Below are 72,089 nucleotides of genomic sequence, written 5' to 3' on the forward strand. Positions count from 1 at the left end.
AGAATCTAGGAGTAGGTAGTCGTGTGCCCATAAACAAAAGCTACTTCTTTCTGCAAAAAATCGAATGTTTCGACTGTACTGGTACCACCAACTCAAAAACTGAATTGCAAAAGTTCGTCGGGTAAAAGTATCATAAAGCCACGACTGAGTCGTATCCACCACTCAAATTGCTGGAAGTGGTATCATGATATGGGTATGTTTTTTTTTGTAGGGATTGTGCCTGCTCATACCGACAGAAGGTCGTGTTACCTCCAGTGAATACCTTTCTGTCATATCGGACCGATTTCATCATAAAATAGTTCATTTTTACTGGGATTACGATGGAATCTTTGAAAACGCAACAATCTACCGTGCAAAAATTGTATCTGAATGGTTCGAGGAACATTCCCACGGTTACTAATGTCTGCCTTGTTCACTCAATTTTCCATATCCTAATCCAGTTTATATTGTCTAGGATTGAGCTGTCTTTACCCACCACAATACAGCAGTTAACAAATATCCAGTTGGATGATGAATCGTCAAAGCTGTGGCTAGACTTCCTCATACACCTGATGGAATCGATGCCATGACGTATATGGCCTGTAATTCGGGCAAAAGGTGGCCCTACTAGAATAGAATAAAGGTTTATAATTTTTTGGCCAGCGAGTGTCAGTTGACAACATTGATTTCATCCACACCTCATGGCTAATACAGGAATAAAAAAATAAAATTTCTACACTCCAGCAAGACCACATGAGCTCAAACAAGTTCACAAGATAGATAGATAGATACAAGAACAGCACGGTATTTCAGGTAGATTTGAACTACGGTCATTCAAAGGACTTCTGTACTTTGTCGACTGACCACTCGTCTACGGCGACCTTGTCTATTTCTGTCCAAAAAATGAAGTTCCAACTTGGATCGCGTCTCTTGCAAAGCTGTGGATAGTTTTTTGTCTGAACTACTTTTTTTTTTGTTTTTTTGGCTTTCAATTGTCGTTCCAAAACATTCCAAAGAAGTTCAATTAGATTCACACCTTGTCCTGGACAGAAAATGGTAAATTTATTACACATTCTCTTCGATCACCACTCTTGTAATTGCAATACCGATACACGGGTCTCAATGGACAGGTGAATTCAACCCATCATCAATGAAAGACATTGATCAAAGCCCTGACCACTTTAAACAGGCCTTTACCACACTTCTCGTGAAGGGATCTAGATCGTTTTCTCAATCTGTGTCCTATGTCAAGGAATGCGCATGCCTGTATCCAACTCTTAGCTGGCACTGCCATCTACCTCATGTAACTTTAGAATTAACCATCACTTCCAGGGGTGAAGTGCCTAGTACAAGTTTGAAGATAGCATATGTGCTTTCTGGAGACACAATGACTGCAGAGAAATACAGCCTTATGTGAGGCCTATTGAAGGCAAAATAGGATCCAGAATGGCATTTCTATATAGAAGATGCGTTCTTTGGAAGATTTATTTCTACCCTCGGACCATCTCCACTTCAGAATCTTAGTTGTTACCGTAACTGTTTTGTTTCTATTCCAAAGCAATTAAGGCTATGAGGCATCACTGTATTGTGTCCATAAATAATGTGTTCTATGATCGATTTGTCTGTCTTGACCAGCATGATTTGTCTCTACGTGTTGAGTGCCATTTGATCATTAATTAAATTAATTTAATTAAATAAATCTATTTACTCGAGTCTTATGTATCATGTTCTGCACATTTTTCCTTCTAATTATTAGATAATTACTGTACTCATTAGATAACTTATTTTAATTAAGGGTTTATTTATCTATTTATATATTCCAGGAATCAGAAGACACTTGACAAAATATATCGCAAGCTGTTCTAAGGCCACTTCACCTCAGGGCGACTACTAAATTGTCATAACTGCAAGATGCCATGGAAACTATGCTGTGCATTAATTGCCAAACATGGATTGCTTCAGGATTGAATATTTACAGAAAGAACGAAGGATTTATGGAAGGCGGCTAGTCCGCATTTTGCATCCCACTGACTTATAGATGCTTTCAGCATCAATTGAAATGAAGATCCATTGAGAAGAACAGATCTTCGTCTGATGGAAAGTAGCTGCAGTTTCCATAATCCCTGTAACATCATGATTATTGATCAATAAAGTATTGATGGACTCTTTGTATTTTGTCTTTTGAAATTGTGTTGTCCCTCTAGACATTGCCCATTAGCATCAAGTTCAACCCTGTTGCCAAAAAAAAAAAAAAACTATCGATTTTATTTCGGGAAACGGTTGTACATACACAACGAAGTTCTATACAGTTGTTATCAATAGTTGAGAAACATTATATTCATTTCAGATATAGGTATTAAATCTGCACAGATTTCTAAACGAACATTTCTCTTAATTTTGCAATAACTGTGATGATCATTTTTTGCATCCTAAGTTGATGTTCTGGACAATTCTGCAAACCCTATATTGTGGCAAGGATTGCCATCTGGCTAATACGAGTAATATCGGAGCATTGCAGTGGACAGTATAGAGGGCCGATCTCAACTCAAATGAGCATCTTTTGGATGATCTGGAACGTAGAACTAGAAATTAGTAGAAAACATTGCGCATCGCATTGTAGCAGTCAGTACGCCAAAAGGTGGGCCAAAACAGAGATCAGAAACAGTAAAATAAAAAAAATAATAAATATACTTCTTATGAGAAAAATATACTCATGTGAAAAGGTGAAAGAGCAGGATCACCATCTGGCGGATACTTTTCCACAAGGCCACATACAGCACATATTCCCTTCCTGTAGGCCCCTCGCTATTCCAAAGAGTGTTGCCAGCCACACCACCAGCTAAAATCGCAGAACACAGACTTTGAGATTTGGTTGGACCCTGTCTTGCACTGTCTATATTTTGACTGATGACGAATATCTCCCACTTTCAAGCACGACTACCTTTCAAAGAGTCGTCTTTTGTTCCTCTTGAAAGGGACTAAAATCGTTCAAGAATAGGTACTCGTCATCCCACTTCCGCGAAGCCCACGTGTCACTGGTTTTTCATCCTCGTCCTTCCCCTTCAACTCATCCCCTGCTCCGTGGCATCTTCCAGAACAATATTTTTCGCTAAATCTGCATCCCAGACACTGTCTCTTCGGTGATCCGTCTTAAACTTCCTTCACAGTTGTGATCCTATCTTGATTAATGCCTCGCGCAGCTACGACTGCATACGTCATTCTATTGTGCGCCTAAAAGAACGGTGTCGACTCCTCCAAGTTGCCTCTGTTGCCAGTAGTGCGAGATAATACAGGTGTCAAGCCACACTCATCTATCAAGGCTGGGCAGATAGAGCAAGACTCTTGTGTCAAGTTAGGTGTGAGAAGCGACCAATCGCCGCCTGCACGAGCACCGCCGTCAATCTCCCGCAGTTACGGGAGTGCCACTACTTATCCATCGACTGCGTTAAGAACCCGGGGTCGACTTGGTTTTTTTCCTACATTTTTTTCTCTTCGCTTGTCTACCTGCGAGTCATCAGAGAAGCCTAATTGGTACCGCCGCCAATATCAGAGAATTTTGCATCACTGCGGATTAGCGGGACCACTTGATGGCGAACAATTGACAAGAACGTCATTACTAACAGCTGTTGCCATGGCGACTGCCTTCTGCGAGAGCGTTGTTGGTCTTAAGACCTCGCGTCTGTATTTGAACGGGACAAGAGTGTCTATTGTTATAGAGTGGGTGAAAGGACTGAGATGGCGCTGTGTGTCAGAATTTGGGGGGTAGCGGGAGGTGGGGGGACAATGATGAATACCCTACAAATGAGAGATTACCGATAAAATTTTGGAATTAATTAAAGTTAGGAAGGCAAACACCAACTAATGATTTTAGACACAGCAACGCAGCGAACTGTCACATGAAGTGAATTATAGTCCCTCTTGACCTTGGCCAAGGGCCTTACAAATGATTTAAAGAAATAATATCATTGCAAGAGACACAGCAAAAATGACAGATGCGTCACCTTCCAGTGAACGATTGAATTCGATAAATTACCAGTCCATTATAAATGTATGTATTTTTTTTTTCGTTTATACTAGGGGGTGGTTACGTTAGGGAACATAACCACCCCTATATTCCCTAACATAACCACTCCTACAGTTCACACTTATTGTGAGGATAAAGTTAAGAGTACCTGGAGAAAGCTCTATAGATCAATTGGACACATTCGTTAAATTCTTTTAATTAAATCACTACCGAATAACAAAGTCAGGACTAATTCAGTATTCTCATTACATTTTGCTGTATTGCTATCCATTTGTACCCCCCCCCCCTTCTAACCGCATGCTCGTGAGCGCGCGCACATACATATCACGTGATCTAAGCCAAATGTGTGGTCATCCATCCCCTGTTTAGACTCTGATGTCTTTGAACATGCACTACCACGGCATGTCCGGGATATGATTAATGGGTTCCATTTAACCCAAAAATCCGTCACAGTTCTCGATGCACTTAAGGTACCCCGTGGCATGCCCTTCACCTGTATGCCTTGCACAACAGTCTTTTACCATACTTACAATGATGGAAGATCGGGGAACAGACTGGGGGGAAACTGAGGGGACAAGAAACGAAGCGATCGTTTAAGGAATGTCATTGTCAGAGTTATCTCCTAAGAGGTGGAGGTGTCAGTTAAGTTTGAATAAGAACGTCTCAGTTGCCTTCTAAATCCTGATGGAGTTTTTCGAGCCCTCTCCTAGATAGAATTCTGAGTCATAAGCTGGATACAAAGGTCACATAAGTACACTAATTACCGTTTTCATTTTTTTGGGTATTGTTACAGCTTTTCCAAGAGAATAGAGCTTCTTTGCAAATATTTTAAAACCACGAAATGGTGAGGGCCAAAAAATTAAGGGAATTTGAGTCAAATGAAATTTTTGATACTAGTAAATATCACTGATTTAATGACTGAGGCTATTTTAAGTCTACGCATGCTCGCAGACACAAGTCAATTTCAAGTGCATTTTTAATTAAAGTATTTTAAAAAATGACTGTTTTAATTTCTGTAACTTTTAATAATTTTTATTTATAAAAAAATTAGGAAATCGAAGAAGATTCCGGTAGCAAAATCTGGAAAAATTTTTTTTTTTTTTTTTTTTTTTTTTTAATAAAGATTTAGTTACCGGGGAGCATGCCAATTTCATTGTTTCTTCACGCGCTGAATGTCAATTTCAATGTTTCTTCACGCGCTGAATGTCAATTTCATTGTTTCTTCACGCGCTGAATGTCGATTTCATTGTTTCTTCACGTGCTGAATGTCAATTTCATTGTTTCTTCACGTGCTGAATGTCAGTTTCATTGTTTCTTCATGCGCTGAATGTCAATTTCATTGTTTCTTCACGCGCTGAATGTCAATTTCATTGTTTCTTCACGCGCCGAATGAAGCATGCCAATTTCATTGTTTCTTCACGCGCCGAATGAAGCATGCCAATTTCATTGTTTCTTCACGCGCCGAATGAAGCATGCCAATTTCATTGTTTCTTCACGCGCCGAATGAAGCATGCCAATTTCATTGTTTCTTCACGTGCTGAATGTCAATTTCATTATTTCTTCACGCGCTGAATGAAAAGTGTCACTTTCATTGTTTCTTCATGCGCTCAATGAAGCATGTCTATTTCACTGTTTCTTCACGCGCTGAATGAAGCATGTCAATTTCATTGTTTCTTCACGTGGCGAATAAAGCATGTCGCTTGCAGTTTATTCACGTGGCGAATGAAGCGTGTCAATTTCAATTTCTGTCACGTGCAGAATAAAGCATGCCAATTTCAATTCTGTTCAGGTACTGCCAAATTTGATTTCAGTCCCACGCGCAGGATGAAGTGCGCGCATTTCATGCAGAAGACCGGAGATACCTCCTCGTGTTTGCCCGAAATGAGGTGTTGAGGTTAATGAATAACATTTTTATACTCGCTGCTGCTTTAATGGTTAACAAATGCAAGTGGGGCATGTCTGCGCATTTTCATTCAAGTCTGAACTGGGGAAGTTTGTTGAGGCAAAAATGAAGGGGGAAAAAAGGAAAACACTTGGGGTGGGGAGTGATTCATAAGGCAGAGATACCATGACACCCTGTGTTTTAGAGTAAAGTGCCCTCTTACCAAATGCGCGCTATTGATCAACAGCCCCCCTCCCCCCATACATTGGAGACTCTGCTAGTACGAGAGAGAGAGAGGGCGAGCGGACCAGCGGCAAACCACACGGAATGTACACACACATAGAGGTCGCGTGCGAAGTAAATCGGAGCACGTGCACTTCTGCTGACACGAGTGTAATTGACGAGAAACGGGGGCACTTCAGCAGCACGTGCACTTGTTCACATAAGCTTCTGCCATTCGCGGATAATATTATACTTTGTTCGTTAGTGGCAGTTTGCCACGCTTTGTTTTTGGACTTTTGGTGTGTCCGGCGATGTTCCGTTTCAGTCGTGCCGACGACAGGTCGTTAGGTAAGGTGAAGCGAAGGATCATTCCGAGGAGCAGCGAATTCAGAGCCCAGGGATGGCGAGTGGGTTTCAGTAAATGTCTCTCTTTTAGGTAAGAATAATTAGGGTGGATATGATATAAAAATGAAGAGAGAGAGAGAGAAAGTATGAAACGAGAGAGGGATGAAAAGAGAGAACCACGGAAACATGAAGAGGAGAGATATCGAAAGAGAGAAGGAAAGTAAGCGAAAAAGGCAGACGGATAGAGAGAGAAAAAGAGAGGTAGAAAGAGAGAAACAGTTGAAGCGGAAGAGAGCGAATGAAGCATGAATGGAGAGGAATAGAGCGAAAAAGCAGTTGAAAAGAGAGAGAGAGAGAGAGAGAGAGAGAGAGAGAGAGAGAGAGAGAGAGAGATGGAAAGAGTTGAAGCAAGAGAGAGAGAGAGAGAGAGAGATGGAAAGAGTTGAAGCAAGAGAGAGAGAGAGAGAGAGATGGAAAGAGTTGAAGCAAGAGAGAGTGAATGAAACATGAAGAGGAGATGCGGAAGGAGAGAATGACGAGTCAGATGAAAGAGAGAAAGAAACATGAAAGGTGAGATGTCGAAAGAGAGAATGAAGAAAGCGAAAAAGGGAGATGGAAAGAGAAAAAGAGTTGAAGTGGGCGAGAGTGAATGAAATATGAAGTGAGAGAGGAAATGGCGAAAGAGTGAAAGGGAGAGGAAGGGAGGTGAAAAAGTAGGTGACAAGAGAGAGTGAGAGAAAGAGTTGAAGCAGGGAGATGGAAAGAGAGAGAGAGAGAGTTGAAGCAGGGAGATAGAAAAAGAGAGTTGAAGCAAGAGAAAGTGAATGAAACATGAAGAGAGAAGGAGATGGAGAAAGAGCGAGAGAGAGAGGTGAAGAGGAGGAAATGGTGCGAGCGTGAAAGAGAAGGGATGAAGAAAGAGAGAGCGAGAGATTGCTAAAGAATGAGAAAGAGAGACGGGAAGGATTGAAGAGGAGGGGGAGAGCGAAAAAAACATCAAGAGAGAGTGAAATGGCGAGAAAGGTGAAGACAGTTGGATGGAGAGAGGGAGACTGAAAATCCAGATACAATGAAAGAAATAGAAAAATGGAGAGTGGGAAATAAAGTGACAGATAGTAAGAAGGGGTGAAAGAAAATTTGAACAGATAGAAAATGGAAAATAGACAAGGGAGCAGGGAGAGACAAAGTTGCAGAGAGAAAACAGAAAGATAAAATTTAGGAAGGGACAGAGAGAGAGAAAAAAACAGAGCTGAGCGAAAAGAAAGAGAGATGAATAGAGAAGGAAAAGAAGAGATAAAAAGAGATAGATAGAGAGAGAGAGAGAGAGAGAGAGGCTGACTTTACAGCCTCTCGTCCATATTGTATGTATTGTATGGTTCACATGACCAGCATACTTTCATTCGGGATGAAACTAGAAATTGCTATTTTGTAACATTGCAGAAAACATTTGTGAAAGAAATATATTTTTTTTCTTTCCGTGAACCTGAGATAAGACTCAGACTCTCCTGATGATCTCTTGGCCAGAATATCTAAAGGAAGATTTCCTTGATTTGATGAGGGAACCCAATTTCTTAGAATTCAAGATTCACAGATTCGATTTCAGCTGACTTTTTTCCTGTCAGGGTTCATTGAAGGTACAGCAATCTCGTTCCCGCTACCCTTACCTTGCAAGGACCGGACGCCCAGATCGCAGCATATGTACAACTCAGAATTTGAAGTTGAGAAAACACCAGACAAAAGAAAAAGGTCACCCCTCATTGTAATTTTTCAACTAATAATCCCTCCTTCACGAATCACTTCATAAATTCTCATTGGCAGGGATTCACCTAGACCCCTGAAATAGCTTATATCAATATCACTTCCATTCTGAAAACAATTGAGCGCGTAATTCCTCGACGTTTCGTGGATGCTGTATTTTCACAAGACAGTCCCTCCAGGATATAAATCGAATGGCATGGTTAGCCAATCAAAATTGGGACCCGACTTCACAATAGGTAAAACAACTCCAAAGTATCACTCACCCACCATCTTACGCGCAGTGGGATAAAATGCTCAAGTAATTTCAATGATATATATGTATCCTTTATGGTACACTTGCGACGGTAAAATGTATAAGCGACGTGACTGGAATTAAATGTGATGGAGGAATGGTTTTTTAATGTTTACTGGCACATTAGGCCATAATCTGTCATCTGAAATTGTCGACTGAAACCGCTCTAGGAGTCGCGCTCTACCCTCGGTGACTGCCTCATGCGACTTCTTGTTGTTTCTTAAGTTCAAAATTTTCCATTTCCACTCGAAATCATTTAAACACGTGACACAAAGAAAGAACTGGTGAGTGACCCAGTTTTTCTCCCGCTGATCTCTAGATTGTGACGCAATCCTCCAAACTGCTACTGTGATAAATGCATCCAAGCGACCTTTGCCCCCTCAACCCTTTGTGCAGTTTGTTAAATTGTAAGAGTTTTTCTTTTTGTAGACTGGGGCGAAGATCCGTCCACTCTACGAACTACAATAATTAACACACTTAGGAAATGGCTGTCTGAACTCTACAGATGAGTTCACAGTTGTACCTATCCGCTCTTGTAGTTAGCCCGAGGGGAGTCAATTAATCAAGTTTTTCCCATACGGAGAAAAATACCTGTTACTTTGTTGCTTAATGTGGATGCCGGCCCTTTAAGAAGCCCGACATTGTGATAAATTTCCAGGATATTCCAGTGACATCCAAGTTAACAATACAAACAGATGACGAGATTATGAATGAGAAATTTTCTCTTTCAATATGGGAAAGGCGAATAACTCGGATGGTTCTGTACATTGGTAGACAGCGCCATCTACATCTCTCTGATAATATCAAATATTGACGATTTTAGAACAAAAAATGATTGGAATCTCTTTGATCCCCAAATGCCTCTTTTCTTCGGAATCAGTTTCACTGAAAAACTCTACCTGGAGCGTTATTGCCCTCTGTTCTTCTGGGTCCCTTGAATTCTGTGGAAAAATCTCAAGAGAGTTTTTGAAGTCATTAAGAATTTTTAGGAGAACACAATAAAATAACAACTCCTTACTGAGTAATGATGTTCATTGGAAGTGTAAGACATTGGCAACTCCTGGGGATTTGCTTCCGAATATATGACATTTACATATATTCGGAAGCAAATCTTACACTTACCTACTTCCACAGACCTTTGCCTACTCACGTACCTTTCATGAAAACTCCTCTTTGGTGGATGAAATACCAACACTCATTTAATTTTCATAATGTGATATACAAAAAGTCTTGATTATGGATCCACAATTTATACCTCTTGGGCACTCTGTCTCTCCTCTCAAAGAATGGCACTTCATCCATTTAGGAGAGGACTTCAGTGCAACGAAATTTGGCACATCCTCTTCTTCCAAGAGTGATGAGTATATAATAGTTCACAGAAGTTAAGAAACACGCACAAATAGCCAACATTTTTAAATAGCAACATACCAACGTTTTACTACTTTTAGATTTCTTCACTCCTAAAGGGTTCAGAGGATAAACTCTTTACCCCTTTACCCTCTACTCCTCTGAGGATCACTATTTACCTCTAAACTGGTAAAAGGTTCATCCTCAGAGGAGTGACTAGATGGATCGAGCAATCATTTGACCAAGTCCTCACTTTACAGTACCTCTTGGGTACTCTGACGTTCACCTCAAAGAATGGCACATCATCTATTCTGGAGAGAGTATTCAATGGAACGAAATTTTACACATCCTCTTAATCCAGCAGTGGTGAGCATATCCTCAGAGGAGTGAGCTAGATGGTGATCGAGCAATTATTTTGACCAACTCCTCACCTTAGAGTACCTCTTGGGTAATATGACGCTTCTCGCAAAAAAGGGCACGTCCTCCATTCAGGAGAGAAGATTGAATGCAACGAAATTTTGCACATCTTCTTCATCCAGGAGTGGTGAGTGCATACTAATTCTCAAAAGTTAAGAAACACACACACAAAAGCCAACGTTTTTAAACAGAAACATACCAACGTGTTACCTACCATTTGTGGGTTTCTTCACCCCCTCGGAAGAGTAAAGGGTTCATCCTCAAAGGAGTGAGCTAGATGTGATCGAGCAGTTCTTTTGACCAAGTGTTCACGTCAAAGTACCTCTTGGGTACTCTGACTCTCCCCCATTCAGCAGAGGAGTTCATTGCAACGAAATTTTGCAAATCTTCTTCATCCTGGAGTTGTGAGCTAGTTCTCAAAAGTTAAGGAACACACAGAGTGAGCTATATGGTGGTCGAGCAATTCTTTTGTCCAAAGCCTCACGAAAAACAAAAAATATTTCCAAACCATAAAACCATTTCACCAAAAACTTTCTAACCAAAACTAATTTCAAAATTATTCAGAATTCAACAAATCCAGTGAATCCAATCCAGTTTTGATGCAAAAACTACTTTTATATCGATAAGCTGTAACGTGGTTATTTTTATTACATTATACATACTTAAACCTCGTTATAACAACCTCTTCTATAATCAAGAACTTTTGTTTTAGAGACTCCAGCCTGTATTTCGAAAACTATTCGGAGTAATTGGGTACACGAAATATAAAAGCCTCCGTAATTCCCTCCTTTTTTTGTTTTTACTCCTTCGCTTCCGCCCATCGGCCCCTTCCCGTATAGGGGTGTGTATAACGTTCAACCCAACTAACCCAAGTTCATCTCTAATGGATTCTCTAATGGATATGTTTGCCAGACGGGTCACACATGTGCATCTTTCTCAGATACACTGTTTTCCCTAGCTGGATGCTGGGATCTTTCTCAACATCACGCATATAATATGATTGGAACTGACGGTTGAATAAGGGGGAGTGTAGACGAAGCTAAGAGCTCTCCTTTCACACCTAAGAGTTTTACACACTCTGCCTCATCGATTCTAGATCAAATACTGGATACAAATAACAACCTTTGCACTTGTCTCCGCTCTCTTGCGTGCTATAACTGACAGCCACGAAGTATCTGATGGTGATCACGCACTCAATTTTGCCGCCTTTTCGCTGTTTCTCCAGCAAGATGATGCCTCTGAGGTAAATAAACGCCTCACTAATTCTTTTCCAAACCCTGAAATTTTGGTAGAAGCGATTTTCTCTACCAGTTAATGGCTCCCTGCTATCTAGCAGATGTTTCGTTTATCTACAAAGGGTTCTAATACTTTCTTTTTAATAGCTAATGGATTAGAAGTGCCCTAGCGGCAATTATGGAATTACTGGACTGGCAAACGATATTGCAAATCGTTGTTCTCTATTGGTGGCCCTCCTCAAAGTACGTTAAAGGAGATTTTTACAGTTCATGTTGGGAAATACAGCTTGATGTGAGCGAGCGCCAACTAGATGTCAAATGAGGGACTAACATCACGAAGTTTGAATACAACGTTTTCTTAAACCTCTCTTCTTTCTTTCTTTCAAATCTCAGTCCATAATTCAGTTATAATAGTAACATTTATCTCCGAAGACTCCATTTCTTTTAATATTCACAAATGAACCTTTTTTTTCTCTTCCATTTCTCCCCCCCTCGTGGATAGCACAGTTGTTAGGATCGCTGTTCTTCCCAAACAGGGTGGAAAAGACCTTGAGTTCGAGTCCCGTCCATAATGTCAGGAATTTTATGGGCCTTTTTCGCAACGTGGCTCATGCGAGGGTAGCATGGTTTTTTTCTCCTGGAAACTCTGGTTTTTCGTCCAGCAAATAGAAAAAGCTTTGAGTGCATAATACCATTTTGGTATTATGCACTCAGAGCTTACGATTGGATGGGTTAAAAGATTTCCCAAGTTTTTCGATAATGATATACCATTGTTAAATCTTACTAGAGAAATTTCCTAAAATTGGGTTCTCTGTACGCAAAGATGCAGCTGAACCATTGCTGTATAATATTCAGGACTGTCCGACTGGCAATTAGCTGACCGCATTCATAGAGCTAAATTATTGTAGGGTAGATGCACTATCATTCAAAAGTATCTGAACGCACGACGGGGTTACATTGGCGTCATTACTACCCATTTCAACTGCGAGTTTGTCCCCTTTGGACACCAGACACCTTGATGGGTAGAATTTCTCTCAAAAGAACAAAAAACTGCTGAGAATATAGTCGCCTTCCTGTTACAGAAAGATGACCCCAAAAGTTGGAATGGAAGTGGCAGAATTCCATTTGAAACCAAAGGAACACATAAGGGACGAACTGGAACATAAGACAGACCAACATCCATTCCAACTTTTATATATTCATGTCCAGAACATTCTTCAACAGCAATGGCAGTGTGCCATGGAGCATTATCTTCTTGGGTCTCTACAGGATAATGCTCCATGGGCCTCTACCAAAACATTGCCACATCGTAATAAACATTGAATTTCCCAGAAATGGGAGCTGGTACCTTCTTGGAGGTAGTACCAAAAAAACCCCAAAAAAATCGGAATATGAGATACCCAGTATATCAGGCATTTCAAGCTTGTAGGGTGCTGCGTAAATTCTTCAGTGTCATCTTCTACAGGTTAACATACGAAAATAACTATAATGGCGCTTACAATTTAAATTAATATCAGTATTATAACCATGCGTCTATCAAATATATAAAAGAAAAAGAAATTTCTCAAGCATTCAGTCTTTCTCCATCGCCAATTGTCTATCCAATTCCACTTTGACCTTTACCAAACTCTTCGCCTAAACCACGGTGACAGTCAATACATTGAAGTGATCTACAAGGCACTGTTCAAAGGAAAACTTCGATCCGGACTTTATATTTGCGACCCCTAACTCTTCTTTCTCCTACCAGTGAAAATATACTTCCATGGTTCATTTTACTTATCCCCTGCCGGAACCTATTTGCTTAATCAGATGTTCCTGAGATGTTAGCTACGAAGCTTTGCAGTCCGCATCTTCCAACCTCTTCTTCACATGGGCATCGATTAATTACTCCATGCCAATCTGGTCATCCTATGCCATTTTTCATACCACTTTTGCAACCGATCAAGTCATTTTGAACAAAATAGCTTGGTTCTGGTCATTAACCATTCTTTGATGATTTTCTTTGCACTTCCTCATTAATGAAATCAAGGAAGATAAGAACAGAGGCGCCTCCGTAGCCAGGTGAGCAGGAGCAGCAGTGCGTAGCACAAGCTTCTTGATTAGACCGGGGTTCGAGCCCGTGACCACCAAATACGGAGGATGCGGAAAGGTCAGAGAATGACCACCGCATATCCCCTGAGCAATATGGCCTTAGTTGCTAATGCTCCTAAAAAACCAAATAACAAACAACATAAGAACAGAAGAGAACCAAACACTGATCCCTAAGGGACACCACTTGCTACATTAGTCCACCCAGAGGAATGTCCATTCATGACTACTCTCCCGTCTCCTGTCTTGTTTCATTATCTGCCTTTTCCACTTTTTTAAAATCCCTGCTGGTATCAATAAGAAATCATCTTCGAGTCCAAAAACTAAGTACTGTCTAAAATGATTTATTCATTTGACGATTCTTATCTGATGGATCCTTGTTGATAATCAGGTCTAGAATATTTCTCTCTTTTGTGGCATCTCTTTCCACAAGCATGTTAGAAACGCCAAGAAGCAACCAGCAGTAATCCAACGTTCAGAAATATCTGACTTCTAGGTGAGTTACCAATCCACAAGTTCCTCTCAAAATGTGGAAAATTAAAGTCCCCTATTATAAGACATACTGATATTTCCAATTTTTAATTGACTATTTTATGAATAGCCAATTAAAGGCATTTAAGGCTTTGAACGCAAATATTCTACTGTTCCTTTTTCCCATTTGCTGGATGAAGAATCTAACCTACAGAACCGATTTTGATAGTGTTACAAATCACCAAAGTTCTAAAGGAATGGCGTCTATTGGCAGCCATCTTGAAATAAGATGAGTGAATCAAAGTATAAAAAAATACTGCCATAAATTTAATTGCCTCGTATTTAAACCATGAATATGAAATTCGAAACTGGACCTTCGAAAGGTGCAGGTTTGAATCCGTTCAAATATACAAAACAAGCAACCCCATCAATAACTTAAAATTGCCCGATTGCATCTTCCGGTTTCAATTTACACACTTGTTTTCATATAACCAACCCTATTTACGCATGCGCTCGTACATAACTAACCGTATGTCTCTTTAGACACCCCATTAGGTGAACAAGCCACGTGGCATGACGCATGGCTCCCACGTGCCCTGTAATCAAATCATGAACCTGGCAATTAAAGCTCCATTACCGGGGTAAAATTACGGTGTCTGTACTGCTAGTGTGTTTGGGCGCATGATGGATCTTGGAGGACGGTGCCTCTCTCTACCCTCCAGGTCCCGCATCACGCAAAGCACGGCTACCGCTCGCGTTTCATAAAGGGTGGGGGGAAAGAGGAGGAGGGCGCAAAAATCCCTTCCCCTGTTTGTTTCCAATTTTTTCCCACGTCTGAGAGTGCATTTAGGAATTCTCATACAGGCCAAGGGGTGGATACCACAAACTGGCCGTTTGTTATCTATCTCCGAGTGGTTTCTTTGCGTGACTGGCTACCTCCCCCTCTGTACCTTTATGAAGGGGTGCAGGGCTGTGGTTATCCGAGTCCCGACGCTCGGTATGATATGTAAAACTGTTTCGAATACGATGGAAACTACATGTTTCGCATATGATACCATCTGGGCTCAATTACACCCAGGCGTGTCATTGCAGGCAGTCTGTCTTGATCTCGTTGCTAGCGAGCGTGCATCGGCTGCATGAGTATGTGGTAGAAGGAGGAGAAGAAGGAAATAGGGGGGCTAGAAGCAGTAAACAGAAGCTTGCTTATTGATTGTGACGAAAACGTAGAAAATTAAATAGTTCCGAGCCGGAACGGTGTAACCTCTAAGGCACATCTGTGTCAAAGCAGACGATTTCTCTATAATCGTCTGCTTTGGCACAGTGTGATGTCATAGCTCGCGGAATCTGTCGATTCACGCCCCCTTTGATAGATCGCTTCGATATTAATCACTAAAATCATTCACTTGTAGATTGAACTTGTTTTACGATTACTGCGCATGGTCAGATCGACGTCACACATACGTCACATCCTATACTCTCGATTTCATGACTTACAACAAAACCTAGCAGACTAACCTAAATACGTATGCTGTAGAAGTGAGGAAATTTTCAATGTTTTAAAAACAGGTGAAGATTGGTCTTTTCATATCAGATGGTAATGCCTCTATAAGACATACAGGAGGGGGGCCATCTAATTTATCTTGATGTCCAAATTACGAGAAACACCCTGAGCAAGATTCGTTACAGATTATACCTATAAAGAAAAAAAACAATGAGATAAAGACAGGGAAAGAAAAGCAAAAAGTATCCCCTCCCTAGCAATCCACTCGAATTTTTGTCCAACAGAGCAATGATTGACAGAAGACAGAAAGGTCTGGAAGTCAAAAACAGCGGGGATTGGGCGGTGACTACCTACCTCATTCAAAAGCATTGGTTTTGCCCTCAAGGACGAATAACCACATGTACAAGGTTGTAAACAGGAAACTCAGGTGGTACGCATTTAAAAATTATGGTTTGTTTTTCATAAAATGTTGTTGGATGATTCCGAGAATGTCAACTTTATGTGGAGGTAGTTAATCACAAAGACATCTCTCATTTTGTTTTTTGTTTTTGAAATTTAGTTTAAAATAAAACTAATTTACCAAAATCTTTCACCATACTCTACCAAAATCCAAAATAAATTCGAAATCAAACCAAAATCGGACTAAACTTTACCAAAACAAATCTAAAAAACTCAAGTATCTTCTAGTGAGTACTGACCTCATCGTTTCGCATATATAGGAAAGAACCCCGAGGGGTAAGTTGGAGGAAAAGATCGTTAACGGTCAGAAATACGGCTACCGGGTTTAGGCAGCAGGTGGCAGTTTTGACTGCGTAAAAAGCCAAGAGATAATGCCAACAGATCTGAAGTTTACGCCCTTACATGTCCATTAAGGGATGAATAGAGTTCACGGCTCAGAAAGCCCCTCGGGCATCGAAGAAAAGTCGAGGTATTTCTTAGCGTCGAAAATAATTTCAACGCACGTTTCCGACACTAGAGGGCTCTGAAAATAGAGCGTGTGGTCAGATATTCATTATAACTCTATGTAAGTTATAATGGTGTGCATACACCAATGGGGATTTAGACCCTTTGGTTGTAAACAGGTTCAATACTCGCATTTGTAATCTATGCATGAAGGAGCAGGTTCCAAATAACCCATAATCCTCTGATTTATTGGACACCATAGCTATAGAATGTCTGTTCCTTTAGCAAATGTCTTATTAGGCCTAGCTGCTTAGGCTTAGCGCCACACTAGAGAAATATTAGATGAGTTTTCAGCATCCAGTCCAACCAGGCCACCCTGGCACAGAAATATTGTCTTCTTACCCCCCTTTGTCCCCTTCTACTCTCTCTCCCCCCCACTGAAAAACTTTCCTTACCCTCTTTATGACAGTTAAGTTTGATGTTTTAGCTTTTGTAATTGGGTGTAGTCTTTCTTGGCACGTGGACAAATGTCTTCGCTTATAACGCCGGTCCTTGACCTTTCTGAACTAAAGGTCAACCCCACCGCCAAGGTGCCGCACATCCTGAAATATTTTGTGTGATGAAGCCATAGGGGTTGCTGAGACTATACCTTGTATTTGAGTGGTTTCTGATTTCTTAGAGACAGACCAGCCATTCGTATACTTGACCTTGTAGGTCGCACGTACAATTCTACTTTGCGGCACCTTACCACGATGTAGATCGTCCATCCACCTTTTTGACAGTGGCCTATATATTATTAGGGAACAAAAAATCCCCCAAGCGGACTAATAGTCAGGGGATACCGAAATTAATATCTTCGACATGGTTTGAATATTAAGGAGTGCTCAAGACTATCATAATGTAGAGGGTGCTTTTGGCCAATAAAAACTAGGATTTGAGAACCACATCAACCAGGTATTTGAACCCTACATATGGTGGCACCTAAAATTCGTTGTTCGTCCAATGTATCTTCTTTTTCTGCTGCGCAGTTGACTGCATCTTTCTAACCATCGCCTAGCTTCTTGTACCAAGTTAACAAAATCGATCAATAGAACCAATAATATTATTGGTTTTATTCATATTATATCTAATAAAGGGCGCAGCTGGTTTCCATCTCCTGATTTCAATGTAGTGTGGAAAAATAAATGGAAATTGGGACAACAATTTCTTCTTTGCATCATCGATTCCAACAAAAAAAAAAGAAAAGAAAATTCCATCAGATACGTCCAAAGAGAAGTTTTATCTTTATTGAATGTAGGTTAAAAAATACATTAAAAATTATTTTTATTATTTTTTGGACATATATGATATTTGTATAGGGAGAAATAATAATTGGAATCACACACCATAAATGGAAAACTCTGTTCCTTTATTTCCAATATATAATATATGTATTTATTCATATATACAGAGAATAAACAGTTACAGCTACACCATACACATTTTTCCTCCCACAAGCGACAACTTTTTTTTTTTAATAACAATCAATTGCGTATTTTAAGATTGTACAATAGGCTATTATTAACAATAACGTAGTGGGAGATGTCATAAAAAATAAATATGAATAGTATTTTAAATAGAAAAAATTATTTAATAATTATTTAGCGACCATATTGCCCTATGAGCCAACAGAATTCTATATTCTATTGATTATAAGTATGCATTTTCTTGGTTAAATAAATCCAGATAATTATTGTTTAAATATTTATTCGCTTTTAAGTTTTAGAATTAAAAAAATTATTAATTCCAGAAATTATTACATTTGGAACTCCTAAAAGAAATAAAAATATTTAAATAAATCTTTATATCTTGACTAGGGTTCTTTTTTTAACGTATTGTATATAATGTCCGAATATTTTTCTTTTAAGGAGAATAAAATGATATATTTAAAAAGATTTTTCATATAAAATGCATAATTATTTATCACGTATTTAAATCGGAATTTGAACTGCACTGTTTAAAGTAAATTAGAATTTTAAATAATTTTTAAAAATTAATAAAATTATTATAAAAATCTTTCACATTAAAATCCAAATTCTGGGACTTCTGTTTTTTTTTAACTATAGCACCCTACCCAAAGATTGACATGGCCTTAAAGAGATCCTGTTTCTTTCTAATTGCAAAGATCACCAGAGCGATACAGTTATCCATAGCTATCGATGTATTTGACAGTACCTCAAGACCAATAAGTATCCCGCATTACGAACATTAACAACTAGGTCTAAAATAAGAACAAATTTTACAATTAAGGGGTTAAGGGACAGGTTGATCTACACAGAGACATAATATTCTACAACAAAGGCTCTAAATTTTGCGTAAGATCGAGTTACTTGTCATGCCTTGTTCGTGGTAGTGTGTAGTCCTTCACATAATTCTCAAGATGCTGAACAAATAGATATCCTATCTTTACAAAATATTAAGCACCCCAGGGTCTGCAATGCCAAAAATACAAATATCCGATTTGAAATCAAGTTGGTAGGGGCAATTGTCCATTTTGGTCAACAGATGCGGATGTGGCCAATGAATCCTAAATGCAGCTGAGACGTATTATTTTTGATACTGTTGATTTAGCGCCCCTTAAGAAATATAAAAATTTGGATATTGGGCAATCTACCAAAGGATATCGATTTGTTCAATATCCGACTCGTCCAAAAATACTTTACACATGTATTCTCCAAACAGCATTTTTCTCACAGTATACACAGTATATACTCTACACGGTATTTTCAAAAAATACTCTATACATAGAAAGGCATAAACATAAAGACAGTGTTCTACAACAAAGCCATGATAATCTGCAACAGTGGTATAGACTACATCTGCAGCTGGATCCCCAAAAACGGGCCCAGAGTTCCCTTTCTCTATTCCACTAACAATAAACAACTGTATCCCAGGTCTACCGACACTCTCCAGTCGGACTGTACAATGTACGCTTCAGAATAAATATATTCGAAGAATTTATCAAATCGGCTGCTGACAGAGGTAAGGAAAGATAAAAATCAGGATTCCAAATGATTGATTTACAGCCATTGGTGGACGGGATACAAATCTGTAAATTCGGATTTATTTTATTATTAATAAATAAATAAAAGTGGAAAACAGCGCAGTCGAACTGTGGGTACAAAGTCCCTAAAAACTTTTTCATACGAAGAAATAAACAAAAAAAAAAGGGGGGTTATCAATTTATTAACCTTTAGCGCGGATTTTAATACCGGCTACAAGAACCGTTTGTTTACAGATAGCAGCGTACACATAATAGAAATGGACAATCACGTGTTAATAATACTGAAGCGTCACGTGTTTAATTATTGTAAGACCAAGCGCGTGCCACTTTTCCCGCTGAATCCTACCACGCGTTTTATTGTTAAAAAAAAAACTTGCACATTTCTCACGAATTCCTAGCACGCGCTCCATTGTTAAAATGTGTACATTTCCCGCTGTCCTAAAACGTGCTCCATTGTTAAAAATGCATGTTTCTCGCTCGGAAACAAAAAACGTCGTCTGCACAGCTTGGATGTCGTCTGTAAACAGTCTCTTTTTTCGGAAAGTGGTACCAGACGTTGGTGGATGTCGATAAACTTCACTGACCACACGAATCCCAACTTTTCCTTACATACACATTCCAGTATCACCTGAAACGAGAACACCCTTCACATTTAAATGAAGTGTCAACGGATTCCCTACCTATTTCGTCCTTAGCCGCTTGAGTTTATCAACAGTCCGTCACACGTTCGGTGGGCTGGAGTGTGTGACAAAGGACGGGGGTTGTGGAGGAGGAGGCGGAGAGACAGGAGGAGGGCTGCAACTAAATTCCGATGTGGTGGAAATGGCTGCGGGGCTGCAAGGAGCGATGCTGTTGCCCCCAAAACTTTCGCAGCTGCTGCTGGTGTGTTCGCTCGCTTCCTTGGCCGACTGCCGATGCTGCGAAGGAGTCTGCCTGTGGGACACACCGCTGACTCCCACATCAGGACTGATGCCGCTGCTTCCAGCACTTACGAGGCTGGTCTTGTTCCCGCTGGACTCTTGGGCCATTCGGATTTGTTGTTGGAGCAACCTGTAAACAATAAACACTGCATTTAGATTAATGTCGCAACCACAAGATTAAGCTGAAATTCGTCCACTTTGAATAAATATTTTACAGCCCAATACATATTCTGTTGTTATGGAAACAAGACATTTCTCAGTCACGTTGTCCTAGCACGTATTATCTTTTTCAAAATGCGCATTTCAAGCTTGGACTTAGCGCGTGTTCTATTGTTTAAAAAATGTGTAAAATTTCTCACTCTCATGCTGAGCACGTGCTTCTTATTGTTGGAAAAAGTGTACATTTCTCACACTCATGCTCCTTATTGTTGGAAAAGTGTACATTTCTAACTCATGCTGAGCGCGTGCTCCTTATTGTTGGAAAAAGTTACATTTTTCACTCTCATGCTCCTTATTGTTGGAAAAAGTTACATTTCTCACTCTTATGCTCCTTATTGTTGGAAAAGTGTACATTTCTAACTCATGCTCAGCGCGTGCTCCTTATTGTTTGTAAAACGTGTACATTTCTTTCTCTTATGCTCAGCGCTTGCTTTGTTAAAAAGATGTGTGCATTTCAGACAAACTAAGCGTGTGCGCTATTTAAAATAATCTATGATTTGCAAGCAACAGTTTTTAAATGCTGTTTATGATCGAGAAATATACATCTTGGATTGAGTCTTTAACCAACTTTAGGGAATTACTTCGAATTTTCAGGTCACCTCCCCACATAGCCACCCCTATTCAAAATAACGCTTTATGAATATATTTGGATTTTTCACTTTCATTATTAATTACGAAACTGTTTTGTCCTCACATATACAGAAAACACCAAATCGAAATCAGCCCAGCCCAGTTGCTTACAGTTTTTTCTCAGCTAACACGCGACTGGTCTCAGGCCACCTTTGACGTTAGGAGGTCCTTCAGGTGCGCAAGATCCCAAATTGGTGATGTCTCTCCTTGGTTAGATTACTATTTTAAATCTTCCGATCCTAAGGCTTGCTCAGATCGTGTCAGTAAATTTATTATCGTAAGAACGAAATTCTTCATTCCGCTTTCCACCCTAAAATCTCTTTTATCCAAACTTTATGTTCTCAATAAATGAGGCTAAGGCCGTTCAAGACAAAAATGGTGCATATCCCAATTGGCTTGTGTCTAATCACTAGTCTCATTTCCTGCCTACACTAAGCTCACAACAGTTGTTGATGCAATTTGTTAATAAATCCGGACTCGATTTGAAAACTACAATAACAAGAAAGTTGTCTCTTCAACAAATGGTATATTATCTTGCTAGTTCCTTACCAAATAAATCGGCCGCAATTGCTTGTCCATCCATACTTCTATCTCTGTGGCTTTTCTTGCTTATTCCACTGGTGTTTTTCCTTCTTCATGGAAATTTGATAATATCCAGCCTGTTCCTGTAAAGGGTGACAAATACTTCATTGAAAGCGAATTCCAGTTGTCCCCTCATTGATCGCCAATATGGTATCCGTCAGCGTAGATCCACTAGACATATTGGATTATGTTCCTCATATTTGAACCAATTTGACTGAAGTGTTTGTTGAAACTCAAGCATTTCCTCTTGACATTTCCATGACTTTTGATCGTGTTTGGCATATATTTCTTCCAAATAAGCACCCATCTCGTGATTTTCCGATTTTTTCAACTGGGTAGCCAGTTTTCTTGCTGGTAGATGGTAATTACAAAAGTTACAAATTTTGTAATTGTATGAGGTTGCTCTGAGGCAGGTTTTGCGAAGTCTCTTGCAATTGTGTTTAGTATCAACGCGTGTATTTTATGAAATGCTATCAAACTTCGCAGGTTACGCTAACAGTAACCTTTCTATTTGTTAAGGAACTATTAAGTAATTGATATCTTTGCTCCATATAGCATATTTCAAGCGCTTATTTTTCAATAAAGTGATTTTTATTAAATCACAAGGTTTAATAAGATCCAAAAATAATATAAGTATTATATTATTATACAATAATAATAATAATAATAATAATAACAATAAGTAAGAAGAAACTCCAGAAGCCACTGCGGATAACCGAAGATTTCAGCAATGATATCAGGATGGAATTTGGTGTAGACAAATGCAAAACCAACGGATTGCATCGATAAAAATTAGTTGGCCAAAACTACCACCTGCAGATGGGTAAAGAAATCGAAGCCACGACAGAAGGAGAGACCTACAAATACATGGTGGTGATGCAGGCTCAGCAGTTCAGCAGCTCAGAGCAAAGCTGAACGCAGGAAATACAGTAAACGCCATAAGCACCTATGCATTCCCAGTGTTAACATACTCCCTCGGGATCACAGATTGGACTAACTCCCAACTGAGGATATCATGAGAAAGACAAGGAAAATGATGATCAAGGGCCGCCAACGCCAACCGAAGTGGAGAGACTGGCCACAGCGCGTACAGACAGAGGGAGTGGTTTGACAGACCTCATCGAGCAACAGAAGAAAGCGATAGCGAGCCTGAAGGATTTCTTGCAGAAAACCACAACGCCACTCTACCAGTCCATTAGATGGACAAGGTGTCTCTTTTAATTGCGGTCTCCAGGGTTTCTCCTATATGCCTCTCTAAGATGGACAAGCGACATACCCAACTCAACCTAAGCGAGGGTACACTTCCATCAAGAACACAGACAAAATGGCTTCCAATTCATGGTTCACTAGCGGGATGCTCTTCCCCATGAAGAGCATCCTGCTAGCGTCCAAGACCAGGTAAACAACACAAGGGACTATTGAAAATATATCTCCTTGGAACCCGGATTGACAAATGACACATGTCGACGATGCCACCTGGCCTCAGAAACTATTTAGACACCTTTTCAAATTTCGTATGAGTTAAAATTTTTAAAAATTGCGCAAAAGTCAGAAAGAAGCAAAAATATATTCATAAGTATACTATTTTTCATTTTTAAACAACTCTGCATTAATTATCCAGTTATGTGGAACGCAAATAATTCCAATACCCTTAAAGATCCTATTTTCTTTGCATTATCTCTATTTAATTTAAAAAATTAAGTTTTTTTTTTTTTCAAATTCTTTATTAACCTAATTAATACGGTAGAGGAAGAAGACCACGTTAAGCTTTTTAACAAATGATTTGCTATAGCTTTTAAATTACAATTGACTACATGAGTGTATTTCTTCCTCCACTCTGTTTGTATAGAGTTAAGTGTGTTTAGTTCTATACAAATATGTACAGTAAGAAACTTCCTTATACCTCGGACCAATCTTTGCTGGCAGCACAGTGCTCATAATCACCTTTCTTGCCACACCTTCGAAAGGAATGATTCTAACCTTGAAAGCTGAATCTAGTAAAATCTAAATGAATAAGGAGTGTTTATTGATTCATCAATAGCTATACGACCAATAAAAATATCAAATAACACATTTTTATTGGTCTACAAATCAGAAACGTCTTGGAGGACAGTTTTGGAACTTTAAACGAACTTGAAAACCAACATGAAGCGGTTAAAGCTGCAAGGGATAAAATTCTTAACCTACCAATCCTTTCATATGCGAGTTTACTTTTTTTATACGGAGAGAAGAATCTTTTCTTTTTAACTTCCTAATACTTTTTCAATTTCTTTAGAAATATAGCTCTCTTTCTTCCAACTCAAGATCTTCTTTTCCCACATATTCCCGAAAATAAAAGTCTACCAATCGTTAAAGTTTCATTTGACAACATAGGAATACATTGATATGATGTTATCCCTAAATCGATCTCTACGCAGATGTGGGTTATTTAGAATTTCCATCGAGGCAACTAAGGCCAAGAGTATCCAATATATTGTGCCTGTAAATTGTGTGTATTCTCTTGTGTCATAATTTCGTGTAGGCAAATTTCCTGGAGAAAGACCATGTAACTCCAAGAACGAGACTGACTAACTGGGCCACGTGAAAAAATCCATGGCGGGCACAGTTTGAGGATAGAATGCTTGTTTCTTTTAATTGGTAGTATGAAGCGGTTCGGGGAACAGCTTCCCATGATCTAAGCAAACACTGAAAAGCAACAGTGCAAAAAATCACTGATGTACAATGTTGTAATAGATTTATGCGTATCAACAGGTGGACCGAATTCTTAACCACTCTCTCACGTCTCTGCTGAACGCTTATTAGTATTTAAAATTATCTATTTATTAAAATAAAAACAAATTTAAATTAAGTACGTTGGAAAATGCTTAATGAAATTTTCCGGCCCTTCCAACACATGGATGATTTGTATATTCACCTTCCATAGCAAATTTGCATAACTCGTTATTCCTAATACTGCGAAGAGAACAGAATCATCCTTGATGCAATTATGCAGTCTAGCCAATGAAAAACGATTCTTCAAAAATAAAAGTCAATAATTTCATATTTCATCTTTTGTATAGCTTAATTTATGCGCGATCTTTATCCACCTTGTAACAAACGAAATGCATTAATGGCAGTGCTGTCGACATAAACATCCGTCAGATCCTGGATAGATATATTACAATACATTCAAGCCACCTGCTCTTCTATGCAGTGCATGAAGATAAACAAACAGGCATCCAGACAAGTCAAAGAGTTACACGCAGTATTTTACATTTGCAGAATATCTTTTAACCTGCCAGACTAATAAAGCACAAGCGATTTGGTAAGACCTGTCTGGTGCTTCCAGTAAAGACAGAGGCATCACAACGATGTTTTGAGAGATTTCCAAGAATAAAATCAGAAAACACGTTCTACGGAGACTCACCAGGTGACGCTGTTATGAAAATTATTACGGCTAACTCTTTACTAGACATGATTCCAAGAAACTACACCAGGAGGCAGTGTTATAAGAATCAGTAAGTATTTATATTCTCAGAATGTTTGCCAGTGGCAATTGTTATTAAAGCACAAATAAAACGGCAGAAAATCATCCTTTGTACATTTCTCACTCGATCCTATCGCATGCTCTTTCATTTTCCATGCTTTTTCATTCATCGCATGCTCTTTCATTTTTCATGCTTTTTCATTCATTTCATTTATCGCATACTCTTTCATTTTTCAACCTTTTTAATTTCATTTATCGCATGCTCTTTCATTTTTCATGCTTTTAATTTCATTTATCGTATGCTTTTACATTTAATTTATTGCATGCTTTTTTTTATTTGAGACATTTAAAAAGTGCACCCGCTTCAATAATAAAAAAAAGTATATTTTTTCATGCGTCCTAACGCGCTCTCTATTGTTAAAAAAACTGTTAATTTCTCACTTGAGCATGCGCCATTGTTAAAAAAAGGTTAATTTCTCATGGAGCCTCGCACGTGCTCTATTGTTAAAAACTGTTCATTTCTCACTTGAGCATGCGCCATTGTTAAAAAAAGGTTAATTTCTCATGGAGCCTCGCACGTGCTCTATTGTTAAAAACTGTTCATTTCTCACTTGAGCATGAGCCATTGTTAATAAAATACAAATTTCTCTCGCGCAGCCTAGCACGTGCTTTATTGTTAAAATTTTGTTCATTTCTCACTTGAGAATGCGCCATTGTTTAAAAAAAAATGTAAATCTCTCACGCAGCCTAGCGCATGCTCTATTGTTAAAATTTTGTTCATTTCTCATTACAGTTGAGCATGCTGCATCGTTAAAAATCTAGATTTTTCATTTCTACTGAGCACATGCTCTGTAGTTAAAAGGTTTTGTTTCTCAGCAGCCAAAAAAAAAAAAAAAAAAAACGATCCTTATAAATAGAATCATGAATAAGTATGCATAATATGCAAATATGGAGAAATATCTATTCATTAAGTAGGGAGGAAGGCCTGATTTCAACAACGCAAAATATCAAAAGCTTTAATCAAAACAGATTTTAATCTCCAATTTCCCGATGACAGGTATATCCTGGTTCTGGTACTCAGAAATGTTAGGTAAAACGGTTCAATGGACTTGACATTACCAGACGAGATGTAAGAGGCCAAGAACTGATCAACTATGCACCTAATGATGGGATGTTTGCTGCTCTGTAGGCAGCGAGGAGAGGAGTTGTAACTGAGACTAATTCTAGGTAAGGTCATGAATAAACCGATGGCAATGTACTCTCTGTAACTTTGGAGGGGAAGGGAATTTAATCCTTATTTTGCTGTAAGATGTAGAATGCTTGAGATGTTATCCAAGCAGATTTCACTCAACGAGATATTTATGATTGGACGCAGTTTTTTAAACCAGTAAAGATTCAGATGAATAAATGCATATAAATGATAATACTGACCCCCTTAACAGTGATCTATGAATAATGAATACTGTCCACTCAAAATTATTATAACGTCATTGCTTTTCAATAAACCTGTTGGGCATTATTAATGCCACAATTCATGTAAGTGATCATCTACAATCCGAATTAGGCTTAAAATGTAGATAAACAAATAGAATCAAGTACATTTTCATTTAAGGATACAGCCAGCTTACTAGCATCCTACTTTTTTCCTAATCTAAATCACCTTTTTGGTAAATGACCACAGTGCACTCCACTCACTGCCTCCTGTGATCTTCCGATCGAAACCTTTGTTTCCTCTAATTGAATTCCCTCCTTCATCGTTTAGCTTTTGAAATTTTCTTATTCCACTGACGTGTTTCCATCGACTTGGAAATTTTCTCCCATCCAGCCACTTCGTAAAAAGGGTGAAAAATCTCTTCCATCCGATAACCAAGCCATTGCTCCTCTGCTCTTTCCAGAGTAATGGAGAAATCCATCAAACGCTACTCTTAAACTGTTCTGTCTGATCAATGATCGTCGATATGGTTTCTGTCTGTGGTGATACCTTGGCTTATGTCACTCATCTTTGGACTAGTTCGACGGAAAAGTGTTAAAACTCATCCATGGGAACTGTTTTCCTGAATTGCCATCAGTAATTCCTCCACTCTTTTCTAAATTAGTCCGAAAACATGCTGCACCCATCCAACATCCATTCGCCGCCAGTTTCAGACTCACAAAACCAAACTTTCCTTCTTCATCATTTATCTCTTCTGCTGGTGTAAAGAAGAGTCCTTTAAGTGGGACTCTTCTTTACATTTAAGGTCAAAAAATTTGAAATTTTTCGACCTTCTGAAATATAGTCAAAGTTGAATTGCAGTAATTTCTGAAGTGGTTTTCTTACAGTTTTCGTGTATAAATGGGGCACGAGAACCTGTCAGGTGCCCCGCCACTTTTTGCAATTATTTGGATTTTGATAGAAGAATGGAGTGGTATTGGACAAACACCGATGCTGTTTGTTTAAAGTTTCGGGTTACTTGTTTTTCCTCTCACACTAGGCCAATAAACACCTACCATCTCACCGTAGTTGTTTTTAAAATATTTATTGTTGTCTTCACAGCTCAAAGAATATAACACAAAACCCAGAATTCTCTCAAAATGGCCGCTACTCTAAGGGAAAGAAAGTTTCGAATTTCATATAAATATCGAAATAAGTCTGAAAATGGAAGTAACAAATATTTTTTTATTTTTGAAAATAAAAGGTGGGAAGCGTATAGCTTGTTTTAAAAAAAATTAATATTGTTTTAATCAGGAACAGTCGCGATCTAAATACCAATCCCTGAGGGATTCGATCTTATCTAGACACGCCTGTATTTCATTTTTAATCAGTTTCGATGAGTTACCCTACTACTGAACTTAGACTAACCGGTCTATAGTTACCCACTTTATTCTTGGAACTACATTTATGGTTTGGCAATACATTGGCACTTCTTCAGTGCAAGGAAAGTCCCCTGAATCCAATGAAGTCCAATGGCCGATTTTTCGGGAAAATATTCATCTAATTTTAATAAATATTAAGAAATCCATGATTGGTAGAAAACGACAGTTGCAAAATTAAACCACGTGTACCGAAACTTCCTAGAGCGTCCTAGGTCTGCTCTTTATAGTTAATCCTAATATCAGAAGAATACGGTATTCGTTTATTAGCGTGACATCGATATAAATAAACTCGTGAGAGAAAACCGCTTTAAAAACAAATTACAGCTGTTGCTAAGCAACAACCTCCAAAGTACAACCTACCAACTGAGACATTACTTCGTTTTCGATGGAGGTGACGCAAAGCAGAGAGAGCGAACAGCTGTTGTAAACACAATAATGGATAAACTGATGATTGCGATATGAAATAAATATTGGTTACTTAATTTCGCTCTCAGTGGAAAGGAGGCTTCGAAATCTGCAGGCTGTACTTCTGAACATCGCCCCTGCTGGGATGTTCCACGAATTATCCTTGTCACCAGTAAACACCTGCTGTCCATGCCACCTCATGTCACCACCTCGCTAATTAGCAACTACAAGCTATTACGTTGTATAACAAGGTACGGGGGCTTATGAATTCCATAACTCATTTCCATTAACATCTCCTCTCGCAACCTGACCGAAACCGACTTCCGGTGAGAGATCCGCATCACCCTGCGCTAATGGCTTTAAGTGATGGAGCGACTTGTTACAAGTCATTACACACTGATTCATGTTGGCAACCGGCTGTCAAGGGTTATGTATGCCGAACTGCAAGAGGCTTGGGAAGTAGGTGGCGCCACAAGTCCATAAATCATATGTTGTAGCGAGGGGAAGGAACACGCGTCTCGACTGGTTTCTTCTGTTTCTTTTTACGTGTCATTCTCTTTATTGGACTCGTTGAGGTATTGGGAAACTTTTTCTTGGATGACACCAAGCGGCCGATCAAAAGGAATAATGCCATTAAATTTGTTCCTGTGCCCTTAGAAGCATGGGGACAACGAATCTACTTAAAAGGACAGATATGATTTGAATATACTAAGATTAACAACCCTGTCTGTGGTAGACATCCTTACCACTTTTGTTTACCTAAAGATTTAGAAAAATAGTACAAAATATATTTAAAGTCTACGTATCTTGCAAAATCTCCTCACCCTACTGGGCCTTCTCCAACTACAAACACACAAATTTAGTGGATATACACTACTTTAAAAAGTATTAGGACAGCTAGCGATTGAGTTGCGTTTGGAACTTGAAATCTTTGACAATTCAGTGTTGCTCAGCACTTGGATCTAATGGATCCACCATATTCCAGCACGTTAATCTATAGTTTCGAGAATCTGCGCACAATATTGTGGTAATTTGTGGAAGATATTCCCCTTTAAAATCGGCAGAGCCTTTTTAGACCTTTTTAAATACGATATACAACGTTGTTGGAATGGCCCTGTACAATGATCACCCCAGTCTTCACATCCTTAGATTATTTTGTGCGGAGGACACATGAAATCCATGGTTCATTCCATGCATATCACCAAGAACTGAAAATTCGGAAGTTACAGTTACAAAGTTTACCCTCGTGGATTTTGTTTGTTTGTTTTAGGATTTTAGGGTCATCAGTGATTTAGTCCATCTTGGGCCCTATATATATTGTGTCTGTAAAAGTGTTGTCGATTTGCTGTTTGCTGGACGAAAAACCGGACTTTCCAGGAGAAAAAAACCATGCTATCCTCTCTTGAGATTGACTACCTCAGCCACGTTTTGAAAAAGCCCCATTAAAATTCCTCACATCATTGACGAAATTCTAACTGAGGTCCTTTCCACACTGTGTGAGGAGGATGGCGACTCTACCAACTGTGCTACTACTGTGAAGTAGCAAACAAGTTACATTTACCAATCCTTTATATGCTCTCTTGGGTAGCACAGTTGGTATAATCGTCGTCCTCCCCACACCGGGTGGAAAAGACCTAAGTTCGAGTCCCATCGATGAAGTGAGGAATTTTTATGGACCTTTTTCACAACATGGCTGAGTTAGTCGGTCTTAGCCAACGGGAGCATGGTTTTTTCTCCAGGAAACTCCGGTTTTTCGTCCAACAAACAGAAAATCGACCAAAGAACACACGCGATTTACAAACAATATACACGGAGCAATATGGCCTTAGTCGCTGATGCTCCTGAAATCAAACAACAACCAACCATCCTTTTATGTTTACTAATTCAATTGAGATAAATTCTAGACTTCAAGTCCCTATGTTTCTTCCAGGGTCCGTTTCTTACACGTCTTATCTGTGCAAAGTTTCTCAGAAAGAAATGCAAACTGACTGTATATGTTCAAAATCGGGTATTTGGAGGAAGCGTATTTTAAATTGGTCAGATTACAGATTTATCAGCGACTTTTTGGAACATTAAAGGCATTTTTGGATTCCATATTAAATCTTGCCATCGGGTCATCTATCATCTGAGTGCTGTTTGAAGATAGTGCGGACTGACAAACATTTCTCTGAAGTCCGGTCCATCAACCTCGATCACTTGTGGGATCCACTGGCTATCTCACAATGGTTGGATTTTATTGGATATTGAGTTTGGTCCTGGAAATATTTTAGAATCAATTCTGATTCGACAGCCCCTCCAGCAACAAAAACTTATATTAGAGATAAATCGGAGAGGATTCTTCTGACCTGTGTGCCAAATATCATATCAAGTTAACCCATATCCCTTATGCGCTTGTTCCTCTTCTAAAGTAACTGCAATATAAATCTCGCTTCATGGCTCTCCAACACATGAACACTAGTTGAGGTTTTGGTACGCATTTCTTGAGTACAGTATGGAAATTTTTAACCTCCTGAGGTAGTTGGTTGGTAATCGAATGCCCCTAAAATTTGTGTACATTAAGTGAAGTGTTTTATTAGCATTTATAGCTTGGATCCATCCCAACCTTTTGGCGCTTGAGTCATATCTGAAGTTAAAATATGATGTATTCGCGTCGCACCCAACAGTGATTGGTATTGAACACGATGGAATGTTTCTTAAACTAGCGGGGCACCGAGAAGAAATTTCTGACTTGGAGAAGAAAGAGGGAAGGAGAAACAGAAATAAAGCAAGAGAGGTTCAGAAAACGGAAAACATAGAGAGAGAGAAAAGGGAAGAACGAAAGAAAAAGAGAAGATAATGAAAAGAGAGATAGAATAATGCAGAGAGCAGAATGATGAATAGATCGGCAAGGTTTTTAGTCACATTAGCAACTTAGGCAATATTGCGAGGTATATATGATGTCTGTAAGTTGCATGTGTTCTGTAGTCAGTTTGTTGTTTGCTAATCGTAAAGTTTCCGGGAGAAAAACCATGCTTTCATCTCCTGAAAATGACTAACTCAGCCACGTTGTGAAAAAGACTCATAAACATTCTTCGCGTTATTGATGGGACTCGAACTTGGGTCTTTTCCACCCGATGTTTGGAGGATGGTGATTATATCCAGGAGAGCATAGAAAGACAAAGAGAGAGAGAGAAGTAAAGGGTGAATGGAAAGTCACATTGGCTATCTCCAATGAGATGGAAGAGAGATGGAAGAAGCCAGTACAGAAAAAGAGAACAAGAATAGGGAAAGAGACAGTGCGAGAAGGAAGAAGAAGAAGAAATGGAGAGAGAGAGAGAAAGTTCAGAATACGGAAAACACTGAGAGAGAAGGAAAAGGACACAGAAAGAGAATGAAAGAAGGGGAGAGAGAGAGAGAGAGAGAGAGAGAGAGAGAGAGAGAGAGAGAGAGAGAGAGAGAGAGAGAGAGAGAGAGAGAGAGAGGCTGTTATGGATAAACACCTCAACGGACAAAATAACGCAAAAAGAGGGAAAAAGACAGATGGGCAGTGAGATGAAAGAGAAAATTATGGGAATGGAAAGACAAAGATAAATAGAGAGAGGGGGGAAAGAAGCAAGGCGAAGAGAAAGAGAGAAATTTAGAAAGCAGGAAAGATAGGAAGAGAAAGACAAGTGAGCCGAAGAAGAATAAGAAAAAAAGGAGTGAAAAATAAAAGATAGAAATTAAAAGGCATAGAAGGAAAGGTTGATAAATACACAGTTGAAGAGAGGAAAACACGAACGAAGAATGAGAGAGAGAATATTTGAAAGAAAACAAGAGAAGGGAGAGCGAGAGTTATAAATAGGCTGCAAGCAGAGTTAATGAGAGATGGCGCTTAGAATTTCTTTCTGCTCAATAAAGTGTGGTGTTGAAAACGTATTTGTCATCTTAGAGAGTTCTTAAACGCGACTTCTTCTCCTTGAATTATTGCCACCAGAGATCGCGGCAATTAAATGTTTCAAAACACGAGCGTTTTTCTAGCGAACCTACCTCGATAACTCTTCCATCAGGTGACCCCTCCGATCCGTCGGACGCCAGGTTACGCCAGCAGAAATGGTTGAAGTTGCGTCAGTCGCCGGATGGCTCCGACACGCAAAAGACGAAACGCGTCAGCAGACAGACCTGTTTGCCGGTTTAAAAATATCGGCCGCATATATCTCGGTGGTTGAAATATGTTTGTACGACCACCCCTACCCCCTCTGGGTTAAGCCCCGTATAACTTACGCCCGATGAAATATCACCCAACGGGTTTATTAAGCGAGGGGAGAATTAGTGGCGATGCACAAAAGGAAATCGGAGTTTATTACGACGACGAAATAATCCTGACGGCGCACCTTGCGTCATCCGACGCACAAATTTGAATCCGGGCGACAGAATTGCCCCCCTCCCCTAGATTGCCCGTTTTCGTCTGCACAACGGCGACGTGTGAAAATTATCAACAACCCATTTAAGGGTTAGGTTAACTAAGGAATGTAATTTTTAAAAGTGTTGCGAAGTTTTTCAGAATTTTTGAAAATATATTTTTTTAAATTATTTAAAAACTTTTTCGATTCTTTTATTGATTAAATTTTAAAATTTTAGATTTCTGAAACTTTCCGAAAACTGAATTTTTAAAAATTGAAATTTCGAAATTTGAAATTCTAGATATAAGTTGGGGTATGAATATTTCTCGAATTTTTTTCCAAAAATTCGGAGAATCAATGGGTTTTTACAGAAATTTCAAAAATGAATCGGTTGTTCTGATTATTTTTCTGAAAATTCTGAGAGGGAATGGTGTTTACAATATTTTTCTAAAAATTCTGAGAAGAAATGGGTTTCTCCCAAAATTTTTACAAAAATTTCGACAATGAATAGGGTTTTTCTGAGATTTTAATCTCACTGCCCGTCTGTCATTTTTTCCTCTTTTTGTATTATTCTGTTCATTGAGTTATTTATCCATAACACCTTTTCTCTCTCTCTCATCTCTCTCTGAAAATTCTGAGAAGGAATGGAGTTTCCAAAATTTTTCTAAAAACTCTGAGGAGTGGTGTTTCTGAAAAATATTGTGAGAAGTAATGAGTTTCTCCCGAAATTTTTAAGGAAATTTCGAGATCGAATCTGTTTTTTCCGAAATTATTCTGAAAACTCCGTGTAGGAATGATGTTTTGAAATTTTTCTAAAAATTGTGAGAATGGGTTCTCCCGAAATTTTTACAGAAATTTTATGAGAATTTTCTGAATATTCTGAGAAGGAATGGATTTTTCTCAAAACTTTTACAGAAATTTCGACAATGAATCGGGTTTTTCTGAGATTTTTCCAAATATTCTGAGGAGTGCTGTTTCTGAAACTTTTCTAATATTCTGCGGAGCGGTGTTTCTAAAAATTCTGAGGGTAGCGTTTCCGAAATTTTTTTAAAAATTCTGTGGAATGATGTTTCTGAAAAAACTGTGAGAAGGAATGTTTACAGAAATTTCAAAAAAGAATCGGTTTTTCCGAATTTTTTCTAAAAATTGTAAGAAGGAATGTTTTTCTCCCGAAATTTTTACAGAAATTTCCAGAACAAATCTTGTTTTTCTGAGATCGTTTAGAAAATTCTGAGGAGTGGTGTTTCTGGAATTGTTTTAAAAATTCTGAGAGGGAATGGATTTCTCCCGAAATTTTTCCATAAATTCGAAAAATTAGCTAATTTATCTTTAACATTTTTGTAAATATATATATATATCCAAAAAAATATATATCCATCGATATATTTTAATTACCTTTCAATTTATTTCCAAAAATTCGAATTCGAGATTCGTTTCCGATTTTAATTTTACTCCTGGGTTTTTTCACCTAATTTTTTTCTAGTTCTAAAAATGAATTAATTTTTTTAAAAATTTTCTAAGATAAATTATTCTTCGATGTATTTTAATTACCTTCTTTAATTTACCTTTCAGTTTATTTCCGAAATCGAGTTTCAGTTTTCTTTCCAATCTAAAGTTTTATTTCTCCAGCAACAGAACTTATCTAGCTTCCCAAGGTACTTTGCGAACGGCATTGTGGGACTGTTAAGGGCACACAACAAAAGCCAGATCAGCTTCTCTAACAAGTATCATCCTACTTTCCATTACAAAGACCTTTTCATCTATTAAGAACGACCCTCATACTTTTGCTGGAAACACACACCAATATGCTTCGTCCTTTTCTCCATGGAAACAATTAGCTGGGCTATGAGACTCTGGTCGGTTGAATCCGTCCAGACTCTAACGTGATGCAAAGAAAAGGGAACCTTCCAGGGTTCCGGAAATTACCCACTAGTCCCCCGTGGTATCCTGCTGGTTACATAGAAATTTATGAACATCCGATATGGTTTAAGTTATTCAAGCGTGTCTATAGAGCCTGATCTCCTACCATTTGGTTGAGTTGTGGCATTGTTAACGATGCGATGGGTCGAGTGGACATCTGATCATAGAAGATCGGGAGGTTTTTTTGTTGTTTTTTCCTACCATCTTTACTAAAGGATAAGGCAGTTAAAATAGATATTATAAAGCTCACCATTTTGATTGTATTTTGGTTCAAAGAGGTTAAGATGACAGTTGGAAAAATCAAATATTTTGGCACACATTCCATCTGCGACTCCAATTTTGCAAGAAAACCGAGTTTCTCTTAATAATAATCATTGTGAATATCTCTCTGCTACCTGAACTCGATCCTACATCCTCAGATGGAGAGAACGACACTCGTGTCTTGTTTGCCTTGGACAGTTTTCACAGTCAAAGCCAAATACACAGTGGATTCAGTTGTGTTTGTATTAGATACATAAAGCTTCGGCAAGGTACTTCAAGTTTGCTTTAGCTGTTGCTGTAGTAACAAGGGTTGTGACCCAGATTCTGATGAATACCATCGTTTAGTTTAATCTCCGAGATGTAATAAGCAAACTTGGAATTAATTTCTGCTCCTAGTGAGTGGAAAGATTATTTTTTGGGCAATTATTGAATCCTTGACATTCATTTCGATTAATATTAGTAATTCGTTTTGTTTATCGACTGATATTAACGGTACATTCTATTATTTATAATTAAAATAAAAATACAACTTTATTTTTAAAAAAATAAGGATCCAAGGTCCAATAAACAGAACTCAGTATCCATAATGAATTTATAAGTTCCTGAATAGGGATGTATACGCGCAGTATTTCGACATCTAAAGTCCAAAAACAAGATTTGAATGCAGCTTTTATGACACAGAAGAATATATTTGGGTATCCACGCGCATGCGAGTCTGCAGTGCTCCTGGTGACACGCAAACTTTTGAAAACGTAAGCGTAGTTCAGTTGAAGCTTGGGTATTGTGATGACTTATGAATTTTAACTGCATTGGGCCCTTTGAAAGTCGGGAGATCCGAGCAGACGCTCTTAGAGAAGGGGAGGGTTTATTAAGGTACACCCGGCTTCCCCTTTTAACACAACTACATTCATTATCCAACGTATCGACTATTGGATAATAGCTGCAGGTCCACTGTTACTAAGGGATACAACTAACCCTATAAATTCTTCATGTCTTTTCCTATTATTTTATGACAAAGGACGTAATGGTACATCCGGGCTTCTGTACCATTCAAAGCATCTAACAACAGAAGGGATATTGCTGATGACTTTTATGCTCAAAACTTATTCGATGGAGATAAACGGGCCAATTGTTATTACCAATATCTGAAAAGTGGGCGGGTTATTGAGTTTTGTAAATTATGCATTACGAAAAACATTGGGTGTTGCGACACGAGTTCGAAGAAAAGAAGAAGCGCGTGCACGGATGGCAGTTTCTGGATGATGGTTTCGGTTTAATGGTTATAAAGACCTACAAAAGAGGTTCAGTCAGATAATGTCACCAGTCCGTTAGATCTCTCTATTTAAGTTTGGAGGTACAGACAACTTTAAGACGGCCATCTTGATATGAATAATTGTAGATCGTCTTCTTAGGTTGAGATGGACTGCGCGAGAGAATGGGTCAACAGCGTCATCTAAGAACTCTGAATGTGGTATGATAATCGGCAACAGATACTTCGACAAAGAAAATATCCAGCCAATGGAACTTCTTGATAGGTTAATGTTGTTAAGCCCATAGAACATGATCTGATTGACTTATTCCAGGAATTCATGTAATTTTAATGACTCTGTTATGAGGGAAGGTCGAGTCATCTAGTGATCACATTGGCTAATATGTTGTCAACAACTAGCTGCTGTTTCTATGGAGTTACTCCAAAATTTTCATTCATTACAGCCCTTGAAATTACAGTCCAGACAAAACTCCACCGCATGGATTTTTGTTTGCTGTTTTATGGTAGACGCAATACTATGCTTTATGATGAGATAACTACTTGTCAGGATTGACTGGATTATTCTTGAGTACGTAAATTACTCAAGGTCAATTACTCAAATTATATCGTGCCGATTTGGGATCTATTAGTTGTTATATCTCGATCCTCACTAGAGTGTCCATTATGTTGGTGTGCATGGATCTTCCTTTAATGATTATATGAAGATAGAGTAACTGTGGTTGAAACAGTGTTCTGCTAATGCTTTATTGCATACTTTGGTACTTCTCCATGGACTGGAGAAGTATCGCCAGTACATAAGGGTGGTTCTAAGAGCGAAGTCGGTAACTACAGACCGATTAGTCTGACTTAAATGGTAAGGAAAATCTTGTAAGCTATGATTAAGAGCCCAATCCAGGAAAACTTAAAACGAAATGGCATACTGAATGATATCCAATATGGTTTTAAGAGAAAATCATCTTTAACTAACTTGGTACGCTATTTTGACACAATTAAACTCATGCGCTGGATGTAAGGAACAATTCCAATATAGCTTATTTGGATTTTACCATGGCATGTGACTCAGCCCCTCACGAGAGGTTATTGTATAAGCTGGAATATTTTGGAATTACAGGAAAGATTCTAAGATGATTCTAAGGACTGTAGGGTGGCTGCGAGGCTGAAGGTAAAATGTTCTGATTAATGGATATTCTTCAGATTGGGACAACGTCAGAAATGTAGACTCCCAAAGTCAATTCTTGGACCACTGTTGTTTTTGATTTTCATCAACGATAGTAACGAAAGGATAAAGGACGTGATGTCAGAATTTGCAGGTGACGTAATGATTGGGAGAGTCGATAATGATCAGTGCCAAGCAGCGTTCTCCAGATAACTCGAACAGGTGCAAGGTCTATATTTGGGGAATAGCAACCCAAAAATAAATGACACACTCTGTGGGACTGAAATTAAAAACACTAAAGAAAGGGAGCTGGGATTTACGATACGGGCAGATATCCAGTTTCCTGAGCAGTGTAAACAGGCAACCAGGAAAGTCCATGGCGCCCTATCAATGATTTATCCAACTATGTCCTATAGAGATAGGGAGGTCATAATTCCCACTGTACAGTATAAGGCAATTGTTAAGCCGCATTTGGAATACTGTGTTCAAGTATGGAGACCTCATCTGAAAAAAAAAAAAACATTGAGCTTCTTGACAGGGTCCAAAGACGGGCAACTCGCATGGTGAGAGTGGCAAAAGGGTGACTGTGCGGGAAAAGACTCCAAGTATGTGGACTACACAGCTTGGCAACACCTCAGAAGTGACCTGATTGAAGTTTATAAGGCTCTGAGAGGGATTAGTAAAATGAATGAAGGCGGAATTTTCACTGTTATAAAGAATGCCTGAAGATGTAGAGGCCATAAATTCAAATTACAGAAGAAGAGCGTTAGATTGTAGGAAGTTTTCTTTTAGCCAGCGGTTCAAGAAAAGCCTGTGGCTTCCTTGAACTATATGGCAATACTAATACTAATTCGGGTTGAATCGCCTTGCACTATATTAACATGACTAATACTATTGCAGGTTGAATCGCCTTTTCAAAAACCTTTAAGGAACCACAGCTGTGGCTGAGTTAGCCGGTCTCAGAGGATAATGGCGTGATTTTTTTTCCAGAAACTAGAGTTTTTCGTCCAGCAAGTAGAAGAACTGGTCGAAGAACATGCACAAAATTGCAGACAGAATACACTGGCGCCTCATGTCTTTAGTTGCTTTGACCATACTCCTATCTTAATCTTATGAAGCAGCTCCTGAATTGGGTTGGCAATGCGTGGAGTTGCTTTTTCATGAAGGAAAGTGACTTCTGCTGATTTTACCAGTCGTTTGTGTTTGATGCTGAGGCGCAGGCGTAGAAAAGAAATTCTGAGGACTTATTTCACACCGTGAAAGAACGAACTTGTCCAATACTTCTCTTGAAAGTGGAGTTTTCTTCATTATTATACCAAAGAATATACTGCAACTCAATTAGGGATTCGTTTTATTGGATTTTTAATGGCTTAAGTTTTATAACAGTATATAGTCGTATATCCAGCACGCCCTGTAACCTAAATCACGTATTAGGTCTCTTTTGCTCAAGTATACTTGTCTGTAGTGGCAACCCAATCTTCTGAATAAACTTAAAGGGGTGTTTGTGACTGCAAACAGTTAACATGGACAAAAAGAAAAGTTCATTTCTTCTACCAGCAGCTAATCCGATCTTTTGAAGTTTCGCTGGAGGGTTGCCAAATAAATCTAATGCTTGTTGAGAACTTCATAAAGATATGACGGACGCACGTGGGAGGATTAGGCGAGTGGATTAAGGCGGTGAAGATGGAATTTAGATAATCGACGCTGTCAAGAATGTAAACCAAGGTGTCAATTATCGTACGTTGCGAACGCATAAATTTTCATACTCCAAGTTTGGTAGACGCACGAATAGCGTGTGTCTGAACCAATGTGGGTTTAAGGGACACCGAGATTTCGTTTCTGAAGGAATTCAAAGTCAGTTGAGGTCAGTGCGAAGATAGGCCTAAGTTCCAACAATCTTCTTCGAGAAGATATTATAGATCGAGCCACCTACCGGACAACATTAAAGTGAGTGTAATAAATGCGCTTATTCGCACGAAGGTCAAATATTTTGCTTCAGCAGCTATCACGTTTCTTATAGAGCCGTCAAACGCTGGCAGCTGACTGAGCTAGATTAATGGCAATCCGAGAAATAAGCTATCACGCCCTTCAGCAGTTGTCATTAACAGCTGTCCCCCAATGCCAACCCCTCAAGCATCTAAACAACGTTTCTTTTGGGAATGTTATTTCGGACTATAAACTATTGGTGAGGGGAGAGGAAAAGTTGGACATACACCAGGTTTCCTTTAAAGTGTAGGTCATACAAGGCTATCGTAAGGTACAAAGTCCTACATGCAGCTCTCTCAGTCAATAGAGTTAAATTGTTGTCCAGTCATTCTTGGGCGATCAATGACTTTCCCAACTCTTTTGCAATTGATAATACTTTTAAAGATATTAATATCCACGTCAAGTATTTGAAAGGTGGAAGAGCCATTCAAACTAAAATCAGTCATCAATCGTTGATCTCTGTGTGATGTTAATATCAAAAGTATTCATTGTCTTCAGGGATGTTAAATACATTTTACTAAGCTCATTCTTTATGTACGCGTATGTGGTTCTAATCCCAATGATGTCCATTTACACCTATGGTCTTCCAGGCTCCACTAACATTTTCTGGTAGTTTCAATTATCGGTTGGCTCAGTCACCACTCCTTCTTAGCTTTATGATTCGTTTTGTTAGCAAATTCCTAATTTGGAATTTCCCCTTTTCGATCATTACTGGCTTAAAACCCCTCTAACCCAATCTGTCAAATACATCTGTTGCCTCTATCGTTTTCCAAACTCCACTACTCACTTGGAATTCTTTAACTTTCTTTCTTTAAGACTCGACTTTCTCCAGTTCAACTCTCCTAACATAGAGGTAATTTTCTTTGGCAATTTTAATGTTCAAATCTCTAGTTGGCTTCCGTGTTCGAGTTATATGAACCCAGCTGATCGAAATGAGGTTTTTGCATTTACTAATTCTCGCATGAATTGTTCATTTACCTACTAGAATACTAGGACTATCCGGACCACCTAGTAAACATTCTTGACCTTTTTCTCACGAACATCCCTTGTAAGTACATGGTCGAGGTGAGTGGAGGTCTTGGTATTGGTCTCTTCTCCTCTCCAACAGAACCTTTCTTCCGTGGCCAATCTCATCCTCATGTTGTTTGGCATTACAAGAAAGCGAAATGGGATGATCTGCGAAGTTTCTATTCTCCTTTTCCTTGGATTTCTCTTTTAAATTTTCTGATGTCAATGTCTGCTCAGATCGAGCAAGTGAAATTCTTCTTGTAGGAATGAAATCATTTATTCCACCCTCCTCCTCCTAAACTTTCGTTTTCCAATAAATGTGCTAAGGCTATTCAAGATAACAATCGGCTTGCATCCAAATCTCCAGGTGCATTTTCAGCCTACAACAACCTCACAACAATTGTAAAGCAGTTATTAATTAGTCCAAACTCCATTTTGAAGACTAAGAATAGAAAACTCGCGTATTAGTCAAGTATATCCTAAGAAATCAATTTTCATTCCCTTACCAAAGAAAGAATATCTGAAAGTTTGTTCAAATTACAGGACTATTAGCATGATTTCTCATGCTAGCAAACTTCTTAAAATCATACTAAACAGAATTCAAGAAAACTTGAAGAACAAAATGCCAGAAGAGCAAGCATGTTTCAGAAAGGGCAGAGGAACCAGAGATCAGAACTTAAGTCTACGCCTGATTGTTGAAAAATGCAAAGAATTCAAAGGTCCAATCGTTTTGCGTTTTCTAGATTATTCAAAAGCATTTGATTGTGGTCAACATGAGAAACTATAGCAAACGATGACTATTATGGGTTTCCCAATCCACATAACGCAGCTGATTGATGCCAGAAGATAAAAAAAAACTTCGTTATGCAGATGATACTACGCTAATTTGCGAGTCCAAAGAGATCACCTGAAAGCAACTCTGGTAAGAGTTGTGAGCAAAGAAAGAAAAAAGGACTGTTTCTGAATGTGAGTAAAACTAAAATTATGGTCTTTGGTGATAATTTCGGTTCCAGTAAAGTGAAGGTTAATAGACAAGGTATCGGAGAAGATGAATTTGATTACTTTGGATCAAGAATAAATAAAAATGGTGACTGCTCAAATGATGTAAAGAGAAGACTGCTAAAACGTTGGTCACTGATCTGACGAAATTATAGAGAGAGAGATCAAGATCTGCCCCTAAAGACGAAACTGAGAATCTTTGATTCGATCATTTTTCCATTTGCCACTTATGGATGTGAAGGATGGAATCTGAAAAGAGTTGACAGGAACAAAATTGAGGCACTTGAAATGTGGTGTCGAAGAAGATGAATTTGATTACTTAGGATCCAAGACTGCAGAATCTGAAACTAGGTGTAAGGATGGGATTAGTGGCTTTTTGGGAATGACAATTTTCGATGCCGCTCGTAGACACCAAGATCGATGCAGTTGGAGGAATTTGTTGGTGGCCACAATAGCTCCTCAGGGAGCTACCAAGATATCCTAGTCTCTTTCCAAAGCTGCTACTCGCAACATCCGACCATCGGCATTCCCGCCTCTGTTACTACTTGATGCTTGTATTGAATTGTCATCCAAAGATAGGTCCACTCACTACCATCCTAAGTTTCTTCCAACTCTTGTGCCAACGACTTTGGTAAATCGCCCCAAAATACCTTGCTATGCCTCATTTACCTTTTCTAATGGAATCACAATTGTACGTTGCCTACCACTTCTCTTTCAGTTGTTCTAATTATCCGTTGTATGAGTACTTTCGTTTCAAAAGTGGTATGGTATATGCATATGTATTACCTCCACTGGCCAGAAAATTAGAATCCTTTTGCAATTGATGTCAGCAGACAATTAAACATACAGTATGCAAATATGAGTTGTCACATGGTGTGACCACAAATTCTTGTTACCAGATATATACTGAATGCTTTCCTGAGGCTTCTTACTCCATCCGTTCATGGAGGAAACAGATGTTTCCGATTTTCTGTGTTGGAACACGTTTAGGAGGCACCAAAACTGAGAAAACGAAGGAAATAAAAGTATGCCACGAGTGGTATACCTTGTGAATACATTGTATGATCGAAAAACTAAAAGTTTCTAATATTTTGGCCAGCGTGTGTATTTTTCAATTGCACAATACTAACTCGTGTTAAAATGCATTAATATCGTGGAGGATTCTGAACGATTTTTTCCCAATTAAAATACACGCGTTTTAATTGGGAAAAAATCCTTAATATTCAACTCATGTCCTTTGAATCCATCGATGATAATTAATAAATCGAACTTTATCCATTATATCCATTACTATCAGTCCCTATTCACTTTTAACCTTAGGGCACCATAGTTTGACCTGCACCTGGCCGAAGAAAAGCAGTGAGATTGGTGAGTTCATTTGGAAAATGTCCCGATCGATTTTCAATACAGCCGGCCCGAAATGTTTCAAAAGTGTCCTTTCCGGGCGATAAGTAATTACAGCCCTCAGCGGGTGTCACGTCAAGCGTTTTATGACATGGGTCACCTGCTGCTCAACGGGGTGGTTTCTGTGTGAATATTGATTGCCAATATGTGAATAAGTGACTAGCTGGAATGCGTTGTTTGAGGACCCAATTGCTTGCTGAATGTGATGTACGCTGTTTTGCAAAAGACAACGAGTATCTGACGTTCTACATTCGTTCTATTCTTCTATTAAGTTATTATCGACCGTGTTTCTTTGTCATACAGTCGTCGGCTCCAAGATGGTTTCATTTAAGGGGGGAAAAACTGTGGTAATCGAAATAATTAATTGAATCCAGCAGCCAATGAGAAGAGAGGGAGGATATTGAAACAGACAATTGAAGATTCCAACGAGAAAACAGATCGCTGCAGGACTTATGGTGACATTTATGAGGAAGGGATATTATACAGGAAAGGACAGTGGATGAAAAACCATAGACAGTAGAGATTTTCATCCAACAAAGATAAGTGAACTGACCAAAGACCATAGTGTAGGATCGAAAAATTTCCTGATTGTATTAAACAGATAACATGACTGTGATCATCATTCGCATTCTTCGGATCCAGCTCCTTTTGATTTGCACTCAATGCACAAAGATTTCGTACCATGTCAGAAATCCAGGAAAAAACAGAAGACATTAAAGATGATTAGAAAACAGGAGTCCTATAAATGTTTCCAACAGTGACGTAATCACTGGGTTCGCTGATTCAAGTCTCAAGAGGACTTGAATCTGAAAAATTATTCGACCGACGTCCAGTTGGTCGAATAAACAATTGGTGGTACTTGATGTATTACAGATATCATTAAAAAAAGATATTAATACATCAAACATAAGTCACGTGGTATAATACTGAAGTCTTTTATCTCTTTGATTACCCTCCAATGATAAAACGCCACATTTTGGCTGGTCCCTTCTATCAACTCCTAATATCCTCGAAATCTGACAAGCAATGGAATGAATAATTGTGTCCACCAATTATACTAACTCATCGTGGCCATTTGTCTGCTACATAAGGAACTTGGGGGACAATTTTGAAAATAATTATCTTTTGAAGTTTTCACCACACAAAGAAAACATTCACATCCAAATTGAAGTCCCACAAAACCTGTTGAGAATTTAATTAGAACGGGTCGAATTGGTTTTGATACTGAAGTAGCCATCTATTAAGTGTTTCCATAACGATCAAGACTTTGATGGGTTTTATAATGTCTTTCATTAAAATTGTAGACTTGAGTATGAAGGAGATGTCCTTTCCAGGACAAAAAAAGACCGTAGAAAGACGCTTGGTGTCCCTTCTTAGGACTATGTAACGTGTCTTCGCCCGGATATAATTTGTTTAAATTCTTAATCCAAACCTTACACAGACTTTGGCCACTTGATGTAATTAGCACCTAAACTCCACAATCGAACTCTTCTACTAAACAAACAGACACTCTTGTAAGATGCCGGAATATCTGAAGGTGGTCAAATATTCTTTATTAAATTTGCGATCTCCGTATCTGCACTCCAGGGGGATGCAGTCGCCTCGCGTGTTCCATTTTTACAATCTCATTTACAAGTCGAAATGAAATTTTCCTCATTCTGATAGCTGCAGGTAACGTGCATTCCTTCTACTCTTCTTTCTGCGCCTACACCACCCCCCCCCCCTCTACAAATGACCCTCCCTCACGTACTCTCAGTCGGCATTGTGGAGTTGAGAGCGAATTTGTTTGCAGATGGTTTGAATTAAAAAGAGTTATTAACAAATCTGGAAAGACGCTGTTTGGCTTCGGGGTTGTTTGAAGACGTATTTCAGCTACGAAGTTACGCTTTCGCTTAAGCTGAGTTTGTTTAATCCCCCCCCACTCCATACCCCTTCGTTCCTCCCTTCTCCTTCTCGTGTGTAGGCGCTCCTGAAGATTTTGTGTAAGCCATTTTCAGCTTAACATCTCTGCGAAAGGAATTCAGTTTTTGACGAGTTTCCTAGTAATTGTATTAAAATGGTCTTAGAATTCTTAGGAAGGAAACCCCAGTTTTCATTTTGTCTATTGAATTCAGAAAGAAGGCTTCGCGAATCTACAAAATTAACTAGATCAGCAGCTGGATCAGCTTTCTTGATTGATATTTTAAAGTTTGGAAATCCACCTGGAAACAAACGCTTCGATTTGTTAAGTTAGTTAGTTGAAGATCTTTATCTTTCTCCTTAGTAGTATCCATGAGGTAGTTCACCTCGCAAAAAAAGGGTCCATCTCTTTTTCCTTAATAGCCTAAGGAATACTCCACCTTGCAAAGATGGGCCCACCTCAAGTAGTCTTTGGAATTGCCCATCTTGCGATAGTTCATCTTTGTTCGGTGGATTCTACTGATGGTCAATATCTGGATGCACTTTGCAGCGAAATGAACTATTCGTAATGACCAGTTACTGGTCCAATGGTTATAGCTGAACTAGTTTGATCACTGGTGAGACCTAAAAAAATTCCTCTCCGAAATAAAAATACTGATTACTTTGAATTTATTTCACCAAGGATTGAGCCACTTTCCTGAAGTCTAACCTCCTCTAAAGACACTCTAGATTGGACATTCGGGAAGCGGTTTGTTTGCCCACCACTGTACTTAAGTGTCTTTTCGGTAGGTCTGTGTTAAACAAACATCCTGACTCTTACTCTCCACTCTATCTGAGCTTGTAAGAATCCAATTGTGACTTCCTGCTGGATAAAGAGTTGCACCCATGCCCTCGAAGCCCCCGGTTGTGGCAAAAACACCCACTGGTAAATTTACCTCCGCCCACAGAGATCTTGTGAAGCCTCCGGCAACGTGTACTCGTCGAGGCTCAAGAACGATACAGTCGGTGTGATGCGGACGCATACACACTTCTCCCGTAAGTGGATTGCCCGATCTCGTTACTCCTGAGCCCGCTGCACGAGCAAAGACCACGAACGCCAATCGGGCAAGTGTCGCTAAGAGCTTCGTCCCCATCTGTTCGCTTGTGCCAAGTGATGCTGTGATTTGGCAAACACTGAAACATTACTCATCAACCCTGGACTATGTTAATTTCTTATTTTCAACTTATCAACCCTCATCGTCCGTTTCTCCACCCCCTGCTGGGTGTATGTGTATGTTTGTGTGTGCGTGCGCGCTTGTTCGTAGGCCAGAATGGTGTAGTGTGCATTGGTAAATCGATAAACGTCCCTATTCGACTCACCTCCGAGTGTACGCTGTTGTGTCAGCGAATGTCTGGATATTCGTCCCTTCCACGATAAGGGGAAGGAGAGAATTAGGTTCGGGTGACCATCTGCTAAAGTGGGAAGTACGGGAGATTGTAATTTGATGTGCCCTATTCTCCACACAACGGCGCACAGAAAGATAGAATGGGTGAGAGAGAGCAATAGAAACAATTTTATAGAGAGAATGTATAGATTGATAAAGTAGAGGGAAGAAAATGGAGAAAATTTGTAGGTAGAGAGGGAGAGAGAGAAAAGGGATTCGTTCATCACAACATTTTATCCATCTGAAGAACGTAAAATATTCCTTAGAAACAGAACTTAAATGTTAAATACGTCCTCAACGTTTTTAATAGTACGTTTCAGTCGAAGTGTGCAGTTGGGAAGAACATACTCCAATCGCTTTCTTCAGCGCAAGAATGATTCATAAATTCTTCTTCTGATACACTGTTGGAGATAATCATTGGGATGAAAACCACATGGGTTTAAATCAGGTGACATCGGAGGACTCTTCAGTCCTTTGACATACTCTTCAGCATAGCGGTTAGAAACCAACAGATTGTCAAAAATTACATCTAGGAACTCCAAGACAACTCCTCCTATTCAATGTTCTCAACCAAATCTCCAACTCATTACCCTCCAGAGAAAGGACGTTGTTGGTATAAAAAGTTTGAAGCGTGCCAAACTGCAAGGAAAAGAATCTTGATGTCAAGATTCTGATGACAAGATCTTGATGTCAAGATATCTCCAGATTTTGAAGGCATATTTCCACTTCTTCTCAAAACGCCTTTTTACATTTTCTTATTCAACTGATGTTTTTCCCTTCTGCTTGGAAATTCCTCGCATCCAGTCAGTTCCCTAAGAATTGACAAATTCCTTCCTTCCATTTCTCGCCCCTTACACTTACCAACATTTTTCAAAACTAAATGGGAACCCCATTGACCGCTATCTATTAAACGACTTCGAAACCTTCCATCTGATCGATGATGGATTCCGTACAATATGGATTCCATTAGTGTGGATCCACGTGATATCTTGACTTCTGTTGCTCGTTTTTGCATATATCGATTAAAAGTTTGATTAATGGTAAAAGGGGCTCTGTCTACTGACTTCTCACTAATGTTGGTGTGCAAGGTTCAGTTCTTTCTCCCAATCTCTTCTCTTCTATATTAAAGACCTACTTCCTAGACGAACTGTACATAGTTTTGCTAATGGTACCACATTACCTACCATTAACATGAGAATCACCTTCAACTTCTTGAACATTCACCATCAGTTCCTTAAATGCCAATCTACAAGTAATTCTCCAGTGGGACAAAGAAAAGTCAGTTAACTTCAGTTCTTCTAAAGTAGTCCTGTTTCATTATAGTTCTGACTTCTCTCTCTTCTGAGCCCTGGAATGTCGTGTCCACATCCGGGTAGTGCCCCCAAAGGCTCTCTCAAACTTTTAGACTCTGTTCAAAGAATGCAGTCAGTTTAATTAATGACCCGTCTCTCACAAAGTCGTCCACTCCCTCTCATAGACATTCACTTTCTGATGTTTTCTATAAACGCTTCCACGGACACTGTTCTTCTCAACTAGCATCTAGAACTTCGCCGCTCCTTTCAAAACCAGTTCGAACACGTTCCACAAGCAGTCAGCATCCAGCTCCAAACTTCCAGTACCAACTTTTTCTTTTCCTTATTTATCCCTTCAACTTCTATTCTCTAGAACAAAGTTCCTTCTGTTGTATTGCAATCTGTCGAAATTCGAATCCAATCTCAAATATCTTCCTCTCTTCTGAAACTTCAACCCATCCATGCATGGTTTATAGGTTTTAATAGCTTTAGTATTTGGGTTTCCACAAAGAAAGAGAAAAAACCAACAGTTTAGCGAAACAGTGAAGTAGCTGTATCAGAAAGAGGAAGAAGAAGAAGAGAGAAGGAAAGAAAAGGAGAGAAGCAGGAAATTAAATTAAATTAAAAGGGTAAAAAGGAGAAGTAACAAATTGAAAGGAAATAAAGAAAGAGGGAAAAAGGTATAGAGTGAGAGAGACAGCGATAGAAAAATGAAGGACAGATAAAGGAGAAACTGGAGCAAAGAAAGAGAGAAATAGAACGCCAGAAGGAGATACAGACCTTAAAATAAACTGAAAAGAGAAAGAGAAATAGAAAAAGACACAGAACCAGGAACAAAGATGAAGAAATGAATGAGACACAAGCAGTAGAGAGGAAAAGCAGAAAAGAGATAAAAGGAGAAAGAAAGAGACAGGAATAGACTGAACAGAGATGAAATGAGACAGAAGGAAGGAAAAAGACAAAGGAGAAGTGAGTAGAGAGAGAATGAAAAATTTACGAAGAAACGAAGCAAAAATTAGAAAAAGGAGTAGAAATTAGAGAAAATGACAAGAAAAGAGTCAACAGAAAGGAGAAAAAGAAGGCAAAATGAGAAAGAAATAGATAGAGAAAAGAAGGACAGGACATACAGAGAGAGGCAGAAGAACAGTACAGATAAACAGAGAAAGAAAGAGAAATAGAGAAGAAAAAAGGAGAGAAAATGAGAACGAATTAGGTAGGAGAAGCAGAGTGGAGATAGACGAGCGAGACAGAGAGGTGATAGGCCAAACAGAGAAGAAATGGACAGAGAACAAGAAAATGAACGAAGAGAGAAGCAAATGTGAGAAATGGAAGCCGAGGGGGGAAAAGATGAGAAACTGCGAAAAGAAGAGGGGGAGACAGACAGGAGAGGAAAGGGAGACAGATAGACAGACAGACAGAAGAGGAGAAGGGAAAGAGAGAGAAAACGAGACAGACAGAAGAGAAGAAAGACAGATAGATGGACAGAAAAGGAGAAGAGAGCGACAGACAGACAGAAGAGGAAAAGGAGACAGACAGACAAAAAAGGAGAGGAGAGATAGATAAACAGACAGAAGAGGAGAGAGGCAGACAGAAAAAGGGAGAGAGATACGAACATACAGACAGAAGAAGAGAGAGAGACAGATAGACAGACAGAAGAGGAGAGGAGAGGAATACAGGAGAAAGGCAAAATGAGACAATCGAGTAGAGAACTGGGGAGAAAAAAGAGAGAAAAATAAACACGCAAGACATAAAGAGAGGAGACGAAGAAAACAGTATGAAATCTTATTATTAAGGAAGACCGATTTGATTTATGGTTTGAATGCGTGACGTCATAATTGAATGTCTGATTAAATTTAACGCCAATTTTCGGCAGAATAACAACGAGTGAACATTTTCTCTGCTGCTCTGAACAACCTTCACACGGGGAAGTGCCCTTTTGCTCCGAAAACCCCGTTTGGTTTGGAACTGGCTAAACCAGCTCTTTTTCACACCAACATCTCCATCCAAAACAAAACCGCACTCGCTCACCAGCCAATGTATATCGCTCGTCAAAGACAACCTTTGCAGAATACGAATTATAATTACTCGTTTCTGAACAGTTCCTGACACAAGAAGGAAAATTGTAACTTGGGGAAAGCCAGAGGGGTGGAAGTTTCACGTTCTTCCTCCAGGTAATATTCTACAACCTCGCGATATTCACTCCTTCCCCGAATGCTGCCCACAAATCCGAAACCCGTTAATTGCCCACCGTCTGAATTTCCAATCATCAGTCTTCGATGTCCAAGAATATCCGCTGGCTACACCTTCGATCGGCAACCGAAATAGACTCTTCACTCCAGTCTGCGTTGACCCGTTTTCCACGATGAACTTCGACGCGTGAACATTGAAAATGATTGAACATTTCTCTACAGAATAATTGATTCATCGAGACATCCAACCAGCATCGATCAATTTCACACGCTGGCTGGGAAAAAACAATAAACCAGATCGAAACTGTAAACTCAAGATTAATCGATCAACTCCAAGAAATTTAGGATACTGGGTTAACACAAAGCGATCTCGGAGGTTAGCCAAACACTGTCTTGCACGAACCAACAGAACTAACTGACAGTTCCAGGCTTTAAGTACCAGAGCGTTGCCGAGATCTTTATGAATAACTTCTGTCAATGTATCAACTCTTTCCGCTATAAATAAGGTCACTATAAAAGCGGTTACAGAAACACAAGCGCGCCAACCTTACTGGTGCATGTTGCTAAAAAAGAAATTTGATTGAACGGGGGCTGGTTGGCTGCCCCCTCTAAGAAACTAGTTGCTTTTCATCCAGACTAATTGGATATCCATTTGCGCTATATCGGAATCCCTCGAAATCCAAAAATGGACACCCCTCTCTGACACTTCCATCTTCTAAGTAAACTAACTCCCTTTGTGCTCTACTAGCAACTTTTGACGTCACCCCTTGGGGTTTCTGAGGTCCTTTTTACGTCATTATTCATACAGGTCAAGTGCTAGTAACCTAACAAACTTCTCTGAACCCTAAGTTTTGCTCACTGCTGCTCGTCCCCTCATTTTCTCCCCCTAAGGACAATATTTGCCATCAGACGTGTTACTTAAATATGTGGAAGTGTCAATCGAGTTCCCCTGACGAACATAGCACGTGCCGACAGCAAAACCTCCCCTCGCTTCATGATTTAATGTCGGGGCGAACGAGGCGACGTTCCGGACGGAATAAATCATACGTAGCCCTCGGTGATGAATCTCGCTGTCTTCGCCAGGGATGGTTGCGACCACCGACATCACAGACTATAAGCAGCGAACTAGTTTTTCAGAGCGTCCCTGAAATTGGTCTGTTCGTTAAATGGTTATTATCGGTTGATAATATTGTACTCAAAAAGGATTACTCATTAGATTAATATGTGGCTAAAATTTGCATATTTTAAACTCAATTTTGAGGTATTTATAATAAAAAAGAACCCTGAAAAAGATTGTAAATGCGTGAAAAGTTTATCTTTTGCTAAAGTAGGTATCAACACGGTTCGATTTCATTCTGAAATTGGCATTCACGTGACGCGAGGACAACAATATATTTTTTTATTTGTTTATGAACTTTTCTCGTGAGAAACTGACCGATTGTTTTTATTTGTTTATGAACTTTGCTCGTGAGAAACTGACTGATTGTTTTTTTATTTATTTCTGAATTTTGCTCGTGAGAAACTGACCGATTTCTTTTGAATTTGGCTCGTGAGAACTGACCGAATTGTTTTTATTTGTTTATGAACTTTGCTCGTGAGAAACTGACCGATTGATTTTTATTTGTTTATAAACTCAGCTCGTGAGAAACTGACCGATTTGTTTTTATTTGTTTATAAACTCAGCTCGTGAGAAACTGACCGATTTGTTTTTATTTGTTTATGAACTTTGCTCGTGAGAAACTGACCCTTTTTTTTTTTTATTTGTTTATGAATTTGGCTCGTGAGAAACTGACCGATTTCTTTTTATTTCTTTATGAATTTGGCTCGTGAGGAAACTGACCAAAATGTTTTTATTTGTTTATGAATTTTGCTCGTGAGGAAACTGACCGATTGTTTTTCTTTATGAATTTTGCCTGTGAGAAACTGACCGATTTTTTATTTGTTTATGAATTTTGCTCGTGAGAAACTGGCCGATTTTATTTTCACGTGACAGCTAGAGTAACGTGACTGGAGTAGATCAAAATAAGCAAGCGCGTGCTACAAAGAAACAAAAATTAATGAAAAAAAGTTTTCTTTCAAAACAGACGGACCATCTACTCACTATTAAAATTTACCACGGATAAAATTTCAAATTTCATTAAAGCCAGAAAAAAAAAATTGTTTTAAAATTTGAACAGTAATTTTAGGAGACTGACCTGTTTTTTGCCGCCGCTGCTCTGTCCCGTTGTCGACGATTTTTGAACCAATTTCCCACCTGGGTCGGAGTTAGTCCAGTTGCTTGGGCTAGTTCGCGTTTCTTAGTCGGATTTGGGTACGGGTCCTGCAGATACCACTCACGGAGCATATTTCGCGTTCTCTCCTTGAAGCAGTGCGTCTTTTGTTCGCCGTCCCAGATCGTACGAGGCAGCGGATACTTCTTACGAACTCTGTACTTGTCAACGGGACCCAGGGGTCTCCCCCGCAGCTTCTCAGCGTCCTGGTAATGAGCCTCCAACCACATCACCTGCAGTTTCGCGTGCGATGCCTTGCCGAACCGGTGGTTCTCCAAAATGTAGTACAACTCACTGAAGTTGCCCGTGTGAAACGCTACGAGGGCCCTCGCCCGCAGAACAGATTCGTTCTTGTTAAGGTCCGTGCAGTTGGGATGAGCTACGGGCAGTGACCACAGGAAACGACCTAAGCGCGCGATATCTCCGCTCTCTTCGAGGGTTTCGCACACGGCCGCTACCTGGTCGATGGTGAAAGTCAAGTAAGGAAACATGAAAATCGGGGGGCTGTAGTTGGGCGAAAAGGGCACTTCGGGGGGCACCAGGTCCCTAGCCATCCCCTCCACGAACTGAGCGGGCCAGTTGGCAACTGAACTAGTCGATTCGCCCGGTCACTTGCGGCATACGGAGGGGCAGCGCAGGCGCGAGTTTCCCGATCGCCGTCTACTTTTGCTCTGAAGACCCAGTCGCGAGGGTAGCCAGCGTTGATCTCTTTTATCTTTCGCCCTCCCGCTTTGATCGTGGAACAGAGCCATTAGTGACGGATTTCTGGGGTGGGGCTGAGCCGACCGTAGCGGTGTCAGTGATCTTCGCCAGCTTCGTGCGGACCGCTCGCTCTCCGAAGGTGTAACGGGAGCCCATTTGCTGGGGCTCTGTTACTCGGCTGCGCCAAAGACGCTGCTCATTGGCTCGGTCCGCGCGCATTCTCCGTCAGTCAATGTCGGCAATGCCAATCACGCATAATGGATCCTCGGAATGAGGCAGATACATTGCACGCTGCGTTTCTCGCGTTGGACGGAGACGCCTGTTAAACCGTCATCGAGAGGAAAGAGTAAGTTGCTTAGGGGGAGGCGTACGGGGGTCTGACTTGTCGATATGGTCCTTGATAGGCAAATAACAGACTTCAACTGGTAGAGTAATGATGGTTTAAAGCAATTTCTAAGGACTTTTACAGGACAGTGTAATTTATTGATTATATTTAAAGCAATTTACCACTATTTTACAGTAAATATTTACAGCAATTTGTGATTGTTTTGCGGTAAATATTTATAGGTATTTACTGTTATTTTAAGTAAATCTTTACCTGTTTACGAATTGTTTATCTGTAAAATAACTTACAGTTCTTTACTCATTTGTAAAAATTAATTAAATTCGCTCGAAACTAATCGTCCTAATACTCTAGTTTAGATTCGATTATTTGAGCAGGACCTTGATGAACTAATTAAGTTTCAAATGCTTTTCAAGGGGATGTTTCTTGAATTGTGCCTCGGGTATAGCAGAGGCCCATTAAAGCCCAGACCCTAATATACCGATTATCCCATCTTTATGCTTAAATAAACAGAAATGGAGATTTTGGAATTCTCAAGATTCTACAATGGAGCTGCAATTTTATTAAAATTTAGACTCCATGTTTATATTTTCAAATTTTGATATTTTTTCACAGTTTTAAAACTTTTAGCTTATTTTTAAACAATCTTTAAACGAAAAGTTTTGATTTTGTTAGCTATTGCCCAATGATAGTTTCTTGTTTTCACTCATCTACACTCCGGCCTAAAAGTTTTGGATCACGTGTCATTTTTTCTTAATTTTCTGAGTTTTTATTAAAATAGGACTTAATTGTTTACCAATCTTCATTAAAATTGGTAAACAAGAAATTTCTAGAATATTGCAGAAAAATTTGGAACTCTTGAATCTAGCAGAACGTTGTAGATTCTTAAATGTGGTAGAGTGTTGTAGATGATTCCAGAGGTTTTTGTAATAATATAATTTGAGCAGGAAGAGCTGTACTGAGTTCAACAGGAAAAGAGAGAAACTCTCTTGTCCCATTCCACTGAAAAACTTCGTCTTAAAAACAGGACTTCATGGTCATTTAGCGGTCCCAAAACCCTTATTAAAACCAGAAAATCGAAAGAAACGGTTGGATTGGTCTGTGGGCCATCAACACTGGACAATTGAGGAAAGGAAAAATGTGGGATTGAATCCAAATTTGAAAATTTTGGATCAAGCACGATGACGGTACTCACATGATCTCGGGTTGCTTCTGTTTTTATGGAGTGGAGGACATCGTCAAACTTGAAGAAATTTTACGAAAAGAAGGTTATAAAAACATTCTTGAACATAATGCAATATCCTCTGGACTTCGACTTTTGTAGACGAAATTTCATATTATAACAAATCAATGACCCGAAGCACAGCTATAAGCTGAGCAGGGACTTTCTAGGGCTTAAACAACAGGAGGGATTATTGCAAATTATGGTGTGGCCAGCCCAGTCGCCTGACTTAAACCCAATAAAGTTTTTGTGGGACATCTAGACTGTCAGGTCTCCTTGAAGTCTGCCCATCCTCACAAAATTTATGGGAAACCTTGCAGATCGCTTGGAATAATGTTAGTTAAGACACTATTTTAAAAATAATCGCCAGTGATAAAATCTCGTGGAGGATATTTTGATGAAAAATCAATATGGTTGTTAATATCAATCATTTCAACATATTTTTGCTGTAAATTCTTCAATACTTTGTAGTATTGTTTTTTACATCAAACCTGACATTGCCATGGCCAATTTCAAAAAAAAAAATTAACGAAAACTTTTCTCATATGCTGCGATTCCAAACTTTTAGGTGGACGTGTACATACTGTATTTGTACATAAAATTTGAGGGGTGGTAATTCAAAGGTTGATTTATTTACTCTTAACGGGTAAGGCCAAGTTTCCTCACCACGTTGTAAACAAAAACAAACGGAACTTGAATTTTCTGATGCGCCAAATTGTCTTCTCCAAACACCACTACGATTTACCAAACTATTTTACAAAAAGAATCATCTCCTCACCAACTCACTCTGCATCTTAAAGAGTTGTTAAAAAAAAAAATACTTGGATAAGTGGAGTGAAAGAGAGAGAGAGCGTAGGAGAAAAAATTTGTTCCTTAAGATTCTTTGAAGACGTCAGGCTGAGGGTACTCCACAATACCAGTGACTTAGAATAGGCGTTCTCCTGACACTCATCGACACTTGGATTGGAAGTGTGTCCCTAGAAGAGGTCCTCTCGTCTTTGTCCTTTCACGATCGCAGTTTCTAGCGAGGAAGCCAAGATGATACTTGAACACAAGATACCCAGAATCCTTAACTGTTGATAGCCACAATGCACGAACTTTTTCTACAGCTTACAGTAACCTACGCACAAACCCATTCTCTGAATAGCTCCCTCTACAACTAACCCCACACTAGAAAGAATATCTCTCAATGGATTCGTGAGAGGACTTTAAAAATGTTGCTGATAGTTGAGAAATGTGCTGAAGACCATTTGCATTTCATCCCACTTTTCAGAAAAATACGTTTATAATAAATATACAAATCAGAGTCCATCGTTGATAGTAATGTCACAACACGCGCACAACTGAGGTTTTAAACAATAAAATATTTGTTTGAAATTTTATCGCCAGGTGGCCAGATAATCTACTAATTTTAAAAATTAATACAAAGGTACATTTTTTGCCTATCTTTATTGATGAGCAGATATCCACTTTCCCACCAGTCGTTTCTGATAAACAATCAAGACTTGGCATTGGGCATTGTTCTCTTCAGTTGCCCTCAACATTTCCAATGGAATATACACTACCTCCCCACGAATTGCAGTTCACTGCCTACAAACACCATATTTGCAAGAAGGCAAATCTTGCAAATATGGTGTTTCAGATATCTCCACAATTAAAAGTCTGCTGGAGATAGATTGCACGATCTTGCAGACCAGGGATATGGAAAATTTGGTTCTGAGCGTAGCACCATCCTCAATAAACAATCGAGGGTTTCCTCTACCCCAAATTCGACAATTAGTACCTTTCACAGCTCCATAAAGGTGAAGGTACTTTGCATCAATACCTAGGATGGTAGATAACCATTTTGGGGACTGAGCAACCTTGTCAATCATCCACTGGACGAAATCAAGACGGTTTTGATAGTCTTATGGTTCCAGTCGATGAAGATATTGATTTTATTGGGAAGTAGATGGAGGTATACCTTCAAGGCTTTGCTTATCATGCTCCTGGGAGATACCAGTCACACGAGATTTATGGGGAGCATGAGATAATCTCAACGAATTTGAAACTTCTAAGCTTATGAGTTAGGTAGATATCTTGGAAACGCCTTGCAATGTTCAAAACGGTGATTCTGTGAAAAGAGGACCTTGAGAATTTTTTTTATCTTTGATACTCTCTGAAGGTTGCAGTTATACTAATGGCATTCGTGTGGTAAAATTTAATTAAAATACTTTACCTTTAGGCCACATTTTAAAGGAAACTTTACTGGACTTGGTTAGTTGAATTGGAGTTACCACTTCAACCACTCCTTTAAGACGAAAAGTAAGATGGGCGAGCAAACACTCGAATTCTCCGATTCCAGGGTCACTCCTTTTTATAAGGAACGCAAAATCTAATTAATCACTTTATGGGAGTGAAATTTGCTTAGCCACCCAGTAGTCAAATTTCTCGTTGGTGATTCAGAGCTGTATCATCAAAGAGAAATAGTTCAATCACTACACGTATTCACCATAAAATTAGAAACCTTTTGCAATTGAAGTCAACAGATAATCTGTCCTCCAAATTTAAATCCAAAGGTGAATGTCTGGGATATGTTGTAAAGGACAGTTCTCTAACCACCACAATACAGCAACTGACAAAATCCTGGTGGAAGAATAATCAACTCAACTGTCCATGCATAGATGAAGGCTGTAATTTGGGCAATGGTGGCTCATCTAGAAATTGAATTACAAAAAATATTTTGGCCAATGAATGTAAAAACCTACAATAATCACTCCTATTCCATCTATTAATAAATATTGGTCTTGACAGTCTCTTCTTTTGGAGTAGTTTTGGGTTAAAAATCTCTTTCAGTGGATTAACAGCAATAGCAAAATTTATGATGCTTTATCAATGTACACTAAGTAAACAAAAGTGTCCGGACACTCTTGGAATGTAGAAAATGAACTATACCTACCATCCATGCGCATCCTGGAAGAAAAGCAACATATTGCCCACTCCTGCCCAACGATGTACCGATAAAATTACATTTTTAACTAATAATAATGTGGACTGGTAGATAACAGATCTCGAAGGACCAACCGCTTTCACACAGAGAAAACCAACGGCTCCAATCTGACACCCTGACTGAACCCAGATATTGTTAAGTGCTGTTCCCTCGCTCGTGGACTTAAGCTCATGATCCCTCATCCAGTAATGACCTTGTTCACAGCTCGAACAAATGGGCGAGCGTTAAGTCCATAGAAAACTGTGAAAGGGGAGGGCATAATGGCCAAGTCGAACTTATCTATGGGTCAGTGGGCGCCTGTAGCAAATTGTGAGAAGTACCGGAGGAGAGAGGGGGAGGGGGGGAGTTGGCCAAAGGTTTTTCCACTAACTCACCTCCGTGTAGATCTGGTTGGGGTTATCATATAGACAGTCCCCCACCGATTACAAGCAGGGGGGAAGGGAAAGAGGAGCGTAAGCTAAAGGGGATAATAACGGAGGAGGGGACTTGAATACCACTCGCCCCAAATTCATTGGCAGGCGTGAAAGTGAAGCCGTTGTCATGGTGACCGGCTAAGAGCCAGCTGGTTTTGTAAGAACTCACACTTCCACGGGAAAAACCACATAATGGGTACATTTCGGGATTAGGTTGAAGCAGCGAGATGGATAAAGCTGCAGTGGTGAAGATGCCTTTTAAAAGGGAAAAAAACAGGGGGGGGAGGGAGAGGGATCGTCCCTCCAGAAGAGCCAGTTCCTTTCAGGGTCAATAGCCATTATAAATGAAAACCAATGTTTGTCTCGGGCTTTGTACTGGAGGCAGAACTTGGAGGTGTCAGACGTCTGTAATAGAGACCCAGATAGACTGCCTCGGTGCCCTCTATCGGTAATGCCAGTGTCCGGACACAGACCCCATTTGTTTAATAGGTTGTAGCGATGACAAAGGAGTCTTTTGATGCTGGTTAGTGGGAGGGAAACGGATCCCGGTTTCAATGGCCGCACACCCCTTAGTACACTCCAGGTTACAATTGAAGGTTGACCGACTTATAAAAGGGACCCTTCTTGCCCCTAACACGCTCTACGAGTATCATGCCTCGTCTTTGCCGCTGTAAGGAAGTCTTAAAAATACACTGGTCTCGCCTTTCTTTTGTCGACAGAGCACCCTGGTGGTGAAAGCATCCAAGGAGTCAAAAGATAAACACTTCTTTTTCAATTTTTCTTTTCCTATTTAGATGATCTCTTTAAAAGAATGTATTTTTTTAACGCTACTCTAATCCAATAAATAAATGTTTATACTCTGAGAGGCTAACTCTATATTAGCAGTCACGTGGCTGGAACCACAGTTAACTCAAACGCGTGCACTCCATAAGATTTTAGTTAATTGCTTTGGTTTGAACAGGTCCTAAAGTGACAACAAAATCAAGATTTAGAATTATAATAGAAGTAGATGGTAGAAATTTGTTTCTTCACATCCAGCATTATAACTCGTTGACATCGTATGCACCGATACACGCGTCACCTCCACTGATGCTCTTAGAGATGCTTCCACTACACGGACTACAACAATCATGCCACAATTACCATTCTTTCTATTAATTATTTATTCAGATCCTACAGGAGGCGCTCGCAGAGTTAAATCTTTATTGCTACTAGACGAATGCAATATGGAAGTGGGTATTGTTGGAAGTGACTCGTCACAGCTGGGTGTCATTCTAATATTTAAGAATAAGTAACCACTGTGGTTTTTAAGTATACTCAATGCTAAAAAAACATTGCCCTCCCTAAAGGTGAAGGTGTCGGTTGATTTATCTGAACTTTGGCACACGAAGAGGTACAGGAAGTGGTATTAAATACAATCTCGTTGAAAAATAACTCTATACTAGCACGGTGGTTACGATCCTCAGTCTTCCACATCTTGTAAAAATGGCCATGTGGCCCAGTTATTCGGTTTCTGAGATTTTTCTCTCAAAAACTGTAATTTTTCGCCCAGCAAAGTGGAGACCTAACCGAAGAATGCACGCAATTACAGCAAAATACACTGACGCCTCACGGCCTTAGTTGCTTTGGCAGTTAACGGTAACAAGGCTAGCACATCAACTTTGTTAGCCAACATTGGTGGACGAAAGCTGAACAAAGTTGTAAAGACTGATTCTTTTTTTCAATTTTAAATAAAAGCTGGTTTTATTTTTTATTTTTTGGCAAAGTTATTGATGCCAGTCGTTTGCATGCTGTGAACAACATGGACATGTCCAAACATTCCTAGCGAGTGATGGCGCAAATATAGTGTAGAGGATGGTGAACAACCATTGAATGTTTACTAACTAATTGTAGATGTGTACAAGACAGGCAACTGCCCGTCCCTCCAGTACTAGTGAATAGTGAAACAGGGGTGGATCCAAGCTATTTCACAGGAGGATTGTATTTCTATGAGGAGCGATATTATGATCAATATTTCGATTGTTTATTCCAGATACTGATATTTTAATCAAAAATTTCTATTTTCAGAACAATCAAATACTTGTTCAATTCATCTGCAACATCAGCTATGTTGCAAATGAATTGAATAGGTACTCTGCATCCGTCTTTACTGAATAAAGAGCCTTCATTCTGAGAAGACCCTTCCGGTTGTAAGAGTGAGGCTGAGAAATATGAAATCATTAGTGATGTCGTAATTAATATTATTTTTATTAGAAAACTTGTGAGCATAAACGCAAGTAAGGCTTCAGGGGTTGATGGCATATGCCCAGTAATTTTGATGGAGGCCTCCACTATATTGAACCATTAGAGTTAATTAAGAGGGCAGCTTTGGACTCGGAGAAGATTCCTTCGGATTGGAGAAGTACCAACGTATCGCAATATATGAAGGCGGTTCTAAGGGTGAAGTCGGTAACTACAGACCGGTTATTCTGACTTCAGCGGTAGGGAAAACCATATTTGACTAACTTAGTTGGCTATTTTGACACAGTTACTCATGAGCTGGATGTAGGGAACAATTTCGAGATAGTTTATTTGGATTTTACCAAGGCATTTGACTCAGTCCCTCATAGGAGATTACTGTTAACCTGGAAAATATTGGCATTACCGGAAAGATTCTAAGATGAATTGCAAGGTGGCTACAGGACAGCAGACAGAGGGTTGTAATCAAAGGATATTATCAGATTGGTGCATTGTTAGAAGTGGGGGTCCCCCACCTTTGCACCGTTATAAAGAATATCTGAAGAGTGAGTGGCCATAATTTCAAATTACAGAGGGTTTAGAATAGATTGTAGGAAGTTTTCTTGTAGCCAGCAAGTCATTGATTGCTGGAACAAGTTGCCCTCGCAAGTAGTTGAAGCCGACAGTTTGAAGAAATTCAAAGGTCAACTGGACTTATCTGAGCAAGGAAGCGCATAATTGGTACTTTCTTATCTACTTTTTTTTTTGTCCAGTTCAGCAAACGCTTGTGGTTTCTTGCACTATATGGCTAAAGGTAACACTCATACTCAAAGAACACTACATTGGCAAAGTAAAAGGACACTGCATTGCCAAAAGTAAAAGGATTTTCCTTCTAAAGTAAGACTGAAATTTTGAATACAGCAAAAGGGGATTTTCATCCTTTGAGACGAGCAAGTACTATGGATTAACTCCAGCCATCTTCTGTCTTGGTCCAGAAATCACGTTGTTTTTGTTGACCATCGTAGGAGCATCGGCAATTAAAGGCATATTTCTTCGTGTATATTATCTGTAAACTGTGTGTGTTCTGAGGTCTGTTTGCTGGAGGAAAACCCCGAGTTCCGGGAGAAAAACCATTCTACCTTCGCCTGAGATCAACTAACTCAGCCGCATCGTGGAAAAGACCCATAAAAATTCCTCAAATCATCTACGGGTGTCGAAGTGAGGTCTTTTCCACCCTATGTGGGCAGCATGGTGATTCTACCAACTGTGCTACCAACGAGGACATAAATCACGTTGTACTATAGTGTTTTCTTTAGTATTCTTCAATGACAGCAGGCCATGCATTTCCCCCTCTTCTAACTTAATCTAATGTCCTTGAAATTTCCAGAGAAGTGAGACTAATAACAAAGTTGGCTAACTGTAACCAACTTTCCCTTTGACCAATAGTTGGTCCAAAAAATCCAAACCTTTCGGAGTGTTTTTAATCAGAAAGATTATAAATGGACTGAAGCTCCATCTTGATGTATCCATAATCTACAGTATGAGTACCTATCATCACTTTATTGGGTTGTTTTGGATTATAGCTTGGGGTAGCTAAGGCCATGAGGAGTTCTTATCGTGTCAGTAAACTGCATGCATTCTACGAGCAATTTTATTGATTTCTGGATGAAAAACCGGGTGTCCAGAATTAAAAACCACGCAACTATAGTTTTTCTTTCTTTCTTTTTGCAATCAAAAAGCATCCCAGTCCCACCATCAGTAAATTTTAGCCTTCATTAAGTTCTCGAAGCATCGAACAGCGCATGTTTTCCCCCGTCCATCGACATAATTGAATATTATTTGGTTGAAAGGCAACATTAACTTTCCACCCATGTGTTCCATTAGACGCGGTCAACAGCGACAAGATGAGAACAGGGTGGAGAGAAAGAAGAGGGACATTATTATTTTTTCCTCTCTCTTTCCATTAACTTCTTTTTGCGGCCAGTAGAGGTCCAGACTGACAGGCCTAAGCGAGCCTAATGCAATCGGCCTTTTTAAAAAATCCATTAGGTACGATTGCCGATGAACGACTTCATAACAGCAGAAGAGCCCTGGTCCGTCCTTAATGACATTACTCGCCGATGGAATCATAACGGAGATGGATTATCGGATTACTATGAGAAAGCCGGGGATCGCCAATGATCACGAGACTTTATGGAAAGGTGGCAAAGTTATTAGAGGCAGAGTCTGCGACCATAAGTGGATTACCCGATAGCGTGTGTAGTAGCGAGTGAAAGAGGCACCCAAAGAATCGAAGGATATCGGTGGGTCCTTCTTGGTCTTTTGCTTCGGTGGAAGAGGGGCGCAAGGGGGCAAAGGTTATTGATTTATTTCGCCGACATCGGAGAGGAAACGCAATTGTCCAAAGCGAGTACTTCGCGATCTTTGACTACCTGTTCTTAAAGGAGGCACTCTACCACACGCGCAGTCTCCTCAACCCCAGCCCCTAAATCCATCCCTCCCCCTCTCTTACCTCCCAGTGCACCGTAGACAATATCACAGTCAAACTCAATTTCAGAGCTTATGCATTCGCGAGCGCGTTCAGCTATAAATTCGATTTTTCCAAGTTTTTCCTCCCGGTATAGGTGCAAAGTGCCAGCAATAGCTGTTCGCCTTAAAGGAGGTGACACTTTTCATTTATAACTTTCAAAGGTAATGCTCGAAGGAGAGAAGTTATTTACCTTGCCGTAGCGTACAGGGGTCTGTTAGGTGCTTGAGCATTCCCTCCCCCTACCTTTCGCATCTTCGTGTCATGGTAGGAGCTCGCAGAACTACCTCTTCGCTTTTAGCGAGTGTGCCTTGTCATTTCTAATGACTTCTACCTCCTGGTATGCACGTTGGCGCTCCTCGTCCTCGTTGGTGGGGGTGGCAAATCCACCGCTACCAACGCGGACGAGGGAAGACTCGGTTCTATCGGCTAAGCGACCCAGTTCGGTTCTGATGTAAATGCGGGCTGACGAGTACACCGTATCGGCCTATCGCGCGAGCGGATGGTATGTTACAAATTGAGTTTAGCCGGTCTGGTTGAGTTCCAATTGCTTTTAAAACACGACAAATTGCCAGCGTTACTTGGGCTCGTGCCAAGAACAAGAAATCTCACAAGCACCAGTTCAACAGACGAGCCTCGGAGGCAGACGAGGGACCGCTAAACCAAAAAATTGGAATTCTGATTGCAAATTAAGCCATGAATACGCTGGTGATGGGTTTCAAATGTGTGCACCCCGGGGCATCGTGGGAGATAAAGATACATCCGAGTGAAATGCTATAGTCGCGCCTGCGGGCAAGGGAGGGCAGTCTAACAGGGTTATGTCGTCTCACGCGTTCCTCGCTGAGCGCCCATGTTCTCTGCACAAAACCTATTGTTATGCAAACGAGATGTGAGATTAAGACGCGGGCTTCAAAGAAGTGTTTTCATTGCCTCGAGCTGGAAGAGCTTGGCTGCACGTCTTTGTTGCCTAGGATACGAGACACGGTTCGACCTTCACTCCCTGAACGCTGCCTTTATTGGTAAATACGATGGACCGTCAGCATATCAAAGGTATCTTTTCCATCGTAACCGCTTTATCAGTTCCAGTCGGTGGAGAGATTTCTATCCGGGTACTCCATTTTTATTTATTTATTTTAAGTCTGACTTCGGAGAGTCTTCAATTCCCAGTTTTAATCCTGGAACTCCTATTTGCGGTCTTTTACATTGGCCCCATTAGCTGGATGATCAAAGGAGGTTGTTTTCAAACAGGAAATTAGAATCATCGATCTTTTCCAATCCAGTAGCTGCAGATTGGAAAATACTGTGGTAAACAGACGTACTAAACAAAAGTTGATCGTTTGAAGTTTAACCAAGGACGTGTTTACGAAGAGAAAGCAGCTGAAAACACTGGAAGTTTAGTTAAAATTAATCCCAAAAAGCGCCGATGAGATTAGGCAATTAGAAGCTTTCCTAAATGGAGTTCAATTAGTTGAACTTTTATTAATTAAATGCGGACTTATTTTAAAGTCCTCAGACGGATTTAAAACCGGCGTAACTGATGCTGTATGCAAATAGGTCAAATTGGATAATGATGTTGGGGAAATGGTGTGGGGAAATGCGGGTGGGGGGAGAGGGTTGAGTGGAAGGGACGGAGTGGTTGACAAATGCTCTTCTATCGTAATTTCCTCTTCGCCAAGTGAAATCAATTTGTGACGCGTACGAACACCCTTTTACAACGACTTGTTTATTGCCATTGATTGAAGGCATAATTCATTGATGCACTGCGCATCTCAAAGGATTTTAAACCAAGCACTCTCCTTTTCCATCTATATTTTTAGAACAGAGTTAGTTTGTAAGGAATCATCGACTTCTGTAAGGAGAGGAAATCGATTGTTCTGTATTCGAAGTCATTCTGCTTTAACCTCAGTCAAATGCCATTCGATGTCTTGATGGGGTTCTCTTTCTACCTGTCCAGAAATACAGGGTGATCCGAAGATGAGGGGAACAGGAAGTTTTATTTATTATGTATGATTGTGCGAATGTTTGGAGAAGTTGCGAAATTTAGTTTAAAAATACGAGACAGATGGCGCTCAGTGTGTTTGATTTTTTGACATAGTGGAGTCAATGTTTGCCTAGACATTAACTCCACTAGATGTCTGAAGATGATCCCCGGATCTGAAGCCATGCTGACTAAAAGGCTTTCCTCAGTGTCAGAAAAGATAAAGGTTGCCTGTCCAAACGCCTCACTTGCCATCCCGAAACATTTCACAGTTGGATTGAGGTCAGGCGAATTTGGAAATCCAACATGGCAGGGTGCACATGGGCTCCCAAAAGCTACCAGTATAGGTACGTTGAAGGTCAGACAGCTCAGGGTATTTCTCCCATCTCCGCGTATGTTCTATGATCCAGTGACAGTACCCTGTCAATGCCAGAGGTTTGAAAATAATGTATGGATCATGTGGTGTGTAGTTTGTTGTGCCCATTGTTCATCCAGCCTGTTGGCCGCCGGGCCCCTAGTGGGACCCGGCGTTACCATTCCCAGCGACGGGGACGCCGGCCGGGTGTACCAAGAGACTAATTATACTCTGGCAGGTCCTACACTTACTTTCCTGGGATTTCTGTGGCTAGGACCTAAAATGAAGGTTAGAACGATCGCGGTTGATTTAGGTAGAATTGCATTTAGAAAGCGCTGCGTGGGGTTTTACGCCGAAGAACTATTTCTAGAGGACCTAAAAGGGCGGGCAAAATTTGAAGTGATTTAAATTTGGACATGTGGGGCAGTCGCTGTACAAGAGAAAGTGTTGGAAAGGGAGGGTGAAGACTGGGGGGTGAATTAGGAAAAAGAGTGGTCGGATAGGAAGTTGACCCCCCAATTTCAGTGGGGCGTGCCCCTGCCTCACCAGAGTGAAAATATGGGGAGGGGAGAAGAACAAATACTCTTTCCCCCCTTTCCCGGGAAATAGGAAAAAACAAGACCGCACAAGGGAGTCTGTTTTGGGTCGCCAGGGCCATCCAAATCACCCTAAAGTCTTGTCTTTCTGTGGTATGGGGAGTTTTTTTGTATATCACGTACTTGTTTGAGGTCTGCTGTCCTTCTAGTCGGGTTACCTTTGGTGTATTGCTATCATTGATTTCCTTCTGGAAAACAGATCCTGAGCATATTGACTGAGTGCCCTGTAGTCCTCTTGAGTGTCTAACAGTCTGGGTTCTTGGTTGTCTGGGATATATTGGATTGCTGTTATTAGGGGTAGTCGTAGGTCGTCATACAGATCGCACTCAAGCATTAAGTGTCTCCAGGACTCCGGGCTGCCACAGGGACAGTCCGAGTTATCTATGATGCCAAGTTGGTGAAGTTTAGCTTTAAACTGGCCGTGTCCTGTAAGGAGGAAGGTGGTATTTCGACCGGGATGAAACCACTTTGGCACCTTAGGGTACAGCTTGGTGAGAGTAGGGAGGAATCTTCTAATCGCTGCGCCTTTTTCTGTGTCGCTCCATCTCCTCTGCGAAAACTGGACGAGGTGGTCGGTGATTCTTCTCTTCTCACAGTTGTGGTCATTAGTGATGTCAGTGGTGAGGTCAGACATTGCAGCCGATGTGTTTCTGGCAAGTTGGTAGAACAGACCGCAGCGGGTAGCCTCGAGGTCCAGGGGAAGAACCCCTGCCAGGACTTGGAGGGGGCAGCCGTGCTAGTCGTTCTAGTTGCTCTCGTCATGGTAAGGAGGATGGTCCTCTGAATGGTTTCGAGGATCCGTTTATTCACTTCTAGTCCCGCCCTCGCGTAACAGACAGGGGAGCCATACGCGATGGCAGGGATGAAGAGAGCTTGTAGAAGAGGAACAGGGTAGTACGGCTGAGTCCCCAGTCCATGCGAGTGACTCTAGCGACGAGGGCCGCGTATCTTCTTATCTTTTGTTTAATATATTCTAGGTGTGGCTCGAAATTTAATTTTCTGTCCAGGATTATTCCTAGGTGTTTAATCTGTTCGCACAGCTTAACTGTTTTGTTCTCAATCTTAATTTGTTGTGGTCTGCTTAAGTCTAGCGTACCTTTTAGCAACACCGATTTTGTCTTGTCGGGTGCTAGTTTGAGCAAGTGTAGCTTCGTCCAATCTAGCAGCTTTTGCAGGCTATCATTTGCTTGTATTTCTAGGGAGAATCTGCTGTCAGCCTCGATGGTCAAGACCACGTCATAGGCTGCATAAGCCTGAGCCTCCACACCAACCAGATCCATGGTGAGGAATTCATCTAAGACAAAGTTCCATAGGAGCGGCCCCAGGACAGAACCCTGGTGGTAGCCCCTGCGGACTGTGCGACTGAGGCATTTATATGGTGTGGGTAGACCTGTGGGTAAAGCTGCCGGTATAGGTATAGGTATGTTGAGGGTCTAATGGCTCCTAGGATTTCTTGCATCTCCGCGTATGTTCTATGTATCGAGTGACAATACCCTGTCAAAGCCAGAGATTTTAAAAGTGTATGGATCATGTGATATGTAGTGTGTTGTGCCCATTGTTCATCTGGTCTGTTAGCTGCCGGCCCCTGGTGGGGCCCGAAGTTACCGTACCCAGCCACGGGGAGGTTACCATACCCAGCCGACCGGGTGTACCATTAAGACAAATCTACTCTGGCAGGTCCTGCCACCTACTTTCCTGAGATTTCAGTGGCTAGGACCTAAGAAGTAAAAGATGAATGCAGTCTATTCTGCTGATAACTTTAGAAATTTCTCTAGATGTGGTTATGCGCTGGAAATATCAATCTTTGAGGCCTAATAGATCGGGCAAGAATTTTGGTGTTAATTAGATTTGGATGTGTAGGACAGACGCGGTGTGAAGTAAAAGAAGATTAGGGAGACTGAAAGCTGCGGAGGAGGCAAAAGAAGTAAGGGGCCGATAGAGTAGATGGTCCCTGCTAGCAGTGGAGCATGGCGGTGGACCTCATCAGTGAAATGTTAGTCCATATACAACCAGAGGTTCTAGTTCTTGCCAGTATGGGGCAAAAGTTGCTGAATATGGGGCATCGTTTGCCCCATATTCAGCAACCACCGACACCTGCTGGATAGTGGGCACCATGCACAATGGGTCCATGGACTTGTGTTGCTCGGACCACACAAGAAAGCGTCCGCTAGCGTGTTTCACCTGGTATTTCTAATCATCCGACCAGCGCAATCGTTTCCAGTCCTCCAGTGTCCAACCAGCATGACACCACAGAACTCGCTGTCAACGATAATCAGCGGTGAGTGGGGTGTTCCTTGAGTCGTCTGCTGTGGAACCCCATTCTTCTGATTTTGAGTGCACAGTGCATCTCCATTTCGGATGTTGTTCTTGCAATCCGCGTATTGCATTGCGATGCCAACTGTTGCACAGTGACTTACCCTTCAGCCCGTACAAGACGCTGCACCCTTCGCTCACCGCGAACGTCCATCTTACGTAATCCTTTGCAGTTCTATTGGCGAGAGGTGGTTTGACCGGTTCCTCATCATTTTTTGCGCACCTTAACCACAGTGGGCCGTGATTCGGAACACCATGTTTAAAAATACATCTCTCCATAGGGTAGACCCCATCAGCAGAGTAGCCCACGCTGTCAATCAATTAAGAATCATGTTCCACAGAAAACAGCTACTTGGAGGTCCCAAAACGACATGATATCCAACGATGATTCCCCTCACCCCAACCTTTTTCATCTGCACATCGTTTACCATATACATTCAAAATGAACTCCAGGTTTTCAACTAAATATTTGCCCATTTCGTATCCAGACAATTTCCTGTGACCAGAGGAGATGCATGGTATTTTGTAAGATAGTGTACACGAAAATTCAGTACAGAAATACAGATGCAATATATTGACATGATCCAAATTTACTTGAATTAATATTGTTGAGATTTCTCTGTTCAAAAAGTGCCTGTCCATTTCCTCCTTGATTTTCCCAACTCTCTGCCTCTTCCACTTTTGCAGGCAACTTGTTCCAACATTCCACAAGACTCTGCTTGAAAGTAAACTTCAAAAGGTTTAGTCTACTGTTCTGTCCTAAGATTTTATATTTGCGCCCTCTGGTTCTTGCTTCACTCATTAATTTTACTAATCCCCCCTCATGACTTTACACCATTCAATCAAATCAACCCTCCCTGGGGTGTCTAGTTATTAAGTTCTGAAGACGACAGAAAACTGACATTTCCTTTCCCCTGTGTTCCCTCATCAGTATCCTTTTACCATAAGAAACAAGAGGGGTCTGAGCATCGATCACTGGAGGGCCACGCTTGTTACTAAAGAATACTCATTTATGACCATCCTTTGTCTCCTATCCTTCATCAAACCTCTAATCCACCGCCAGATCTTCCCTGTTACTCTAATTTATACAATAATCTCTGGTGAGGAACTGTATCAAAAGCCTTACTAATATCCAGATATATGCTGATTTGGCTTTGCATTAGCAACGTCCCCAACGCCCCAGCAAGTCCAATGTCCAATATCCACTATTGCAGTCTACAGCCCTTACATACCCATGCTCACTGCAAGGCACAAAAAACTCCACTGCACGCAAACGTTAGCACCAACACAGAACCACCGACATGTAGAAATCTATCCATTGGTCTAAAGAATCTCCTTTCCAACTCTAGCATGCTGGTGGGCATATCCACATTCAAAGAAAACGACATGAGTTTATGGCATCTGGATGTACCGTTGGTGTCCGGCAGACTGGAGGTGGTGGCGTTATGATTTGGGGGCTGATTTCGTGGCATGTCCCCGGTCCTGTGATCACCGTTAATCAACTGCTCGATTAGACCAATGACAGTGTATCCAAACACCGACCAATGACAGTGTATCCGAACAACTCGGACGTCTAACTAGACAACGGGTCATTCCACAAGGTCCCTGCACAAAGTGATGCAACCTGGTTTCAGGAACATTCGTCCTGTCATGGCTGCCCAGTTTACCGATCTCCACCCAACACCACGACAGGACACCCTACAGCACCTTGTGGAGTCCACGAGGTGCTGTAGGGTTTTAATAATTTTAGTTTAATTATTTAGTTTTATAAAAAATTTTAAAAATATATTTATTTAACTCTTTTATTTTCAGAAACATGGAAACAGCACTCATATTGCTGTTAAAGAGATTCAAACTGACGCAGAATTCGGAACTTTGAGAATTTTTCAAATGGAAGTGGTGACCAGGAGGAGACTTGTAGAATACCAACTTCCGAAGAAGGTGTTTCCCTCATATTGGTCCATTTAGCTATAGAATTTTTCATGTATTTGTTGTCAGAGAAAAATATCCATGCAAATACAAAACACAGTTCATGACATACACCACAAGGTATAGAAATTTGAACGAGGCTCTTGAAGACGGATTCTTTTCGGTTTTCAAAGATGATGGCTTTGCACCAATTTATAGGGATCAGCAACCAGGAATAGTCGGTCTGAGGCGATAGCATGGTTTTTTATCCCGGAAATTCGGGGTTTCATCCAGTAAACAGCAAATCAACCACAGGACACAAAAAAATTTACAGACATCATATACGCAGCAATATGGCATTAGTCGCTGATGCTCCTAAAACCCTACAACAACATCAACAACAACAACAACACAGACAGAATGTTGATGTACAATTATCTCAGATTCCCTCGTAGAAAGTCAATGCAATACCATGAAAGTATTCGACAGTATAAAGTTCCACCATAAGGTTGTGATGATCTCTGAGGATCCAATTGACACTTATAGGTCCACCATGAAGATTCAAAACGATTAGAGATCTAATCCAATAAGTAGAAGTGTAAATGAGGAATCAGTCCCAACAATACAGCAGTTAACAGTAAAGACGAATACCTCAATCAGTCTCCACGTACAGTCCCTGGAACCACAGCATCACGCCATTCATCGAAGAAGTAACCACAATGCAATCCAACAGGCTCGCCGTGGTGGTCTAACCGTCCACTAGAGCCCCAATTTCTCCAATACAACTGTAGTAATCTAAAGCTAGAATGGAGAAAACGCATGATCTACCAGATCTACGTGGTCTGGTAGACCACGATTCAAGAAACGAAAAATATAACTGATTTCTCAAAAGCATCCATCTCAAAGGTTTTCAATGGCTGGAAAGCAAGCGGTTCTTCCACATATCAATGGCATAAATGTAGGAGAAAAGCAATATTCCAAGAGTGAAGCAGTCACTCTTGAAAACAGTATATACCGAAAACGTTGTGATCATGCAGTGGAACGATGGAAGAAAGTCAGGTGGTCAGACAATCACAATGCACTTTGTTTTGCACTGCTGGTAGGCAGAGAACCTCAAGAAACGATGGACCCTGCTATTGTTGTTAAGACAACTCAAGCATTTGGAGGTGGTATTATGGTATGTAATGTATCAACGGATCCAGTACTTGCTATCGATGGAAAATCGAATGTCATTCAGGGAGTACCTTAATTTCACAATACACTGACGTCTCATAGCATTAACTGCTTTTGGAGTAGAAACAAAACCAGTAATCAAGCATACTAGGAGCCTTTCTCTCAACTTCAAAAGTTTTCCTAGAAAGGATTCCTCTGCAATTTCCAAATCTCTAATGTCCCGTGTCCGCCATGAACGAGTTTCATCTCTAAAAATCGATGTGAAATGACCATTGAATTCAACAGCTGGATTTTCAATCACTGGCTTGCAACCATTACTTAGGGTAGGAGTTCTAATAACCGACTGGGAACCCTATTCCCTGAGGAAAAGGTAGCATAGTTCCATATAAGTTATTCCGAGTAAAATTAAAACCCTTCAACAACAACTTCAACTTTCCATCAATCACCTTAGCACTGCATGAACTATAGGTTTCTGAACTGCTAACCCAACCCAAGGATTCTATCAGGATCCCAAGTAACGACCAAAGTCAGAATCTTCTCACCTTCTCCATTAATCCAAAAAAACACATTAATTATTTATTTAAACATAAACCAGCAGTGTTTTTCTCCTTTTACAATGTTTTACTAAAACTACCACATTAAGTCTGAATTTTGGGCTACACTGACGGATTAGTGATTCTATAAACGTGGCAGTCCCTTTTTCTCCTCCTCCCACCTCTTCATAGACACCCCAGCAATACTTGGAAAATCCCATCTGTGCCCTTACCTCCTCACACCTGGCACTTGGGGACAGCAAATATTCGCATTGTTGCCATGGGAAACAAAGAGAGGATTAAGTCGGGTAAAAGCTAACTATTCCAGTTTTAGCTGTTTGGCGACTTCAATAGAAAGATTTTCGGCCCAACAGGGCCCTTTCCTGAATGCAAAGAGCTTAATGAATACCAGTTGAAGTTTCATAGTAGTACTTGTATCTTTGAGAATGTAATATGTTGTGAAGTGGCGCCATCTGATGGTAGTAAACCTAATTAGAAGCTTAATGGCTTTTTGATATTGGAATATTTTATTTATGTAGTTTATTTTTTTGTGGTGCATTGCGCAAAAGCAGCACAATACAGTTTTTAATTTTGCAAGCTTTGTATGTTCTAAGGCTGGGTGGTGACATATATCTCGGCCTCAAACCCAATTAAAATTACCAACTCTCAATATATTTACTAATTTTGCTGTATATTACCGTTGGAAATATTAAATTTCTTTAAATAATTTTTAATTATTTATAATAATTTTAAAGCCTCCAAAATTTAAATCAGAAGAGGGGTAATTGTAAAACAAACG

At 40.0% G+C, this 72,089-nt stretch overlaps 1 protein-coding gene across 1 annotated transcript; it reads right to left on the minus strand.

Moving 5' to 3' along the window:
- Positions 1 to 20,226: 20,226 nt before the first annotated feature.
- Positions 20,227 to 52,524, minus strand: LOC150085006 (homeobox protein SIX6-like). The gene is made up of 2 exons (XM_090376432.1): positions 51,947 to 52,524; positions 20,227 to 20,557 (listed from the first exon to the last, which is right to left on the minus strand). The coding sequence occupies exons 1-2, from the start codon at positions 52,510 to 52,512 to the stop codon at positions 20,227 to 20,229; spliced, it is 897 nt and encodes a 298-aa protein (XP_090232558.1). The 5' UTR covers positions 52,513 to 52,524.
- Positions 52,525 to 72,089: the final 19,565 nt, after the last annotated feature.

This window comes from Mastigoproctus giganteus, chromosome 6 (assembly GCF_048544385.1).
Source record: "Mastigoproctus giganteus isolate SK-2022 chromosome 6, ASM4854438v1, whole genome shotgun sequence".
NCBI lineage: Eukaryota > Metazoa > Arthropoda > Arachnida > Uropygi > Thelyphonidae > Mastigoproctus > Mastigoproctus giganteus.

Coding starts and splice junctions, on each gene's coding strand:
- LOC150085006 (XM_090376432.1), bottom strand. CDS start 52,512: ATGTTTCCTTACTTGACTTTCACCATCGACCAGGTAGCGGCCGTGTGC. Junction 20,558..51,946: donor GCAGCGGCGGCAAAAAACAG/GTCAGTCTCCTA, acceptor TATTGTTTACAG/GTTGCTCCAACAACAAATCC.